Source organism: Dipteris shenzhenensis, chromosome 6, assembly GCF_047967505.1.
Source record: "Dipteris shenzhenensis isolate YYH24624 ecotype China chromosome 6, Dip_SZ_1.0, whole genome shotgun sequence".
NCBI lineage: Eukaryota > Viridiplantae > Streptophyta > Polypodiopsida > Gleicheniales > Dipteridaceae > Dipteris > Dipteris shenzhenensis.
In genome coordinates, this window is record NC_141601.1 from 7,065,024 (window position 1) to 7,137,112 (window position 72,089).

The 72,089-nt window shown below is 40.2% G+C and overlaps 1 protein-coding gene across 1 annotated transcript; it reads left to right on the top strand.

Moving 5' to 3' along the window:
* Window positions 1-10,294: 10,294 nt before the first annotated feature.
* Window positions 10,295-28,167, top strand: LOC147900709 (uncharacterized). The gene is made up of 4 exons (XM_087375373.1): window positions 10,295-13,682; window positions 24,077-25,825; window positions 25,966-26,221; window positions 26,641-28,167. Exons 1-4 carry the CDS (start codon window positions 10,662-10,664, stop codon window positions 27,405-27,407), a joined length of 5,793 nt encoding a protein of 1,930 aa, XP_087231499.1. The 5' UTR covers window positions 10,295-10,661; the 3' UTR covers window positions 27,408-28,167.
* Window positions 28,168-72,089: the final 43,922 nt, after the last annotated feature.

The window sequence follows — 72,089 nt, forward strand, 5'->3', positions numbered from 1 at the left end:
CAAGGTCATGATCTTCAATACATCCCAATCATCCATGCACAAAGAGGACTTCACTTTTGATGGGTTACAAGTGGAGGTTCTTGCATCGTACACATACTTGGGGGTTCTTTTTTTTTCCCAAACTTCACGATGCGGCTAGACTATAGGCTCGACTGAGCAGGGGATATGCCACACTTGCTAGACTTGAGTGGTAGTGCTTTTACTCTCACTTCTAGGATCCCCAAACCAAGACTCTTCTCTTTAACTCATTTGTCTTCCCAATGGGTATGTATGGCAGTCCTTTTTGGGGTCCAAACCTACTATCAAAGATAGAATAGGCTAGAGTTGAGGGGCTTCATGTTCTCATGCTTTCATGGATGATCTGGAGTAAGCCTTTCATCCTACATCAGGTAGACCTAGGTGAGTTTGGAGCATCCCCACTCTAGCTTGATGTTGCATTCTAGGCTGTCACATATCTCTATTTCATCAAGGGATATGACTCTTGCACATACATGCAAGTGGTTTGAGAGCCTGAGGCTCAACATAGATGGATTATCCCCCTTTCAGTACAGCACTGAGGCCCCCTCCATCCTACTCACATATCACAAGGTGAACCAGGTCATCCAAGAGGCTCTCTCACAATACACACATTCAGGACTAGTTGGCACACCACAAGCTCCTATGAAGCTCAATTTGTACAAAGACCATTGCTTGTGGATTTCACTAAAGGGCTCTGATCCAATTGATACACCTCCCCCACTCCTTGAGGATATCCATTGGGCAATTCTACATCTCATTGCACTGACTTTACTTTGAGAGTGGACCGAGGTAGAGGGTAAACGCAAAGAGGTTTGCATTTGTACCCTATGTGATCATCAAGAGATCAAGTTAGAGGAGAACTTTGCTTTCAGATACCCTTGGTACTATCAAATTAGAGGTCACTATCATTGTCTTTTCAGATCCAAAGAGGTTTGCATTTGTACCCTATGTGATCATCAAGAGATCAAGTCAGAGGAGAACTTTGCTTTCAGATACCCTTAGTACTATCAAATTAGAGGTCACTATCATTGTCCTATGAAGCTTAATTTGTACAAAGACCATTGCTTGTGGATTTCACTAAAGGGCTTTGATCCACTAGGATACACATTGATACACCTCCCCCACTCCTTGATGATATCCATTGGGCAGTTCTGCATCTCATTGCACTGACTTTACTTTGAGAGTGGACCGGGGCAGAGGGTAAACCCAAAGACGTTTGCATTTGTACCCTATGTGCATCAAGAGATCAAGTCAGAGGAGAACTTTGCAACTTTGCTTTTAGATACCCTTGGTACTATCAAATTAGAGGTCACTATCATTGTCTCTTCAAATCCAAACACCTGTCTTTCCCAAATCAATGATACTTTGTGATTTACACAAGAAGCATTTGCTTAGGACACATACGCAAGATCAATATGTATAGTAGACTTCACTCAGAGCATGATCACCAAGTTGTTCTAGCTAGACATCACTGACCAATAGGGCTTAAGGAGAGGACAAATTAGAGGACTAGAGCAAGAGACACGTCTGGCTTGCCAGTAGGTCAAGGCATATGTTAGACTAGGAGATCTTCCCTCCATGCTTAAGAGAATGGTAACAGGAGTGACGGTCACACTAGTTCATCATAGAGCCATAGCTAGGAGATCACAATAGACCACGCTATTAACAGGAAAGTTTGTACAAGTCGGTGAATCCCTGTTTATAAAGCAAACCAACAATGGACCATTTTGTAGTAATGACTTTGTGGACACTATATAGAAGTTGAGCTTGGATAAGTCCTAGTAAGCATCATTTTTGTTGAAGAGGGGAGTCTGCCTACCTGCCACCATCCAACAAAAAAACATGGTAAGAACCTACTTAAATTTGATTGGGAAGATAGGTGTCATAAACACCCCTCCCTTGTTATCGGGATCACAATAAAAAAGTAGCTTAAACATAGACTTAAATAGCTTGCAGTGGTGTTGAATGTGTAAAAGGTGGGTTTATAACTAGTGGAGTGAGTTAGTCAACTAAGATGAATATGCTAGGGTAAATTAACTTGAGGAAAAAATAGAGGCGAAGGGGAAATGTATTAAAAAATAGATCAAAGTATTGAGAGCTTGGAACGTGGGAAAAATTACTTGTGGGACATTTTAAGGGAATTTTAAAAGGGAAGATACAGGGGGAAATAAAAAAGAGGGTTTAGTAGGGGTAATTAAATAAGTAGATAAGGGGGAGGTCAAGGGAGAAAGATAGATTAGGAACATAGATAAAGAGTTGGTTTAAAGCCTAAAGAAGTAGTGGGGGTTAAGGGAGATAGATAGATTAAGAACATAAAGAAATAGATAGATAAGCTAGGATTATAGAGAAAATGGAGGGGGAAATTGAAGAAAAATAAGGGTAAGGAGGGATTGAAAATAAAGCAAAAACCCATGCTAAAAATATCTAGAAATAAAGGGGGAAATTGAAGAAAATTTAAGGGGGAGGGGGGGAAAGAGAAACTGAGTAGGAATAGTGTGCAAGTTTAATAAAATATTAAGGTTTTTAAAGCTAAAATAAAAGTGCAAAAGAAATAAAGAATCAACAAAAAGGGAAAAAATAAAAGGAAAATTTTAAGGAAAGGAGGGGAATAGAAGATATATAGAGAAGGGGGAGAGGGTAAATATAGAAGATATATAGAGAGGGGGGGGTAAAAATATATATAGAAGATATATAGGGAAGGGGGAGATATATATAGACGATATATAAAGAAGGGGGAGGTAAATATATAGAAGATATATAGAGAAGGGGGAGGTGAATATATATAGAGAGAGAGGGGGGGGGGAGGAGGGGGAGGGGGGGGAGGTTTAATAAAAATAGAAGTTTTTAAATAAGTTAACCTCCAGTGAGTACATTGCGTGAAAAAACATGATGGGCACAGTTTGAGAGCAGGCACGAGTCTCGAGGCTAAGAATTCACAGGATGTGGAGTAGCTTGATGTGTTGGGCAGCGATGATACAGTGAAGTTGAAGCAAGACATGGCAGGTCACAGGACTTGAGCAGGAATAGGTCGTAGAGTAGTGGATGTGGGCAGCAAGGGCACCACTGCCAGTGCTTGAGTAGCAAGCACACTGTAGGAAGGGATGCGGATGGGTTGGGAGAGTTAATGAAAGCACAGAAGTATAGAGAAATGGAATAGGTATAGAGGCGATGAATTAATTGCCATACAAAAGGGGGTGGGGAGGGGTTGGTAAAGCTATGGAGGCATGAGAAGGGGGCCTATTTAAGCATTAACAGTCGGTTGGTAGTCAGGAGTTTGGGAGTCGATGAGAACGAGAGTTTTGTAACTAGGCAAAGTGGGTAGTTAGTGTAGTTAAGATGTAGTTCGGCGGGGGGAAGTTTTGGGAGTCTGGGGTAGTTTGGGAAGTTTGGTTAGTTTGTTATTGTAGTTAGGTAAGTAAGTAAAGGAAAACTAAGGAAAAAAGGAAAAAAGGGGGGTGGGGAGAAATTAGGGAGAGGTAGGAGTAGAGAGAAAAGATTAGAAAGCGAAAGGAGAGAGGGAAATTTTTGGGGAAATAGGGAAAAAGGGGGGTTAATATGATAAATTAGGGAAGAGAGAGAGTGAGAGGGAGGGGCAAAGGGGGGGGAAGAAATTAAAGAAATAGAGAATAAATTAAGTAAATACAGGAAAAGAAGGAAAAAGAAAAAATAAGAGAAATTAAGACAAAATAAATGAGAAAAATCAGAACAAAATAGGGGAAACTTAGAAACTAGGAGAAATTCTAAGAGGAAATTTTAAGAATTTAGGAGAGAATTAAAGAGGAAACTAGAAACTCAGAACAAAATAGAGAATAAGAGGAAAATTTAAGAAGAAACTAAGAAATAATTAGGGAAAGGAGGAAATAATTAGGAAATTTGAGAAATTAGGAAAATAAAGAAAACTAGAAAGAAAAGGGTGGGAGAGGAAATTAGGCAAAATATATATTAAAAATTTAGGAAAAAGTTGAGGAAAATTAGAAGAAAGTAGGAACAAATAAGGAGAAAATTGAGCAAAAAATAGGAAAAAATTGGGGGAAATTAGGAGAAATTAGGAGGGAAAAAATAAGGGAATTTAGGGGGAGGGAAGATGGTTTAAACGGGTTTTTGAGGGATTATAAAGGAGGAGATAAATAATTAGTATGGTCAAAAGGAAAAAGGGATAGTAACTCTGTGTGTGTGTGTGTGTTGTGATGAGCATGTATCAAGGATTTGCTCTCTCTATGCTCTTTTGACAAGGTTCTAGAGATGAATCCTCAACATTTTCAAATAGTGCTTTGTACTTCCCTTTCTTTCCTTCATGCTCAATATAAGGCTTATTGAGCGGACATCTATTATTGAGAGATATATTTGTCACACAAGCGGAGCTATGTCCATGTTCACACATGCCTCTATTATTCTATGATATCTTGTTCCGTGGACCACTCCTTAGGCTCATCCATAATCAAGGTTAACACCTTGTCTGCTCCAAATGCTTATGGCTTTGTGGCAATAAAGCAATATTGGTCCTCATGCTTTGACTGTGTTGTAATCGCATGGTTACTATGTGAAATCAAAATGTTCATAATGGATTATGATATGCCTATATGTCATGTAGACATAGATGATGCACGCATTATAGTTGCTCACTATTATTCAAGAGAGCTTGACATTTGAATATATCTACAATTTTGACTATACTTCAGCAACACGGGCACACGAGGTTGCAATGTGTCAAATGCAATAAATGTGTTTGCATCGTAGAGTTTAGGTCTCTATGTGAAATTTGTTAGGGTCACCTCCCCAATTTTGAGCCCCCATAAGAGGAGGCAATAGAGAAGGATGATATACACCATAGGCTTGGATAGAAAGGGTACGATTAGGGCTACCATGTGAGCAATAGAGTGGCTATCCTGTGGGTAGCAAACATATCTTCGTGTATAAAATATGAAAGGTACATATTCCACATAAGCAAGAATGAAGGCCAAAACAAGATGCTCAGTGCTACAACAAATACTAGCAATATGATAGTAATGTTGGTCTTCCCGAAGCCTCCAAAGATGCAAAATATTTATTACAAAGATTCAAACATGATTGCTATGAAGACGGACTATGCGGGTACTACTAGAGGTCCTAGATTAAGGGACGAATGGTGGGATATTGTCTGGACAGAGAAGGCCACATTGGCATCTTTCATTTTATGGGCCCATAAGGACTACATGCTGACAATACTACGGACTTCTAGTCGATAGTCTAGAGATAGGGAAAACATGTATATTCACAAACATGTATGTTATGCATGCATATATGTATGTGTGTACATGTGCATGTGTGCATGCGCTGGGAGCTGCACTAACTCCAGCATGGACCTTCATGCACAACTCCTACCTTCCTTGTTCCTTGTCAAAGATGAACCCACAAGCTAATTCTACACTCTTCTCTTCTGCCTGAGAGCGATCTAGATGCTATCAAGCCACTAGGAGAAGCAGATTTTGGTTTTTTTCCTCTGAGCAAGAGCTATTTTGTTTACAGGCTGGTTATTCCTCTCTAGAGAGGGGTCTCTTGTACTTATGGAACTTATGTGTACAAAGCTTATGATCATAATATAATCAAACTTTTTTTTTTGCCCAAATTTGTTTTTGGAGCTTTCCTTGGAAGAGAATAAGATTGTATTAATCAATGAACAACTCACTATGAGGTAAAAGCACCGTTGATGAAATACAGAGACTGTATTAACACCATTGATGGAATACAAGACTATTCGTCCTCGTCTTATAAAGGAAGGAATATTGTACCTACCATACCCAAAAGGCAAGGTACCAACCGTGAGGTAAGCTAACCCTACATAACGAATCCGAGGTATAGAACCATGGTGTAGAAAGAACTAGAGAAATTATTGAAAGTGAGTCTCATCAGTGCCAACAAGAATAATACATTCAAGGTATGTGTGGATTCCACCATAATTAAAGATCAATCTAACAATATTAGAAAGGGTAGCTTTTCATTTCGTGGGGGTTAATCCTCTTCTCTCTCCCATCCTTTCACTAATCTTCTCATTTTCTCCCACTCTTTACCATTCACAACACAACTTTAAAAATTAAGATGTGTATGACAAACATGTCTGCTCTATGTGAAACTTTGCATGGTCTACAACCATACAAATTCTTTGGCCTTGCGCTTCTCGTAACATCTAGAAGTTTAAAGAATGAAGAGAAAATAATAGTTTATGGTGAAAAGTTTAGAGAAGTAATGTCTAAAAGTTAAGAAATTATTCCATAGCTAGTGTTCCATAATCGAATTAGATCTAAGGTAGAAAGTATATTACAATTTTATGTATTTTCTTTTGAATTTTAAAGAAAAAGCTAGGAAAATAAAAAGCCTTTGCATAGTTGTGAGGATCAAGTGCGTATGATCTTGCAACATTTTGAGAGTATGGAGTTTGGTTGAAAACTACTCGTTGCACCTTTCACACTTGAAGCACATGGCTGAGATCTTGCTTGTTCAAGGGATGGCCAATGAGATAAAGTCCACCGCCACTGGGAAGCAAATTATGAGCTTCTCTACTTGCAAATCAAAAGCTAATCCATGGGACTATATAGTAACTCGTGCAAACAAAAAACAAGGTATTACTTGTACAACTCCACATAAATGCACGGTTTCATTGTTGGATTGAACTTACTAACATTCTAGCATAAAGATCATGCCTTAAATCCAAGAATGAGCTTGGCACTTGAGCGTCTTGGCATCTTTTGTCTTTCGCAGACTTGGCATCTTCTTCTATCAAGGCATGCATTGCAAAAGAGTGGGAGTGAATCACTTTAAATACTTTCTTTATAGTCTCTTGGCGAGGCATGCATTACACAACAGTAGGACCAAATTGATTGAAATCCAAGGTCACTTGCATTATGATTTGCCTTCTCTATGATGCTCCCCAAGAAGGCAAACTAGCACTTGACAATTGCATTCCTTTTCAAACTAAAACGTTTGCTTCCTATGCAACCCAATGCCCCTTGCTTCTCTTTTATATATTATATGTGTGTATTAGCTTCTTAGCTTGAATATTACTAATGCTTTTGGTCTTGACTTGCACTCTTTTGCAATAGACCTTCTCTTCCACATTTGCATCAGATCACCTTTGACTTTTACTGTTTGTCCTTATTATTGATTTGATTTACTTTGATGAATTGATTTTCTCTTTGTTGATGACCATAACCTTGAAACTAAACTCATGATTTTGTGAAGTATGAAATGGTTTACTGACATTCTCTAACCTCATCCTTTTGTCAAGCTTAAGGTAAATATTTCCATCATGTTCATTTCTCTTTGCTTCTTTTTTAACCAAAGTTGATACGAAGGCATTTGATGTATTTGAATTTTCTTTGTGCGGCTCATACAATGATGTCCTCCACAAAATTTTTGACATTTAAGGCAGAATCAATGTTATATAGATGGGTTATAAACTAGGTTGCATATGTACAGTTGAAGGTAGTTGTGATATTGGCATTGAAACTTATGAATGGATGGACCTATATGAGTTTTGAAGGGATGTTGTTTACACAAGTAAGACCTTGAGGACATTCATTGTGCATGACTACTCATTTCCATTTTACTACAATAACAAAAAATACAAGAATTCTCAAGGATTCATGGCACAGATATTAAGGCTTCAAATGTGTTCATAATTGAACTAGGAAAGACCAAGCATTTATACAAGGAACTAGCATTGGGCCAAAGCAATGGAAGAAGAGCACCATGGAATCATGAAACCAAATTTGAATTTTGGTTGAAACATTGAAAGGTAAGAATATTGTTGGGTGTGCAAAATCAAAATCTCCTATTGATGGATTAATTGGAAGGCAAAGGCAAGGTTGATTGGAAGAGCTTATGCACAAAGTAATGGTATAGAATATAAAGCACATTTGCATTCAAATTGAGCTCAATAGGAGTTATTTTGTCATTTGCATCCCTACACATTCATCCAATGGATGTAAGGTCAACATCTAGAAGCTTGAGGTACAATTAATATGATAGGGAAAGTAAGACTTTATCTATTCTAGCTAAATTTAGCATGGGATTTTTTTAAATAGTGAAAGGATATGAATATGGAAGAAACAATTATAATAAAGCAAGCACTCAGGGCATGGTGCAACAAGATCAATCCTATTTCACATTGCAAAGCTTTATACCTAGTGAATGGGATCATAGTGCTTGTGGCAAAATTGATACATTGATGATCATCATGGTGTTGCAAGCAAAGCCTATACATTTGTCATGAAGATTCAAGGGATCGAACCATTCTTTTTGTGGGAAATTTTAGGCAAACAATGCCATCATTTGTGGCCATATTGCACACTTAATTATATTACTAGGGGATCTCTTCTCGAAATTTGTGGAGAGTATGTATGCTAAACAATGCCTCGTCATAAAGCTTTTGTATCCATTCCTTTAAGGACAGGCCTTCCTTAATTCTAAAACTTAATTTCAAAATTGTAAACTATACAATGATGCAAAATTTGGAAATTCACTACCCATAGTATACAAAGTAAGATTTGTGTGGTGAAACAACTCCATTATCAGCTCCTTACTATACAAAATTGGATGTTATTCTTCGTAAGAAAATTTTGTCAATGTCGTATATACAAATTTGGATGCTATTCTTTGTTGAAAATTGTGTTAATATCATAGAAACACTGCATGACACACACGAAAATCAAAGCACATCAAGTTGGTGTGGTGGCATGAGAAATTTGGGTATACAAGCATACACATGAGGTAGAAGAGTTGGTGAAAACATGCTCTATGCATGGTTCAATGTAATACACATCGATTTTGAATCTTTACTTCCTACGAGGAGTCACTCCCTTGAAATTGGGAAAAGTCCCCAAAACAATTTACTAGCTTGAAATCTTTTTGTCACCAACCATTCCAGCTTTTTAGGGGGCATTCTAACTTCTTGACGTTACCATGGTTTGAAACGTTCAAGGGCTTTTTTATATTGTAAATACAAGGACATGTCTATACTAAGGATGTGCATAGCGCAAAAGGCAAAACACACTTGAGGTTACTCCCATACTATGTTCTTACTTAACATTTTAGAATAAATATAGTTAAAATGATACCAGCAAGATAGATAAGGATTGTAGGCTAGTGAATGCACTTGATTTGAGATTCAGTCACTATAACCAAAAAGTCAAGGGCACAACTGATATAACAATACACATTTGAAATTGAACTTATCAATAAAGTAGCCATATAATGTACATGACATTTAATAACATGAGGTAATCGATCCTTGTGCACAAATCAACATAATATAAAATGGAAGGCTCCATGCGCTGAATAGTTTTATCCTTAAGAGTTCGAACCATGAATGAAAGGTAAAGAAAAGGAAATGTCATGGTATAAACCCAGTCTTGGAAGTTTGTTTTCAACTATACACATAGTAGTACGATCATACAACTTTTGTGTTTCTTTTGAATGAGATTGAATAAGGGTGGTTGGAAGCCTACGCCACTTTGGCAAACTTAAGAAACAAAATCTTACTCTTGTGTTTCTTTTGAATGAGATTGAATAAGGGTGGTTGGAAGCCTAAGCCACTTTGGCAAACTTAAGCATAAAAAATTAGAGTAAGAAACAAAATCTTGCAATGAGACACGAAAAAGATGTATAGTTACCCTTATAGAATAGCTAATTATACCCATACGTTTAGATACCCTTAACAACTATAAGGTAATTACATTTTTGAATTCTTTTGATTGGGGACCTATTTTAGCTATAAGGTAATTAAATATGTTAAGGTAAATTTTTGCATGGAATAAGGCTATTAAAGACATCTCCCATTCGCCTCCGTGGCTCCCTCCCCCACCCCTCTCTCTCTCTCTCTCTCTCTCTCTCTCTCTCTTTTGTGATACAAACCTATACAAAACCATATAGTTATAACAGTTAATCCGGGGCCTCTACATTGACAATGCTTGGAGTGTGTCTCTTGTGGACATGTGAAAAGAGGTTACAATAGACATGCTAAGAGGGTCAAGCCAAAGTGGTCCTTGAAGGCCCTCTTTTTTTTTTGGGGGGGGGGGGGGGGGGGGATTAGGGCTAAGGGTTAAGGAAGGGTTAAGGGAGGGAGGAAGGCCGAGTGTAAAGGGAGCAAAAAAGCAGTACAAAAAAGGGGGGAGTGTCCTAGATCGGGGGACAAGAGGGGATAGGGAAGATCGGACGGCGGAGGTGAGGCGGCGGGCAACCCCCTTTCTTTTCTAGCCAACAAAACCCCTCTCTCTCTTTCTCTCTCTCTTTGGGGCGCCCATTTTCTCTCTCTTCCGGAAACAGCAGTTTCAGGCTTTCCCTTCGTCTCTCCCGCCCTTCTTTCTCTCAAGATTGACGACGCTGCCCCGCAAATCTGCGTCTCGCCTCCCTCGATTGAGCTTCCCGTTCTCCTGATCTCTGATTTGAGCTCCTTCTCCCCCCATCTCGTGCTTCCTTCCCCCTTCTCTAGCTTAAGAAATCCCGCACCATCTCCTCCAAAGAAATCCTCCCAGCTTATCCCCGACGAATCTCCCCTTCTTCCCCCCCAAAAAGCTTGCATGCCTGCCGACATGCCCCCCCGACTCCCCCCCCAGCTCCCCGCCCCCCTCTGCCGCCCCCCTGCCTGAACCTTGGGCTTGCTTCGATGCATGCTCGGTCGGTGCATCACTGCCGCTTCCTTTAAGGATGGACTTGCTATTGAAATCCTCCATGCAATATTGGTCTTGGGCTTTGGGCTTTGCTCCGTGGACCACTTACCTTCCCTTCGGCCTTGCCAGCGCGCGGGGTATCTCTTCGGGACAACGATGGAAGGGGGCGCTGCATCGCATCTCTTGACTCCGATGTCAAGATCGCCGCCTGTTTCTCAACACCAAGGTTTACAAGACAACTCAAACGCGGGGCAACAGAATTCGGAAATAGCTCCGTCTCCAAATTTAAACTTGAATAATACCCCGCCTGTCGGCGCTGCGACCAGTAAAGAGGGCGATCTGGTGAAGAAGAAGGCCCGAAAGAGAAAACATAGTTCCAGCCGAAACCGGTTAAGAGTTTCAAAGAGGAGAAGACTGGGGACTAACAGCTCCAAGTCAAGGAAGAAAGAAGGGGCTTTGCCCGATTCCAGTAAACCTCCCGGTTTTAGCCTCGCCGAGGCACCAGAGAAATCACAGGTTTCCTTAGACAGGCAGGAGTCAGCTGCAAATGTCAATCTTGAAGTCCATCTCGAAGGCCTAGCTCAGAAAGAGCAAGATTTTATCTGGGGGTCACGCCGGAAAGACATTTACAAGAAGTCTAGCACTGTCGTTTCGGATGGGGAGATTGGAAATACTTCAGAAGTAGACGCTAGAATCGCCGGAGATGACAAAGGAGGCCATCCAAACAATGCCCAGGTAGGGGCAGGTGGTCCTTCCAAGGTTTTGCAAGATGAGCCGTCTCAAAGAGAGCAATTGGCTAGTGATAAGCAAGATGATTCCGACAAGAGGGTCTTGCGACCAAGACGACCTTCGCAAAGGATCAGACCAGGACTGGAAGCGGTCAAACTTTGTGAAGCCGATTTTACACGTATACTTGGAAGGAAAATCAAGGTGTATTGGCCCCTTGATAAGAAGTGGTATTCTGGAGTTGTCAGGGATTATGACGACGTTAGTAAGCGGCACCAAGTCATATACAAGGATTCTGATGAGGAGTGGTTGGTACTCCAGGACGAGACGTTCATACTTCAGGTATTTCCTGGGGAAACGTTCGGGGAATTGGGTTCAACCAGAAGCACTCCTCCTTTGGCACAAGAAACTTCTTTGCAACCTCATCGGCAGGTTGTTCCCTCACAATCTGCTGAGACTTCTCGTCAGTGTAATGCTGTGGAGGACGAGGACGGCAATGCAATAGGGGACGATGTGTTGCTGTCGGCGTTAGTTCCTAAGCACCGTTTCAAAGGAGGAGTCTTTTCAAAAGGATTAGCAAATGGGTCAGGTAAGTCGATCGTCTCACCCCAAAGATCTGATGTTCCTGCAATTTCAAAGGAATCCGCTTCTCCAGCCTGTCGTGGTGTTAAGGATGATAAGCACACACTGGAGGCCTTGGCAACTGGAACAAAGAGGGGGGGCATCAATGGCTTGCAGGAGGGGCGAGAGGGAGGTGTCATGTCTACTGAAGAACTTGCAGATAGACCGTCTACTGAGACAAATATTCCCAGCAGGGCAGTTGGTGTGGAAAGTATGTCGGGGGTAGGAGCCACTGGCAATCCAGCATGTGTGTATGTAAGGAGGCACAGTAATAGATCGAAGGTAAGAGGCTCGCTTGCGGAGATAGCTGGGGTTGCCAAAGCAGCAGAACAGAAGGCTATTTCAAGGCGTTCTGAGGGTGGTGGCCGTGGCACAGTTGCCAGGTGTGATAAAGTCGTTAGTTCAGGTGGTCGACGGAAGCGGCCCAGAAAGGCAAGCAGGCGGCAAGCATTGGATTCTGACTTGATTGCACAGGAAGGGCAGGCAGCCCAGCAAGAATTACAGGGTACTAGAGCCAGTGGGAATGTGTGCGCTTTAGGTGCTACTGTCAAAGCAAGGGGACAAAACCAGGATGGACAAACCCAGCCTGATGTTCGTTCTTATTCTGGGCATGTCAAGCCCTCCAGCTCATCGGGTGGGCACTCTCACCAGGCTTCCATCCCCAAGGGGTCTGCCTTATTGAATGGGAAGATTAATCTTGGTCACTCAAATAGAAAAGTGTCCTCTGATTTGAGGGTTCTTGGAACTCGAGTTTATCCACCATCGAATAGCACCAGTGCAACATCTATCGCATTAACCACAGCAGAAGCAAATGAATTCAATCGTCAGAGCAGGTTGGAAGTGTGTCAGCCACGTCTTGGGATTTCTATTTTAAAATCGAAATTGGACCATTTTCGAGAGAATCCCTGGGCAGCTTTCCACTCCACCATTCACCTATTGCATCCGGATGTCATCGTTCTCGATTTGTTCACCTGGCAGCTTTTCAACATCTTGAAAAGAGTAGGTCTTTTTGAAGGTGATGATTTTGAAGGAAGGTTTAATACGAATGGTTCATTTCACGACATTGCTAGTGTTGTTAGGCTGACTTTGATAATCATAAAGACACTGCCTATGACTGAATGGATTCATCAACGAGGGCATCGGCATTGGCAAGCTAGTATTTTACACGATCTTTGGAATGTTCTCTCTGGGCGTTGGCGGTGGCTTGCAGAGCTGCCCGGTATTCTGTCATCCAAAGCTGAAGCTCTCCTTTTACAGCATCTCCAACAGTTCATCTCCGATGGCAGTAGTGTCAGCCAAATGACGTTCAGGCAGATGCTGAACATACTCGTCTGTTACTTCATCAAACCTTATGTCATTGCCACTGTTTGTGAAAGAGGTGCCTTGCTTACTGTTGTTATTCAGCGTTTCTTCTTGCCAGAGTGGAGCAGGAATTCTATGCAAGGGAGTATCCGATGTGTAAGGCAGTCAGTGAGGTCTGTCAGATTGAGGTGTGGTGCAGGTGCAGACTCGGATTTTTCATCTTATCTTGCTCTGTTCCCGGTGTCAAGAGATTGGCGCACCAAAAATGGAATTTTTCAAAAGCAGATGAGAAAGTGGATAGCCAGGACAGCAGGTATTGGTTACGCGGAGCAGTCTGCGCCAGTGCCTTCAGTCAAACTTTTCAGTCACCTGGTAAGACAGATTTTCACCTACTTTAATTTGTGAAGTATCGTTGTAGAAAACATTTTGTTGCTGTTGCCTTTCTGTCTTCTTAACGTGCCTTGAGGTATCTTTCTTTAGTAAATGTAGGGTTTTAGGCTTCTTAGTTGAGATGAAGATTCATATGATTCCATTCGTTTGATGACTGATGCTGTGTAAATTACATCCATCTCATTATTGTGCCTATAGAATAAAGGGCTCTTGGGTTGTATTTTGTTCATACACTCAAGAGCATTGGAGCCTAAGCTCCATTCATTCCCTGACCCACCTTTGACCCACCCTCCTCTCGGTCTACCCAGAGTGCCTGTACATCTTGCGAGTGGTTAGTCTGTGGCTTGAGCAGTTTGAGATACTTAACGTCTATTTCTAAAGCTTGGTACAGGTTACCAGACTTAAAGACCAGCTACAACTGTGTAAAGGATAGGCAATTGCATGGCCTGTGGTGCAGCGAGAAGCCGTTGGATGGTCTTGGGACAGCATATTGAGAATGGTTAAATAGGCTGTGCTGTTATCCTTGCTCTGCACAGTGTGCTGTTGTGTTGAACTTTGTAAACAGCTTTTGTTTGCTTCAAGGAGCAGCACTGTACATGCAGGCCATCCAATTCAATCGGGATTGATGGTTGGTCTTTTATGGAGCTTAGTCTCCCCTTTTCAAAATGGGGATGGCAAAAAACTTATTCTTACCATTGAAAAGTCTTCGGAATTCCTAGAAATGGAAGGTCTGATATCAGATTGGAAGGTGATGATGTTGGAAAATGTTATTTAAAGCTATACCGATTGTGATCCCCTCTCTTCAAAAAATAAAGCTTCTGCAAGTAGTATCTTATCGGGTCAAATTTATTGTAGTTTTGCTTGCTTGTAAAATTTGCTATTCCCTTCGAGAGAGAGAGACTTTTGTGTGATACCTTATTGTAATAGCACTAGGAAGTAAAGAACTTGTCTATTTTATTTTCTTTGTAGATTTTTGATCTTTAGATCTACTCGCTTTGGAAGTTTCATAGATGTCTGAAAATTGCCATGAGAGAGTTCAGAAAAAAAGTATGCACCCATTTTGTGTCCAGCTTATGGTTACATTGTGCCACGATTCGTAAGTTGAAAAGTCAGCTGAAGAGCAAATTGGTGTCCTTTGGACCCAAGGTCAATGTGGTAAAAAAAGAAAGGGCTTTACATTTTGGATAGCTAGCTAGTGTTACAGAAGAACAGCTCATGAGATAGTTTTGGCTAAATGTAACCATAGTACATCCTTGAATAACACTGAACATTCAGTGGTATCTTCTTAGACATCACCGTTTTCTCAACTGTTGAACGTGAATCTTTGGAATTTTAAAGATTGGACACTATTTCAATCCTTTATGCTTAGTGGATCAAGTGATTTTTTTTTTCTTTTTTTGGGAGCAGAAATATATTGTGATATGATTATATGATAGATTCAATTCTATCCATCATTTTTATTAAAGATAAAAATGTCTTGGTGAGGGAATACGACTTGAAATATCACGAAGAGTTTGTATTCCATATGTTTTAGTATGTGTTTTTTTCCGATTCAAGCATCATACATAGCTTGCCCCTGATTATTGAACTCAACTTGTGACTAGAATAAAAGCTGCCCACATCACCTTTGAATATTATGAACATCTCTCTCTCTCTCTCTCTCTCACACACACACACACACACACACATTTTTTTTTTTTTGGGTGAAACCAGTGACTAAAAAATTAACATAAAGTCAATGTACATAACATTAGACTCCAAAAGAGAGCCTAATGGAAGCACTCAAAAAGAGTGAGAAAACACTTCAAGGCTAGTAGCATCCAAATCCCTCACAGCATAACTATCATATAAAGATTGCTTGAGGGACATTCTGAAGAAAGCATATGCCTGAGGGAACTGTTGTCCCATCCTAAAATGCCATCTCTGTGTCCAAATAGTCCATAGTACTCAAAAACGAGCCCAGTGAAAGAAAAGGAGGAATGGAGACATCTGACATGAGAAGCATCCAAACATCCAGAAGAGTTTCCCGAATCTAATAGAGGGAAACCGAAGCCACAGCAAATGAGAAACATGAGTGATCGATATCCGAGAGTGCGGGCAAGACCATAACAAATGGGGAACTGTCTCACGATGATGAGAGCAACGGGGGCAGGAAGAGGAAGCAATACGACGTGCTTCCAATTTCACCCCAATGGAAAAAGCTTCCACTATACATCTCCAAAAGAAAAGCCTCTGTTTCAATGGCAATTTAGCTTTCCAAATTTTCTTGAGTTTTGATTGCCACCAAGATAAAGGCCGAAGATCTGCAAGTAACTTCCAGAGCCAAACACACTCCACTGTAGCTGTAAAAGCTGCTCTCTACTCAGTCTCACAGCTAGAAGTTGCAACTGTAGTCTGCTTCTTGCTGAACCAATAAATGCATGAAGTACCAAGCATGAAACAATTGCCACTATGCGACACGCGGGTGTCTGAATAGCCAGCCCAATCACTATCAGTGAATCCATGCATAGAAGTGAAGAACCAGTGCCCAAATGCTGAGTGCCTTTGAGACACGCTTCACGGCCTGCCAATGGTGTGTAGAGGGGCTGTGCATATATCTGCTCAGCTCAACTGTGAGACATCATATTGAAGATCAGGTCTCGTATGGCATAAGTAAATCAAACCAACTGCATGCTGCTAGAGGGTGACATCACAAGCACCGCTGCCATCCTTAGAAGAGAAGTGAAACGAGGCTCTAATGGTGTGGATACTGGCTTGCAATCCTCAAAATGTTGCACAACAAGTTCGTACAGCCTCCGAAAGGCATTAATTGCAACGCACTTTCATCCGTACAGCACTTACAATGTCAGCAGTGCATGAAATGCAGTCGCAGCTGGTCTGGCCATATGGATCCACACGTGTGAGGCGGTTGCAAAATCTGTCCGGCTGGCACAAACCTCGAGGCGAGGTGCACAGCATTAAATGCATGTGCAGCAGGTCCGTACAGTAGGAAATTGGCCGCATAACAATCCGCACAATTCCATACAAGTATTAAATGTTGCACAACAGGTTCGTACAGCCTCAGAAAGGCATTAATTGCAATATACTTTCATCTGTACAGCATGTACAGTGTCAGCAGTGCATTAAATGCAGATGCAGCTGGTCTGGTCATATGGATCCACATGTGTGAGGCAGTTGCAGCAAAAAATGCAGGAAAATGCCTCGAATTCTGCACCACTTCATGGTCTTCTGCAAAAAAGACTCCGAAATGCTGATTTCCCGTGCTAAAAAGGGGGTTTTCGGGATGGAAATGCTTGAGGAGGCCACAGGTGCTCACAGGTGTGCAGAAAACCAGCAAAGCAGCTGAAAAGAGAGGTCCAGGGGCTGCCAAACAGCTTGAACAAGTTGGAATGAATCCCCGACCTGCTCTGATACCACTGTAGGCTATGGCAAGCAATGGAAGCTCAAAATGAAGGAGAGAAGACAAAAAACGAGATGCTGTGATGAATTGCTGCAAAAACTGAGTGGAGGCTCAGGAGAGAGCCAACATATCAAAACCCTAGGGCCAAGTGTCCTAACTGGACGAAGTGTCCTAATTGGACTAAGTGGTACATATACTAATTGTATCAACTGACCTAACTAACTGTAACTAGGCCTACAAGGCACATGGTATGAATTACTTTGTGGCTTGCCAAGTCGTGTTGTATCACTCCCTCCATTACTTAATATCAGTTATTGTACAGCGTGAGGAGACTTGTTGAATTAATGGATAGTTTGGGGACTAACTGTGGTTCTAAACATAAGTGCAACTTCTAGTGAAACATTGTTTGTGTATAGAGTGAGGGCCATAATCTCTATATGGCTCTAGCGTAATTTTGCTTCTTACTGGCATTCTGGTAGCCCAACCTTTTGCAGGGCTTCTCTTCTTATTTCCATCTTGTGCTTCTTTTTAGTCTAGTTTGATTGTAGTTTTGCTTGCAATCTTTTCTAAGATATGCATTTCTTTGGGGCTGCTCATTGTGCTATCTCTAGATGCACCCCTTGCCTTGGGATAAGCGAATGCACAATTGTAATGCCCTTACATGAGGGGTAAAGCTAGTTTGTTCATGATGGGCTGTTTGGAGGTCCCCATGGGGCCACTTGTAGGAGACCTTGGAGCCGAACGTCCCAAAAGTAGCCAAAAGAAGTTCATTAATGTGCCGTAAGGGCACCCTACAAGGTTGCCTTTATGAGGACATGTAGAGATATGTACTGTTTGCTAGGGTCCGCTTATAGGGGACTCCAATGCCAGATGGATAGGCAAAGATATTTGATTTTCAAGAGCGATGATCATACTTCCATCAACACAGGGGGAGTTGTTGCAGATTAGAGGATCACAAACTAGGTTTGTAGTTACATAGAGGGTATTTGACGTGCAATGGGTTGCAAAGGTGGCTAGGATCAAAGAGATATACACGTTGTAGTGGACCATGTCTTGGGATCCTTGGCCTTTACCTCATAGATCTTTAACCTAACTCATTGCCTCACGCCAGGTGTAGACATTCGCATCTATCTTTGACTTGACACTGTCCCAACCTATCTAGGACCACGTCATCTATGTACTACGTGAACATCTTTGATCACTCACTAGACCACATATATGATAGCTATCTCGCCACTCTGTTGGGGCACATAGATGAGCAACCAAACGTGGACGTTGAAGCCACACCATTCCTTGTCTTACACAATTAAAAAAAGCAAGAATTGCGAGAAGGGTCTATATTGGTATGATGATGAGTACAAAGTGCTTAGGCAATGTTGGCACTCCCACATCTAAAAGAGGCGATCAGGAAGTTACAGAATGGCAAAGAAGAGGTACTTAAGTAGTCTCCTAACCCTCAAGTGGGAATACTTGTTCCAATCCTAGCCAAATTGTTTAGCAAAGCCTTTTGTAGTGGCTTTCCAACGTCCTGGACCACAAACACCATCATATCCATTCACAAGGCCAGGGATCCCACGGATGGAAGTAACTGAAAGACTATTGGGGTTGACATGTGCTAAGCTTTATGGGTTGGCTCTTGAGATATACATTAGTGAGCATGGAAATGGGTTACCCTTTGCCAAAGCTCACACAACCATTGAAAATCATTGGGCAAGCACAAAAAAGGTGGTGGCGGGAGTAGGAGGAGGGTCTTCTACAAGTGGTTGAAAATATGTCCAAGCCAAGCAATAAGAATGTAGTTGTGAGCATTGGCGTTGGGAGCTTGAAAGAGTGAGATTATGTGCTCTCGGGGTTGCTCAAACATATGTGCCTCCTTCAATGGGAACACCTATACTGGCCTAACGGTAACGGTCTTCATGAGATCTTTATGTAAGATTCAAGCGTGGATCAATTGGAGCTGTAGTCTTCTTCTAGAGTCCTTGATGTGCTCCAAGGGTCTTAGCTGAAACCACGTGATTTGAATGTAGCGGTCATCTCAAAGGTGTCACCCACGGATCAAGGGGTTTGCGTTCTTGAGCATGTCATGGGCTTCAGGGGTAGTGTCCTCTAATATCTTATTAGCTAGAGAGCATCAAAGAGGAACACCTTCTTCTCTTGTTAACTTGATGGACATCATCACAAGAGCTCTTCTTGGACAGCCATTTGTTGGGATTTTTGAGAGCAAATCATATTGGGAAGATATTTGAAACATACAGAGCTAAGATTGTGAGAGGTCCCACTACGTGATTGCTTGTGAATGTGATATCTTCGTAGCTAGAGAGCATCAAAGAGGAATACCTTCTTCTCTTATTAGCTTTGATGGACACCCTGAGAAGAGCTCTTCTTGGGACAGCCATATTTTGGGATTTTGAGAGCAAATCCTCTTTGGAAAGGGATTGAAGGGCTAAATCAGTGATATCAAAGGGTGTTATGGTTAGTACTTCGAGAACTTTGAAACATACACACTTATGATCGTAAGAGGTCCCCACTATTGATCTTGAGCAAAAATCTATTTGAGAAGCTAGTCAGGATTAATAGTTGGTGGTGTTTGAAAAGTACAAGGAGTATCTATCGCAGTCCATCCAATGGTCTTGACCACAGGGCAGCCGAAGGAGTGACCAAATCAGCCATGGTTAGATCCAAGCAGCAACAAAGCTTTGCAATCGGTAAAGCTATCATTACGAGAGTATCAAGCATTTATCTATGGGAATTAGCTAGCGATTGCAAGAGATTGGAGACTCTCTCGCAAGTGACTAGGATAATGATGCTAGAGGCCTAGGCAAAGAAGGTGAAGTAGAAGTATTTGAGGGATTATATATACTTGAGCACAAGTACATTCGTGTTCTCCTTGCAAGGGAACATTGCTAGTAAGCTAGGTGAGGGGGGAATTATGGATGCTGCATTGTTGTTGGGAGAGTCAATAATCTTGCATGTGTGTATCAAGGATCCCATGTGTCACGAGTCTTGATGCACGTGCCTCAGAATTTAAAGTGATCCAAAGAGAGGGTCTTTAACATTTGAGAAGGTTTGGGGTGGGTGGTTAGACTTAATGTGCTAAAGCCGAAAAGGTGTGTCTTAGAGTGCATTTGAAACTAGGAGTGATATTTCGAAGGTGTATCGTTGAGGCTTTTAAAAAAGGTGTATCTTAGAGTGCATTTGAGACTAGGAGTGAGTTTTGGAAGAACTGCATTGTTAAAAAGCCATAGAATATATACATTCTATGCCTTGTATCTTAAGACCGGTATCTATTGATTTAAAACATCGTTATTGGAGAATGTCAAATCAAGCAGTCTACTTTTTAGGTAAGGATAAGAATGTGGAACAAAAAATATTTTAAAATAAAAGTACATTGGAAACTAGGATTGGCTTTTTAAAGAAACGCATACATCGTAAGGCACAGAAGCAAAGAACTTTAACTACTCATACTGTGTATTTGCATTTAATTCAAGAACATTCTGTAGTTATTCCGTGCAAGTGTATTTTAAAACCGCACCATTTTTTGTCCTTGAAATTTCACCAAATTCTCAGTAGACAGAGTGGTGCTCTGGAACACTCCTTTCAGATCTATTTCGTTAACCTAGTGGGGTGAAATACAAATCACAATGTAGACAAATAGAATAGAACATATGCCTGCAAGGTTCTCACCGTGCCAAACATGCTTACTCAACCAGATCCTCCATGAAGTAATCTAACTCAAAATTGACATCTCATAGGAGTGTATGATTTAGAATCACTGTTGGTGTTAAGCATAGGGGGCCCAAGACAACATGTATCTCATTCGATAGCGCAAGTCTTCTCTTTTTCTTGTGATCTAAAACATCTATCTTGATGCACAGGATTTGTCTCTGCATGTTTGTCTTCGAGAAAGTATCTGCGAGCCTCAGTTGTCAAGGAAAGAATCGCTCTGAGTCATCGTGCTCGTGTGGATCTTCTTGACTCTGAAGGGGATTCTAAACTTTGTATCATCGCTTGCATGTTCAAGCATTCCTAGCTTTAGCAAGCATAACTTAAATAATTATTAAAGTTTCAAGGCAGAAAAGCATCTGCAGGCTGCATCTTTCAGTGTGAAATATGTGAAATCATAAAGTAAGATTTTGTGTGCCTTTTACCATCATCAATATCTCAAAAACTTTCCTGCTCATGAACTTTGAAATTTTTTGTAAACCAAAACCTTTCAGTGAGGGTTAAATTTGGCAGTATGCAGTGGTGAAATTTTTTGTAGCTGAAATATGAAGAAGAGTGCACAGCTTGTCAAAGATGCTATATAGAAAAGCTTATTTGACAGGCTCATTAATTGAAGCTGATGACGTCTGGAATTTTTTTTTTTTTGGTTTTGGGGGGGGGGGGGGGGCTATAGAACAAGATGCAATGCAAGTGTAGATGGAAGAGGAAAGTGGAACAAATCTTAGGGTCTCAAGGTAGCGTAGATGAATCGTTGTATGGTTTGTAACCAAACAGGAATACCCACCCCTAATCGTCATGATCATTAAATATGCAGATCATCATATAACCCCTTCTCCCCCTTTTCTCCATGACCCCTCCCCCCTAATATTAAACGAATTGTTTCCTTTTCCCTGCCTCTTGACCTCCCAAACTAACTAATGGGAATTTTGCATTTCCCCATGACATAGGGGACATAATGGCATAAACTAATCTTAATGTAGCTTTCTGCAGAGTTGATTTCAATATGAAGTCTGAGTTACAGTGGTTTGAAGAACCTTGGCTTGAAGGTTTTATTTTTTATCTAGGATTTCTCCTAGAATATGTCAGGCTGTGATTGGCCCGTAGCCTCCCACGAGGGCTCCTTATTAGTAGGCTTGTGAGCTAGTGTCTACTGGCTTATAAGGGAAAGACATGTTTTTGGCAAATACTCTTCAAATAGAAGCAGCATCGAATTTCTATAGGCCATCTGGCGCAGATTCTTGCTATTCCGAGTTGTGTTGTATCATGATCATCCTGTGTTTTGTCGGCACATACACGTCAGCTTTTGCAGCTCGTCAGCAATTATCATGGTCTTCTCCCACTTAAGCAAACTAGTCGTTATTTTAAAACATTGTAGATATAATGGACATTGAGACAAGAGCTGTCTTCTTGTATACTCTGCTGTATAATGGACTTCCAGTACATCAGGACAAGAACTCTATTCTTCTATACTTTGCTACATGAATCGTCCTGTTCAAATCCCATAGCATGCTGCGTGAAATCGTCATCATAGAGATCTTGAATATCAAGGAAGGAAATAAAATCGTGAATCTTTCTGCTGTGTGTGCGGTATTTGAAAAGGCATCCTTCCTTGGACTTCTGGAAGTCTTATCCTCTGGGATCATATCATGTCTTATCATATTTCTCATGGAAAGCTAAATGTTCTTTCACTTCATAAACATCATATGTTAGTCAATCTTTAGATATTTTCAGGATTCTTTCATACCCCTATTACAGTCGGGTTGATTTTAAGGACATTTAACCTTGGATCCCTACTTCACAGGCTCAATAGTATTCTTTCAAAGGCCGGCCAAAGTGCCTAGACTCTAGAGTCAATCCTGATGCATGCTCTTTGTACTTCACCTTTTGAAACGTGCAAGAAAGGTTCTATGCTTACCAGATCGTCCAGTCTCAAACACAAATAATAGCGAAAAGCTTATTATTCTTGAGGAAGGCTCATATCAAATCGTCCATTACAAGACTTTGTAACAGGAACAACACCAGGTGGAGTATTCCTGGAGTCCATATTTTAAACTCTTCAAACTGCCGATATACTGAAGGTGCTGTTTTGTATAAGAAGAGAGTATAATGTGCCATTTCTAAATAAATACATATGTTTTTGATAACTCATCTAGCCTAAGGGATCGACATCATAATTAGATATTTTAATCAAATAGTTTTTCTCTCTCTCTTTTAATTTCGCGCTCCAAAATTCATCTATCCATGTGCACATCTTAATATCCTCCTTTAGTGCTAGCCTTCGTCATGGCTGAGTTTGCCCTTCACCTCTGGAGTGCCGACGGAAACTTAGTACGAAGACTTTGTATAAATGGATGCTCAAGTATGTGTGGGTGTGTGGATTTGTATGTGTGAGAGCATATTTTTATACTATGGTCTACACCCACTGTTGGGCACTGATGACGTCAGTGGGGATGTCATAGTAGCTAGTCCCTGCTATGCGTGATGGAGTTTATGGTTTTCAATCTTATGAGTGACTATCGTAACTGCACTATGTTGTGTTTTTAGAGGATGAGTTTGGGAACGATCCTGGATTCATCTAGGTATATAATATCGTCGCACAATCAATGTGCCCATATGGCCTTAAATGAACACACACACTATACTTCTTATAGTTCACTCAAATTGAATCAGCATCCGAGTCTCGTGAGGCATGCTGATACGTGGAGGGTGATCCGGTAAATGATATCAAGTCTTGTAGATGTGGTTAACGCTCAGGTTGTGTAGTTACTCCATATATCCATATAGATTGGAGTCCAACCCTTGCACTATTTCACAACATCCCGTCACTTGTATAGAACTGCTACACACTATAAAAGCGTGAGCTGTTACTTTCCTTGTGAAAGGTGGCACCACTATCATAGAATGGTATATAAGCGCATGGTGTATAAACCATCAAAAGTGATCAGTGAAACTTCAAGTAACCAATGCATTGGATTTGATGTATATGTCTGTCTAGATGAGTAAAGCTTTTTAATAGGGAAACTCTCACAAAATACTCACACGTGTGATCAATAATATGTAGAGAAGAATAAAACATGCACAAGAAATAAAACACGATCGGCTGGTATTTTCAATGTTGGGATACAGGCTTTTGATTTTTATAATGATGAAAAGCTCGATAGGAATACTACTAGTCTTATGAAAGTATAATACTTTGTCCATTTTGCCCTTTTAATCCAGTCATCATTAACGTTGTTCTTTTTTTTCTAAGCAGGGCTTGCAAGTCACGACTGCTCATGTTTTTGCCAAAGAATGTGCGACTGGAAATGCTAGCAAGGTCTTTTATTTGAAGCAAATTGGAGGCAGTACCAATGGAATGCTGAGAGAGACTCTTTTAGACAATTTGAAGCTTATAGGAGAGGTGAGGGACGGGGTTTCAGATGGGAGATTTGGTTTTCACATAGATTTTTGCAAGTCTCCTGACCTCTTTTCAGGTCTCTTTTTGACCTCAATGCTTCAGAAAAGTCTTCATCTAGCAGGTGGTGAAAGCTTGTTTCGTGCTGAAGTTTCCTCTGAGAAAGGGACTGAGTTGATCCATACAAAAAATTGTTTATCATCTGGAGAGGTCAAATCAAGGTTGCTTAAACTTGGCAAGAAGGTTCATCCTCAGAATCACAGGAGAATTGCCAAGCGTCATAAACACATTTCAGCTCAGGGGGAATATGTAGGTGGAAGAAAAGCTAAGCCATGTCAAGGGTTCATAGGCAATCCAGAAACTGATAAAGTGGAGGGAGGCCAATCTACCAGCCAGAAGGCAGAATTGGAGGCTGGGGCGAGCATTGCTGTGAGACCTTTGTCTTTCATTGCAGACCATAGTGCTGCCAATGCTTCAAAAAATGAGGGCATCAATGGATTACGATTAAGGGATGGCATGACAGTGCAGAAGACTGACAGAGAGGCTTCTCAATTTCGATTTGCTAACGAGGTGGTTTACTACGCCTCCGAATCACCAAGTAATTCTAGCTTTGATTCCACCATCAGGCCGGCAAGCACAGAAGGGAGTGGACTCGAAGTCAGAACGCAGATCAATGGGGATCAGTTCTTGGGGCAAAAGGTCAACGGATCCTGGATAGATCCCTACTATAGTTATGTAGTGGATGGAAGGAAGCGTAAACGGAAAGTACTTAAGTCAGCTCCCTCTGTCCAGAGTGACGTGTCTCACTTGCAGGCTCGGCGGCATGGAAAGAGGGGCCGACCTCGTCAAAACCGTCAAGATGGGGAGATGGATCAAATAGCTTCATATTGCAGTGCCAATCTTCTCATCACCAAAGGTGATAGAGGCTGGAGAGAGTCTGATGTCAGGGTTGAGTTGCAGTCCAATGGCCGTGAAAGCTTGATTTCTGTTCAGGATGCGAGTGGCAAGATCTACACACACAAAGTACAACAGAGTACACTCAGTGGGAAAGTCAATCGTAACACGCATGCTATGATGTGGAAAGGTGGGAATGGGTGGATTTTAGAATTCTGTGATCGTAAACAATGGAATCTTTTCAAGGGCATGTATGATGAGTGTGGTCACAGGAATGCACGAGCAGCATCTGTCAAGCAGATTCCTATACCTGGTGTCAGACAACTTGAAGACATTGATATTGTGGATGTATGGCATCCTCCATTTGGGTACATTTGTCAAACAGACAGTGAAGTTGAAGCTGCTTTTAATAATCATCGCATTGTCTATGATCTAGACAGTGAGGATGACACTTGGCTGAGGGGAGTCAATGGAATAAGTGATGATGTTGAAGAGAGCAGCAGCTTAAATGCATGCATCACAGAGGACAGTCTTGAAATAATCATGGACAAGCTTGAAAAGGTAACGTACATGAGAGAAGGGGAAATGGTCATTCCTGATGAGGCTATCGAATTATGTCAGGATCTGGGATCTGCAGATGTGGTGAGGGCTGTACACTCCCATTGGTCCAAGAAGAGGCTAACGAGAGGAACAGCCCTTGTTCGACAATTCCAGGTATGGTATTTTCTATTTTGGTGCTACTTTTTGTAGCTGCTTTAGGTTAAAATAACCACTGAGTTTCAAGTTCAGGTTAAAATAACCACTTAGTTTGTCCAGTTATAAATTGTTGCCTGATTTTATCAATATTAATGCAGCCACCTCTGTGGGTTCAATATCAAAAGCAAGTTGAGAAGTGGCAAACTAGTTTCAATGAGCTTCAGCAGCACCTCCCAAGTGCAAGCAAGGAGCAGTTGCTTGGACAATGCCCCCGGCCTTTAATGTTTGCATTTTGTTTGCCACCCCGAGGGATGGATTCAAATAACATTAGTAAGAAGCAACAAAAACAAAGATCGCAGAAGAAGATGAGTTCAGTTTTCAAGTTTACACGTTCCGCCTCATTGGAAACTCAGGGTATGAGATTTCAGCATTTGGCAATGTTTTTGATGAGGAAACTGTGTTTGGGGATCTTGGAGCTGGGTTTTTCTAGATTGCTCTAATTTCCATTTTATGTGACATGGTCATGGGGTGGGACTGTATGTTTGTGTGCTGGTGGGCATTTCTGTGGACAATGGGTGTGATGTGTGCAAGTGTGTGGCTCTTTTGTGTGTACTGGTACGTTGAAGTGTGGGGATGTGCGGGGGGAGGGTTGGGTGTGGGGGTTGGCATTGGCATAGGGATGGGCTAAATGGGTCTTGGGATTGTGGGTGAGGGCATGTATTTAGGGGATCTGACTTGTGTAGGGTTTGTTTACAGAGCTTTAGTTGTGAGTGAAACCTTTTTTTTGGTTCTAGTGTACATATAAAATCTTCAGTACTTGTGAACTTTTGCAGAAGAATCACAGAGATCGCTAGTATTACGACCGCAGAGGGTGCATGCCCATCAGCAATTGCTCACTTCATCAAGAGATCCAGATTGGCATCCATCTTCTCGACCAAGACAGTCCATGTCCTCAGGATACAAGACTTTTGGATGGCAAAGGAATACGTTGCAGGATAGTTCCCATGACCGGGTAGTTTCAGGTTTAGACCATCAAAGTGCGGTGTTGGATCCTTACACCAAGGCAGAAGAAGCACAAGCAAAAGCAGCTGCGGCAAGACATGTAGCAGGAATCAAAGCTACAAAATCACAGATGCAGTTCCTCAAGTTTGATGCTGCATTGCAGAGAGCTGTAGCTGCACTGATTGAGTTTGAAGCTATCCAATTTGCAGAGCTGGCTGTGGTTGATCCAGACACTGAGGCATGTTCTCCATCAATACCGAATGATCAGCTGCCCATTTTGAAGGAGAAGGTAGGGCTTTTATCGAGCCAGTTTTCAAACCTATTAGAGAAAGGGAGCGATTCAATACATTCAAGCAGAGACGGAAGTTTCGGCTCATATTTAGGTTCTGGGCCAGCTCGCTGTGATGATGGGAATAATGTATGCAAACTTGATCTGCAAACAGAGGAGCTTGAAGAGGCAGATTCAAAACAGGGTTTGATTGGAGACACAGATGCTCTTCTGCCAATGCCTAGGAGGGACCATTTGGATGCATGGATGGGAACCACCCTCATACAGAGGACTGACCGAGAGGGTGAGAGGGCCCAACATGTTTCGTAATTGGCACGGTTATTATGGGCTCAAGCTGAGTTTCTGCCTTGCCATTTGTAAGGTGGTGCATTTTGAATAGCACTTCCTGAGGTGGTAAACCTGCCATTTTTGATCCTCTCCAGTGCTTCAAACTTGGAAATTTGTAACATGAGCAAATTACTGCTTTCTTCTTCTTTGCAGCAAAGCTTTGTAGCATTAATCCAATTTGTTGGTCATGTACAGTTTGGCACATGACTTTCTTCAAGTCTTTCCTTCAACACAGAGATTAAGGCTCCCATGCGCAGGGGCTCGTCTATTCTTTGAAGCTTATGTCACTTATGTAGGCTGCTCTACTGGTGTGACCCTCTGGAGATTGATCTTTCTAAAAGTGATTGTGCTGATACAAGGAATCTCAGCCGAAGGTTTAAAGCAAAGCAAGTATAAAGTGCTGTTACCTCAGCTTTATTGTTAGTGGTCCTGTAAGACTTTGTAACATATGTTGTGTGAAATCAGCCCTGTGGAGTAGTTTCTGACTCCAAATTGCCATCCATGATGACAACACTTAGCCATCTTGGGGCTTCTTTAGTCTATTGTGTACCCTCATCGGGAATTTTTGTCTGTGCAAAGTTCCTTCAGTGGGTTTTGTGAAACTCTCTAGCCACTGAATGACCCACTCTCTTTGAAGCGTGGTCATATGATATCAGATAGTGAATGAGCCCTTGCTCTCCATTAAAGAGCTAATCAAGTTACATTTGAAAGTGGGGGGATAGTCACCTTCTCTCATAGCTCATTCCTGTGCCTTTTCTTTCAAGTTTATGAATTCTAAGTGACCAATTGCCTTTGGTTTTAATTTTTCATACCCATGGGCTATCAAAGTGATGCATGGTGGCTTCCTGGTGTCATGTATTAAATAAAGAGGCATCAGGAATCAGTTGGAGTTTCCTTGACAAACAAAATGTGTTTATTGCGAAAGTGGTATTCAAAAGCAAATATTCACAGCTTTGGGACATGCTGCTTATTCGGTGTGAAAAAATAATGAGATTTCTAATTTCTCAAAATAGGAAGGTGACAGTACTTGACTTAATTGGGGGAGTTATTGTATCGTGTTACTGACATGGGGTTAAACTGAGAAAAAATAAAAAAGCAACATTGAGTGCAAAAGAAAAAATTGAGCGGGCCAAAGTGCAGGAAGCTAAGACATTTCAACACTAGGTCTTTTTGCGGAGGAAAGGGAAAGGGGAGATTTTGAGGCCCTATTATGCTTGGAGCTCAATTTGTGGCGTCATGTTTGAAATGGGAGTGGTTATGTAGTAGGATGTGAAATCTGGATATATGGGCTTCTTTGCATCACGACCCAGCGTTCAATTCTTGAAGTCAAAGCATGGTAAGGACGGCAAAGTAGATATTATGTTCATGCGATATATCATATTTATCGGGTGTTAGCACTTCTACTCATCTTACGTACGTAAGTAATAATTATGAGATCTTGAACAAACTTCATGGATTGTTAGCCAATCAACCTTCCTTTGCAATCATTTTTGTTGTAGCACTAGTCGATTGGGCACCCATCTCTTCAGCTCATTGGTTGAAGGGCATCAAAGAGGTTACGACTCCCATCACATATTGGATTCCAAATGTAGAGGGTGACATGCATCTCCTGTTAGAAAATCACTAGGCGGCATTAAATATTATTATGGGGGGAGCTTTTGATAACATTAGGGTGTTGTTTGAAAAGTGGGATCTTACTATAGTTAAAGGGACTATCATTACCAATTTGTGGGATGGCCAAAAAATGGTGCCATGCATAGTTGACTCTTACAATGGCTTAGTTCGAAGAGTAATAGCTACATTTGTTGATAGGGTAAATGCACTTGGAAATATTGGCACTCGTGTGGTTGGTGCCATAGTGAATATAGGTCTTGTGAAATGAATCCACTTCCATGAGCCGTTCTCCTATTGAAAGCTTTTAAGTATAGTTGGTTGGGATGTGTTGGAAGATTGTCAACTTGGCCTTCACAAAGACAAAGTTGACCTTTAGATCTTTGGATGAGAGGAAGACCGTACCATTGTGCCCGACCCCCTGTGTCGCCCCTGGCGTCACTCCTTGCTCGGCCTTGACCTCTGTTATTGTGCCTAGCCACCCAATCACCTGCCTTGCCCTTAGCCCTTGGACCTCCCTTCCCTCGACCTCAACTTGAGGCGTAAGATTATGCAAAAGAGACGACTCCTACTTGTTAACCACAATGACGGTAGAGTAAAGGAGATTGTTTTCAAAGAAAGGGGCAAGCTTGCAATGCAAAAATATGAAGAGTAGTTTATTCAACTCCTCTAAAGCAATGACACTAAATAACTGGGGCTAGAATTCCTTGAAAGGAAACCCCTTCATACTATCCAGTATGTAGGACAATTTAGCAAGTCTTTCTTTGTAGGACAATCCCCTTCAAGCTATTCAGTGTAAAGTCTCTTACAAGCCTCTTCATACTATCTAGTATGTAGGACAATTGTAGCGGTGTTTCTTTATGGATTTGGCCTCCCTTGGGATATGTAGCTCGCAAATTATCTTGATCACACATGCTATGGCAATATACCAATTGCCTTACAAAGTCCCAAAATCAGCACTACCATTTGCGACCATGCTCTCCCCTTAGTAATCACTCAAATGTGTTAAGAGGCTTTAGTGTAGCCATTATTATGATAGAAGCATGCTCAAACTTGGCTTTCTACCTTGTCTTGCAGTTTGTCTCAATCATTGCTCCATGCCAACCATAATCAGGACTAATTGATTGGATCCATTTGGTCCTCTGCCTTTTGTATAGGTATAGTATTTTGCAAGTAGTTCAGAGTATCGGAAGATAGAACAAATAGCTTCATTGAAGGGTTGGGTTAGGATGGGAGTAAGGGGCTTTCATCTCTATCCTAGGTACCCTACAAATATGAATATCATCTCTTATCGTGCACATTGTTGAGAATGTTGTAAATTGCACCATTGAGATAGGGTTCATGGGACAAACATAATCCTAATTAGCCCTAAGGGGTGAACATGTATATTTTTCAATTTCTTTGGTATACAGATTGTATCGTTGTCTTGTGCACTCCTCTCTCTCTCCCTCTCCCTCTCCCTCTCCTCGGTGTCTCTCAACTCCCCCCCTAAATCCTCCAACGTGGTATTAGAGCCTATGGTGTCCTAGAGAGTGTGTGAAGCCCTTCCTCCTTTTGAGGCATATTCTTCGTATCGTATGTTCATTTTCTAAAGCTTGGTCTCCTCTCAATTTTGCTGCAAAGAGCTCCCCATTTGCCTTCTAGATCGTGCGATATCACATTTTGAGTATTCTCCTTGAGTATGTGAGTGTTTTAAGCTTGAGAGTTCTCTTGTGAGAGTTTCTGAAATTCTATGAGAGGATCGAAAGAAATACAATCCCAATAGTTCTCAATCCAAATAGTTCTGTGTGTGTTTTGTGAGTCTTCCAGAGGTCTCTTCTTCCTTTGAGATTCGAGAAAGAAGTTCGGAGTGGATTCGAAGGCTATGGGAGCTTGCACAACTTCGTAGTTCTCACGACCAAAACGCCGCTCAAGCGTTAGGTGATCCCACGTTCCAAAGCAGTTGTACGTATATACAATTGGATTTGTCAAATAAAAAGTGTGTGTGTGTGTCGCTCTCTCCCTCTGTGTGTGTGTGAGTGAGAGAGAGCGACAGAGAGAATAACAAGGCTGGAAAGGGAAGCTAGACTGCTCCATAGCAGTGAAACAGAAGGAAGACGTCTCTAAAGCATACCGCTGAAGCATCGTGCGAGTCAAGGCGTCCAATGCGACCTAAATTAGCAAGAGGACGACCAGCATAGACAACACAGACTCTCAGCTACGTAGAATGCCATCTACAACAGAGGAAGTGACAAACCAGACCAAACGCATGATGCTCAGCAAGCACGCTAGCCGGCTAGCGTGCGTCAATGACCACTACGCATCCGCAGCACCATCTATGTCTCCACAGCTTCTTCTTCCTATTCATCATCGTTATCAAGCTCTTCCTCCTCTTCTTCCTTCTCCATAGCCTCACATGTGGTAGTGCTGAGGTAGTAATTGATGACATGGCCTATTGACATGGCAATGATGACATTGTCATTAATGATGTGGCTTGATGACATGCACTATTAATGTTCGAGTTGCCAACTCATCCTCCATGTGACACACATAGATTGCTCGGCTGAGCACACTGTGCTACACAAACACACGTCAGCATACGTGCACGGTGTGCCACACACCTATGCATACACCGCTATCTTGAGTACCCTCTGGGAAAGAGTTTGGCAAAATCTTCACATCGCTGTAACTTTTGATCTATGAGGAAGTTTGAGGTTGTAAAACAAGTTGGGGGAAAACCACTGAGACCCTGCTTTAATGAAAGGAGGAAGAGTAGTTGAGAGAAAAGCAACCCTTAATGCCCATAAACAACTAACCCAAAATTAAACACTAATCTACTCTTTAAGACAGTCAGCTTGACTACAAACAAAAGATTCAGGACCATTGGCATTGTTTAGCAAAATGTCAGCCTACTTTCCATAGACCCTTGGGCCAAAAACAAAATTTATTAGCAACTCATGCTCTACACACCTATCATCTTAGATCTAATTTTAAGCATATACATAGTGCAGTATCATTCATCCTCATCATTAATAACGCTCCTGATTCAATGTAACGTTTCCAAACCAGTGCGTAAAAAGAACAAAGAAAAGAAATTCTTTTGCTGCATTTCTTAATTGACCTATAGTCTAGTCATGGATAAGCACACCTCTAGAGGAGATTGAAATCCACAAACACAATTAAGCCCTTGCCTAAACAACTCGATTAGGTCCTAATGGAGTTAGTCCACTAAGATCTATCTTCAAATTTTCACATTCACACATCTGATATACAATTTGAGTATCTTGGTAGAGGGCAATATCTTCGCAATATCATAGGTTTGTGACTCACTTGGTTTTTATCCTTAACTTTAAGATGGTTTCACTCATCTCTGCACTTACGTTGCCCTTGTAAAGTTAGTAATTGACTATTTTGGCATTGGTTCCTGCACATACACTAGCCATTGGTTATTTTTGACACATTGTTGCCAACATTTTATGACAAGTTTGATCTACTTCATCTAGTTGGTCCAACATGGCCGGATTACATGATCATATCATCTCTTTGGATCAAAACAAGGTGGATGATAGTGATTATTGTTATTTAAAATTCAAAATGGTAAACATCTAATTATTAAACAAGTGTTGGGATATTCTCAGCAGCAAAGAAAAGAAAGATGGGTCTCTACTCTACTTAACACCCAATCAACTTCAAGTGATTGAAAAGCAACAAATAGATTGGGATAAGAAAACACTATTACCATGGTCATTAACTTCAATACAAAATAGATTGGGGGAGAGAGAGAGAGAGAGAGAGAGAGAGAGAGAGAGAGATTATCATCTATGGAAGGTCAAAGAGGTCTATGAGACCAAGGTACACACCCCTAACGAGAAAAATATATTTTAGTTTTTTGTGAAAAGTAGTATTCAAAGAGTTTAAAGTGGGCCCTGCCTAAGGGTCCTAGTTCAAGAGTAAGATGACAAGTGACTCCTCTAAGAGCAAGATGGGAGGGAAAATCAGTCTTGCAATTAGCAAGACATAATTCAAAAGCCTAGCCTCCAGCAAAAAGTAAGCTCTTGAGGGAATCCCCTACTCATAGTGGAATTTAGAGAATGATCACTAGTAAAGGCTTGATCTGCATGAGTAGAAGCAGCCCTTTTTTAACGACTCTGCTCCTCTTGTAGAAGTAGGGAAACAAGCTGATCAAAAGAATAGTGGTTGGGATTACCCATGGCCACTAGTCCAAGTATTGTAGCAAATCACAAATATGAGTCAGGGAGTCCATCGAGTGTGGTGCACACAACCTGTGAGTTTGGTACAATCTTGTCAACATTGATGATCTGCTCTTTGAAGTCATTGACCTGTATGAAATAGGCATCCATGCTGCCCCTTCGTTTATCTTAACATTGTCAAGTTGCCTGCACACAAATAAGCAACTCTTTCCTCGTTGCATATCTAATATAGATTGGCCAAAGTGTCCCTAGCTGTTTTGCAAGACTGAATGTGAGGTATAACAACTCTCTTGCAATTCATGGCAATCACTGCTTGTGAATCTGCATCTCGCTAATCCCAACGGATCTCTTCTTGTGTTGGAGGGTCAACAACAGGCCCGGAGGGAATAGTGGTAGACTATTTAGAACTTGCACCGATTAGCACTGATCCCTATATTTCATTGCCATGCACTTGCACCAATCCAAGCATTCAGTGCATGGCACGATTGTTGTAGCGTACATGTCGGCGGATGTTCACGATTTATAAGATCGTCATGTACTATTCACTTGATAATGCAATTCAATACAGTTGCTATTGTGTGTGTTTGCTCAGTCTTGCTTCTCTCCAACATTGGTATTATAGCTATGTGGGTGATCAGGTATTCATTGTTTCCAGGAACATGTTGATGTTACATCGAGCTTCAACTATCGCTTGGTCCTCGTATTCAATGGCACTACGTTTGACGCATGCAAGTGGATGATGACACTATATTTCAATGGTCAAGGTTACTTTGGAAGTGTAAATCAATATACTATAGAAGGCTAAAAGGGATCATGAAAAAATAAAAGTAAAATTTTTTGATTATAAGACTATAGAGGGTGGGGTGTGTAAGAGATTAGTCTTATGTATTAGGGACATTGATTAGAAGGGTTTAGAGGGGTAAAAAGGAAAGGGCCAACTGAAGAATTAATTAGTGAAGATAATAGAGGTATTAGTAGAATAGAGGTAATAGGAAAAATAATTAACAATAGAGGTAATAGTATAAAAGAAGGGGAGGAAAGGAGACATAAATTAAAAAGGGGGGGTTAATTAAGGAGGAAAAAAGGTAACTTTACCTGAGAAGCCATGTGGGTTAATATGGTAGTGAAGGGAAGGAAAAACAAAGACAACGAAGGGAATGTAGAGGCCAGCAAAGAGAGAGGAGATAGTGGAGGTGGAGAACTATGTAGAGAGAGGGCCAGTGGTGCAAAGCATGCTACGGAGCTAGTTACGAAGAGCACACATCAGCCCGATAAATTTGGAGCAATAGAGGGGGGTCGCGGACAACGCTTAGTTTGCATAGGAGGCAGGGAGCATTCAATTGGAGGTGTGAGAGGCGAGCTGAGAAGGGGAGCATAAATAGAGAGGGAGGCCAATCAGGAGGAACAATTAGGTGAAAGAGTGGTTAGTGGGCATGAAGACAAGGAGGAATGGCGGTGAAAAAGAAGCGGCATAGTTAGGGGGTAGTTAGGTTAGGGGGTGTAGTTAGGGGGTTTAGTTAGAAGTGTAGTAAGGGGAGCAGACTACTTAAAGAGAGGATTAGTTAGAGCGAGAGTATTTGGTTAGAGAGAGGGGGGAGGATTAGTTAGGGAGAGGTGTAGTTAGGGGTAGAGGATTAGATAGGGTGAGAGAGAATGTAAGGAGAGGAATAGTTAGAGAGAGAGGGGGTATAGAGGGGGAGACGATTAGCTAGAAAGAGAGGGGATGTAAAATAGAGGATTAGGTAGACAGAGAGGGGGTGGTAAGCAGTCAAAAGGGTAGCTTTTCATGCGAAAAAAGGTAAAAGGTTTAAAGGTATTTGTGTGAATGCAAAAGGGGGAAGAGGATATTTTGTATACATGCGAGCACGCGTGCGTGTGTGTGTGCATGTGCGTCTACTTGTGCAAAAGGCGCATGAATGCATACATTTTTATGCATCATTTTAATTGAGTTCTCATATAATGCCCCTCATTTAAAACCTTCCATCCCTCCACGTTTGCCTTACTTTAATTAATTAAATTTTTCTCCCCTTTCCCTCCATATTTACCTCAAGTCAGCAGTTCACTCCACCACTTTTACCACTTGGTATTTCACACACACACACACACACACACACACACACACACACACACACACACACACACATGTATACTCCTCCAACTATAAATTATTCTTTTATTTACCATCGTGAGTTCTTCCCTTTACACTCTCTTTTTAACCACCCCACACACCAAGCCCACTAATCGTCCCATACCTCCTCTAATCTCGTCTCAACCCATGCACTCATTTGCTCCTTCTCAACTTATGACTTAAACTTCACTTGTGGCTTAATTTCCTTTAAATTATCTAATCCATATGGTTGTTTATATTCCTAGGTAAGGTGATAACAAGCTAGGGAAAACAGGCATTACCTGTCTATTCAAATGTAACTTTGATGTTCTAACACCTAGTTTGTTTGGATGGTAGCAGGTAAGTGGACCCTGACCTTGGAACCTGGACTGCCTGAGGATTCGACATCTTTTTTCAACATTATGTTTATCAAACTCAATATTATAAAAAATTCTTAATTTTAATCAAAATATTTACAAACTTTAGTTGTTGCATTTTTCAACTTAGATGTCTCAAACTTTTTTTCTGTATATGTTTTTCTTTTTTACTTTTTATCCAATTGATGGAATTAATTGTATGGCTCAATTATTGATGGGACTTTTTAATCTAAACACACGCTTTGATTTCCCAACTAGCCTTTGGTCGGGCTAGTGCCATACAGTTAATTCACATCCATTGGATAATTCTTTAGCATGGATAATCCCTAGTCATTTTATGATCAGTCTTATTTTTTACTAACTTTTATATCTATTTTGCAGAAGTGGTTTACACATTTACTATTGGCATCATTTTTTCATTTTGACACTTATTAAGCAGATCCACTTTTATTCACTTATTGTCAGTAGTAGGTGGGGAGTAAGGTCCACTTGGTGGGCTTACTCCCCATCATGTGGTCTTACCCTTTAGGTTGGGGGTGGGACACACACACACACACACACACACACACATGTATACTTCTCCAACTATGAATTATTCTTTCATTTATCCCCATGAGTTCTTCCCTTTACACTCTCTTTTTAACCACCTCACACACCAAGCCCACAAATCGTCCCATATCTCCTCTAATCCTGTCTTAACCCATGCACTCATTCACTCCTTCTCAACTTATGACTAAAACTTCACTTGTGGCTTAAATTTTTTTAAATTATCTAAGAATCCATATGGTTGTTTATATTTCTAGGAAAAGCGATAACAACCCGAGGAAATCAAGCATTACCTGTCTACCAAAACGTAACTATGATGTTCTAACACCTCGTTTGTTTGGACGGTGGCAGATAAGGGGACCCCGACCTTGGAACCTGGACTGCCTGAGGATTCGACATCTTTTTTCAACATTATGTTTATCAAATTCATTATTATAAAAAAATCTTAATTTTGATCGAAATATTTACAAACTCTAGTTGTTACATTTTTCAACTTAGATGTCTCAAAATTTTTTTCCGTATATGTTTTCTTTTTTTACTTTTTATCCAATTGGTGGAATTACTTGTATGGCTCAATTATTGATGGGACTTCTTAATCTAAACACACACACACACACACACACACACACACACACACACACACACTCTCTCTCTCTCTCTCTCTCTCACATGCATATGCATATGCGTGTACACATTCTTGCATGCATGCACAAACACACACACACACACACACACACACACACACTCTCTCTCTCTCTCTCTCTCTCTCTCTCTCTCTCTTTCTTTCCAGTTACTCTCCTTCAGAATTAACTGTATTTACTATGTGCATTTAAAATAATTACTTGGAGCAAATTCATTTGCAAAAAACATGACACATGGGTGCCAGTTAGATATATAATTATGAGTAATGATTCTTATAATATTTCATTTTCAAATTCATTGTGTAGAATAGACAATTGTATATTGAGGCTGTTGATGTGGTTGATGAATGATAAATCCCACTGAAACCACATTAAAAACTACAAAATATCCTACCTCTAGTAGTAGACTAATGGATGAAACTTGAAACAACCTATGAATTTTATGAGAAAAAACTTCAAAATGAATGAGAAGGAAACATATTGATGCTTTTGCAATCCTTTAAGTGAATGGGTAAAAAAAATATTTTAAAAAATGAGATAGGTTTTAAATGCATGAAAGTGGAGTGCATGATCAATAAAGAAATTCAAAATGAATAAGGGGGAACCTTACATGTTGTTGATGCTTTTCATGAGCATTGCACTGGACCACCCCATTGCAAATATGCCTAGAAAAACACATGGAGCAACAAAGAGTGGATGTTTAAATAGTGAGAAAAGTTGAGTGCATGATTAGCATGAAAGTGGACAGCTTGGAAATCAAACATAGATATATCAGTTAAATTACTATGCATAAAAACTCATCCATAACCACAAGGGAGACTTGGCACACTTCCTCTTTTCAATTAACACAATGCTAAAATATGCCTTTCCATTAACATATAGGTTGCAAGATTTTATACATAAATTTCAGCGATATTGGTTTGCGCAATCTTGAAACTTCTTAGCCACATATGGTAATATGCATCTCCAATATTGCAAAACCAATTTACAACATATTAATTTACATAAGCATGGAAATATATTTGTAATGAATTGTACATGGTATCTGAAGTCAAAACCTGTAGGTGACATAGTGAGGTTATGTGAAATATTATTGTAGGATCAATAGCAGGAAAGTGAAAAAATTTAAAGAAGGGAATTATAAGGAGAATTCAAGACCAATAAATTTTGAATGAAAACAAGAAAGAAAATTCAAGCCCCCAGACACGTGTGCCCATGTGGGCATGCACGTGCACACTTTTTTTGGGGTGAAATCATGTATACGTGTGTACATGTGCACACACATAATGTGTGTGTGTGTGTGTGTGTGTATGCACTCACACATGCACGCACATGCTCCTAGGCATGTATGGACACACACACGCGCACACACACAGACACAAACAAACAATAATCCTTGACTATTTTGGTCAATAATTGAGTGGCAATATAGTTAGGGCCAATTTTTCTTTTTTTGGCTTAGTCATACGTAAGTCACCTAGAGATATTTTACATCCAAGCATGAGGGGAATAATCCGAATGAAAAGTTATATCTTCTTAATGCCCCCTTAATGCTTGGTTGAAGGGTCACCTCAACTACGTGAATTTGGTCCAATTAAGCTAATAGAGGCTCTAACAATGGTATATTAATGGGTTGATCAAATTGTAAGGAGGTATGGGAACCTAAGGTAGTTATTCCAAATATAGCTTTGATGGAGCATTTGAAGGGTGATGATTAATATACCCTCCATAGCAATGAATTGCCAGGCAATGAAAGCATTACAACATGTATATATATAGCATGGCTATAGGGTATGTGTATATTGCATAGTGCCTTTTCTCCATCTAAGAAACCTTATGAGATGAGTACAAAAGACATAGCAACGTAGGACTTGCCTTTCACTTGTTGCTACGATTAGACTCTTGATATGCTCATTTTAGTCAGCATATGGCTAGGTGGGCTCTTCGAAACCGATCAATCTTTGTGTACTTCTGATGCACGCTGCAGATGATCAGACTCGAGATCCATTAAGGGTATGTGTTGCTTTTGTTGTCTTTAGTGTAACCCCACAAAAGTTTAGAACTATTGAATGATCTCCAACAAATGGTGTAGCATTGCCATAGCCCTGGTATCCAACTGTGACATGAAGGCACTATCCGTGGTCTCATACTAAGCATTTGGTCATAGTGTGAGCATATGAATAGTGAAAGGCTCCTAGGGTGTCTCATCTATATACTCATAAAACGTGGCATACATTAACCACAAACCACAAGATCCTTAAGCCTATTACTTCTTATGCATATGTTGCCAACTAGACAAATCCAACTGCCTATGGCTAGGGAGGCATACGATGCCACATACATGGCTACTTGGTCGTACATGCATTAGGATTTTTCCATAGCTTAAGTTTAATTAATTAAGGCTTACGTAATCTAGCTAATGGATTTAAGCCCTAGGGATTGAACCATAGTTTGAAAGAACTATGAGTACATAAGTAGTGAGAAAGGCCATTCTTATTTACATAGCTGTTCTTATTTATACAACCATGCTTATGATCTCTTATGCTCACCTTTGTGATCGAAATCCTCAATAATTAGCATTTACTTGGCATTCTACTCTTCTATTTATTTGCATAATAGGTGTGTGTAGGGAATAAGAGATTAGACAAGAACCCCTAAACATGGTCCAAAAATATGTGCACTCATATTTTGTTATGTTAAAATTATTCTTGGATTTTTAAGTACCTAGTGAGGTAAGATATTGCTAATCCATGTGTACTTTACAACGAGTCACAATTTTTAATAGGTACGCAATATTTTGTGGAGGATACGTAAAGTTTAAGGGATGGTCTTAAGAGTTTGGCTTTTAAAGGAAAAACTAATCTTGCTTTTTTTGTCAAACAAGGCACACTCTATAATAAAATTCGATAAAAGTTTCTTAAGTTATGATTTCATTACACTAGCTTAAAGACTAAGGTAATACATGGACTACTTAAATTAAGCAAATTTTATTTTATTCCTCTGGCACTCAATCATTCCCTTACAAATGGTTGCACTCACATGGCTTAGAGCTAATAGTTCTTTAACAACACCACACCCACTCTCCCCATGTCCCGCTCCCCCCCGCCCGCCCCCCTCTCTCTCTCTCTCACACACACACACACACACACACACACACACACATGTGCACTGATTATGCACAAGCCATGCCAAATCCAATGACAACCTTTGTCACATGCAATATTTCTTTGAATTTTTAAAGCATATTAAGGCTGATTGTACCTAGTTTTAGCATTGAGTTCATTTTCTCCTTATTTGTGTGGATTTCTTACGACATCTAATAGAGGATAAGAAATATTGGGTTTATGTAAGGGGTGTGGATTTCCAATTTTATAAAGGGGATATTCTTTGACATGGTATTTTCCTAGTGTAAGGCTAGTGGGGAAATAAGTTAATGATGAAATAACCCATGTGATCCTCCAGAGGGTTAATGTCTCCATTCCAAGAGAATTATAACTTATGGTGAGGACACCGTTAGTCACCTAGGTAACCCAAAGGGGATAGATGTGGATAAGAATAAAAATGTGGGCATCAATAGATTAACTAGTTCAAAAAGAGGATTCCTCCCTAAACATTAGATTTCTTAGTTAAGAAAAGCTAGCAAATCAATTCTATGTTCAAGCCCATTCTTGGCTACTTTGTTGCCTGCTAGATGCTTAAAAAGTTCATATAGAAACTATAAAGGTATATCTTCTCCTTTCTTTGGCCCAAAAAGGATATTGGTTGAGGTGGAAGGGGTCATGTACCCTACTCTAAAGAAGAGGTGGTATTAACAGAACTTGGGGGAGGGCTTATGAGATTCGAGGGAGGGCACAGGGGACCTAGGGGGAGGGATCACACTCTTGGAAGTTGGGGGAGGGATCACGAGAGTTGGGAGAGGGATCATGAGAGTTGGGAGAGGGCTCACAAGAGTTTGGGGAGGACTCATGAGAGTTGGGAGAGGGCTCACGAGAGTTAGGGGAGGTGCCACCAGACTTAGAGAGGTTCATGTGTGCAAATACCATGGAGATAGTAGAGGAAGGGTGGAGGCGGTGTCCTTTGGGTCTAGAAGTGTTCTTGATTCGTGCCATCGAATAATGATAGTTAGGGTTTTTAAAAATGTTTTATATAGTCCCATAAGCTTTTAGATCCCTTTTAATTACATTTATGGTTTCACCCTGCCCCCCCGTGCCCCCCCTTGCCCTAACCTTTCCACTCCCCTCCCTCCCTCCCTGTCCCTCTCTCCACCCTTGCCACCGCCCCACCCCTCCCTTCTCTTCTCCCTCCCTCACCTTGCCCCCACCTTCCCCAAACTCCTTACCTCACATAGACCTTGGACTCTAAGAGAGTATAAAAATTATGGTCAAAATAAGCAAGATATTCATTTCATAATTGTATACAATTACACCATAGCTTTTGTTTCTGGTTGGACCTATCTTCTCCCTTCTCTCACTCTAGCTTGCAATCAAAGTGTGACTCCTTGACTCCATATGAATGCTTTCCAACAAGCACTATGCCTTCTATTCTTTGATATAATTTGAATTGCTTTTGCAAGTTTTGATGCCTTTGCCTTTTCAAACTTCAAAGTCCTACCTAGCAAACAGCTAAAAAACCAGTCGAACATCTCACACAATGCATTGCTATGAGTGACACCACAACCGTGCATTGAGTTATTGAAGTAGGCTGCCTTGGCTGTATAGCATGCAACTTCTCCATGCCTTGTGTATTCCAAATGGACAAAGGCACCCAATTCTGTACAAACCATGGTCTGTGTGCATAGAGAATATGTTACAAGCATGATGATTATCATTTCAGCAACAAACAAACTTAATAAAGCAAGTGCTAAATATTATGATGGTGATAAGATTACCATCATGTAATGCGTAATGTGCGACTACCCCCATGCTTTCACCATTAATTGCATAAACTCTTTCAAAGGCATCTTGAATCTCTCATAATACATCTCATCGATTTGAACCTGGTAAGCAATTTTATCAATGCATCCACCTTTGTCCATACTTTAGCTCTCAAAGTTGTCACTTGAGGATGAGAAGCCTTATTGGTCATGCATTCACACAATGCTTTCTAGTATTCCCAACCCAAGCTGCTTTGAGACAGTATATGTTTGTCTTTGTTGAGATTGTGGTTAGATAGGAATCTCCTTGCCTTTGCTCCACCCATGGACACACACACACACATACACACACACTCTCTCTCTCTCTCTTCCCCCCCTCTCTCTCTCTCTCTCTCCCTCTCTCTCTCTACCCCTCTCTCTCTTCTCTCTCTCTCTCTCTCTCTCTCTCTACCCCTCCTTGCCGATCGCTCCTCCCCTAAACTATCTAATTTAATATAATATCAAGGGCCTAAGCCCTTGTTGTAGTTGCTACGGGCAGCGACGCTTACAATAGCAACGCCCGTCGACAGGCGGTGCTCACGCACAACGCTCGCCCAGGTTTGGCATGGAGATTCTGTGTTGCCCAAGACATTTTCTTATCCTCCTTAAGTTTGACATGTCCTCCATGGAATTCCATCTCTGAGAGCAACTTCTCACCTTTTTCAATGCACCGTGTGGATACTTCTTGCGGAATTAAATTCCAAGCATAAACAAGATGCAAATACAATAACTTATCATAACAATGACCCAGATGTATCTTCATTTAATAAAATGCAATCAAAGATAATACAAAGGAGGAAGAAGTGATTGGTTAAAGATGAAAATAAGAGAAACCACTCATAAGCTAATGTATAAAAATTATGCTACTGGTGGAATTGCCCAAAGTGATTGTGGTGTCATAAATCCAATCTTGTCACATTGGTAGAAAGAAGAAAGTCTTAAATATCACAATGGTACTATAAAGGAAACCTCATTACACATTTTCCTTCAATACTACTGTGCAACAATTGAAGAAAAAAAATACATCAAACAATAGACATACAAAAATAAGCTCTTGCTACAAGTCGATTGTTTATTTATTAAAATTGGATTGTAAATCTCTACCCATAGAATTGTGTTTGTATGCAAAAAGATTTAGGCTTCTTTTGAGGGAGTTCACACAGGTGTTGTTGCAAAAACGTCCCCATATGTCTATTAACGCATTTGTTGCTATCTAGATGGACATATAGATATTCCAATACAATGTTGTTTACACCAAAGCACTCATTTATTGATAAAATTTTCCACCTTATCTTCAATAGCAATGGTAGCAGTGCCTCAGCTTGATCGATAAATATGTAGTAGTAGGGACTGACTAAGGATGTAGCAACTAGAATGGAGGTAGTTCTTCACTTGCTACAAGTTGACCTAATGAAGATGACAAGCCATAGTAATGGGTAGGAGAATGGAGGAAAGAAAATCTTAACGACAACACATTTATCCTAAAGAAGGGCTGCCAATAGTCAAGAAACAGGGCTTTCTTGGTGAAAACATTTAGGTAGATCTCCAAAGGATGTTAATGACCATTCAAAATGAAAATGCCACCAAAATATAGAGGCAACATTGCTACATAAAGCGGCGACAGTGTGCAGAATTGGAAGAGGGTAGCACAACTGCATATATTCTCCAAGTTAAAGAGGTAGGAACTCACCATATCTTGAATGATTCACAAGATCTAGGCATTGGTAGGAGAGGATTAGCAACAACCAAGGCTCTGGTATCATCTTGGGAATGGTGAAGAAGATCACATGATGCAAGATGGAGATAGGTATGAGGCAAACTATAGATTTGATTCATGCTAAAGCAAAGTACAAATGCCTATTTTATAGGCAAGGAGAGACTGATATTCCACATAATATCAAATCTAATCTTCACCCCATCTAGAGGCCAAGGGACACTTGACCTTTCACACTCACACAAGTCCCAAACCAAAAAGCACATTCACATTGACTTTTAAGGACACACAGAAGGTTAGACACTTTGGCATTGAAAAACCCAAGAGCCCATTCCTCTCTTAGGAACACTAGCTAGAAGAAAGATCAGATATTGGATTTTCTTTTCTTCAACCAAAAGACCAAAGCTACTCCAGTTTGCTGGAGATTAACTATCTGCTAGCCTATAGCTTGCATTATAATTCCAAAACTACCTAGAATATGAAAGACATATAAATTTAGAGGATTAACTACTACCAATGCAAAGAGGCTCCTTTGGTCCTTAAGAATCTCCTTAGTATATATGGTCTGGCTAAGCATGAACACATGGGAGAAGGTCATAACATTGAGAGGATAGTCATGGCATGGGAAAATGCTAGAGAAGTTTTGAATCGATCATTATGACAAGCACAATCCAATCCTCTTCTAAAACACTATGAAGGTTTGCTAGATCAAGGGAGCATGACATTATACATGGAGAACCACTAGTGAACTTGAAAGGGATGGGGTTATAGAAGGAGGAATTTCAATTAAGGATCCCTGTAACTGGCTTCTAAACAAAAAGTATTCCAAATTGGATGCTAGAGATACCCTTGGTTATAAAGGAAGCGACTTACTACTTCCTATATTAGCCATAGGCTTATTAATATTTATACATAGATGATTTATATTATATAACACTGGGGATTGCCTCCTTTTCATCCTTAGTTTTGTGGGGGTTGATGGCCCTAGTTATTTGGAAAGCTAGGTGCTCATGGATCATTGATATAATTTAATAAACAACCCCCACCATAACAACTCCTCGTGCCCCCCCTCACCCCCCCAATGAAGTGTAATAAGTGGCATGGACTAACTTGATTATTGGCCTACTGGCTATATTGATGCTTTTAAACTATAGTTGAAGCTCAAGACTCCCATAAAGTCAATCAAAGAGAAAGGTCGAAAGAGTGGCTAACTCAATAGAGAAAGTGGTTTAAAGATGCATTGAGGCGATGCACCCTAGAGCCTCCTTTGGCCTAAATTGAGCAAAGGAATTTGTGTGATAATGTTTAGGAATGGCCAACAAGATATGGAGGAAGACTCAAGATACAATAGGTAAAATACATCGACTTTACAAAGTCATTCACGAGCTTACAAATTTGGTAGTTTACAATAGGAAAAATACATCGCTTATTACAAAGTCATTTAGGAGCTTAAGAATTCAGTAACTTAGAAGCCTTCATGGCTTATTCATGATGATCGTAATATTATGTTGCACTGGACTGATCTCCCGTGGCGGTTGGATGCTCAGGTGCACAATGGGGGTGTTGGATGCTACTTTGAGAATCCCTCCCTGATCATGAGAGGAATACTTTGACACTATGATGCTCTATTTGCAACTAGGTTGAGTGATTGACCATCTTTTTCTCTTTTTAAGCCTAAAAAATTCTTAGAAAGACATACTCAAGAAGCTTGAGCTATTAGTCAAACAAAGCAGTACCATGAGGGAGCTACCTATCAATTGGTGACATTCTATTCCACGAAGGTGTTTGCAACTTCACCCCCTACATAGCATACAACTTTTTAAAATGTATTGTGTTCTCCAAGGAGCAACATTCTCGTATCAAAAGGTGTAATTTTTTAATAAAATAAGATAAATCTTAATAAAGTAGCCTCTTTTGAAATCGTTTCATTTTATTTTCTATTCCTCGATTTCGCCACATTTTTCACTTTCCTCTTCCATTCTCTCCTCTCTCCAACAGGTTGGAATGACATAAAAATGATGGGGATTATTTATCCCTCTCTTGTTTCCTCATAACTAACTATAGAATTTGTTTTGGGGAGAAGCTTGGGACCTTACCTTTTGTAATAGGACTTTTAAAAATCCTAAAACAATAACAAAATTTTCCTTGAAATAGTACTTTATTAAGAAAAAAGTAAATGGTTAAATAATAGTTGAACTAGTTTTAAGTGATATGCAAAGACACACTTAAAGAGTATGTGCTAACAATTGATATCATTGGGTAGGGAAAACATCAAAAATTTCACCCTTGCATATATTTAAGTGAGGGTAAGCATCATTTTGGCCATCATGCTATTTAGATTGTGAGTTATATCAAAGAACCCATTGAAGACTACCTCTAGTTCCAAGGTTTATAAATGAAGATGAATGTGGGACCCCAAATGAATCTATAGTAAAATAACATGATAGATCGATAAGGAGCCTTTAGTCTACTCCCTCCGAGAGTCCTAGCTATGTGCTATGTAAATAAAGGTCACTCTTCTTTTTGTACTTCCAAGGAGAAATCCTTGCGAAGCATGGTTTTTTGTCATTCATAGTTATGTACTTCGAAGTACAAATCCTTTCGCAAGCCATCTAACATAGATGCCAGGGTCCATTGTATTCAAACTTTCTTTGGATTCTTTAAGATATGGGGAGCGACATCACTCTTGGAGAACATTTCCAATGGCCTTTTGGAATGACTCGTAGTTTGCATTTTGTTGAGTTCAAAATCTTTCAATTTTTATGAACAACGTCACTTGAACATGCCTTTTGACCGTTCCTTAGTTTGCATTTCGCGGAGTTCAAAATCTTTCATTTTCATAGTGCACACGACGTTCTCTCTCTCTCTCTCTACCTGGGCACATGATATACTTTCAACGTCAATCTAGTAGCTTCAAGCTGACGTGGCTACAAAAAGCCTATCGAAAAGCTACCGGAAGGTGTATTGCTGCTTGCACAAGAAGGCAACCTCATGCAAGCAACGAATAGCGAATGAAAAGCTGCCACATGGGATTTTGAGGAACTTGCATCTCTATCTCATCATGTGCCCGTAATTCAATTTCAGATCACCCACCATGTGCCCCTAATTTCAATAGCTTCCAACAGGCAGCATTCTTGCCGGATCTCCAATCTCTCTCTCTCCCGCGTCCTTTCTACAACCATTCAAAAACATGCAAGACAAGCACTGCACACCGAATCGATGACATGTTGCAGTCACTGCAGAGGAGAGAGAGAGGGAGGAAGAGGCCGGGCATTTACGACAGATTTAGAATTTGCCGACTTACGTAGTCACCCAGATGCGCACATTGACTGTCGAACGAGCACGCTCTCTTCTTCAGATTCGTTGGAGAGAGACGCTTTGCGGTTGCAGCTTGCGTTGGCCTGCTCCCTTTACCGTCCTTGGCTCCGTCTCCATCACCGTAGCCCTCGCGCATCTCCTCTTCAACCTTCGCTGCCCGTTCCGATTGACAAGCTCAAAGAGCAACCAAAACGTTGTAATGACAAAGCCGATCGATGGCGTCTAGAATTCAAAGCTCATCGATGGCGTCTAATGCTATTGTGCGAAGAAACATTGTCGGTCGTCGGCCATAGATTGCATGTGGTAATAACTACCTCTTTTTCCAAGACCTTAGTTTAGAGACTGCGTAAGTTAACCCCGCAATGTACTTCACTTAATCAACAGGCTAGTTTTGAAAGTGTGTAGTCGGAGTTGGTCCTCTCTCTCGAGGAAATAGTAAGGTTTAGAGGCTAATGAGTGATACATACCTACCACGTGTTAACTAATGGTTAAGTATAAATTTTCTCTCTTGTACTCTCATTCATTACCAAGGTTAAGACAAGGCCAAGTAATTACCTTGATTGGATGGGTAGCATCACCTATATAATGTGCTCTGTAGCACGATAATGCAAACATGATTTATCCCATTCACTGCACAATGGCCCTCATGAGGCTTCTAGCATTATGGCACTATAGGTCAACATCGAACTAGCAATCATATACATAAGCTATGGTTTAAGGCTTAATTATGCAGTTGAATCATAGTAATTGATGTTATATCCGACTTGGAATTATTAGTTATAGAATGTTATATACATATTTCTTCATGTTCTTAGCTACACAATGGGAACTTTATCATTACATTCACCTTTTTGATTTTAAAAAAAATGCATCTACCCACTCATCCATTCGTTTTGGCCTTATCGAGGGGCACCCGCCCTCTTGGCCTATATATTACGCATAGCAGGGCTTGAATGCAAGCCATCACCCTCGTAGGTAGGCGCCCTACTATGGGGCTATGGTGGCTTCTGTGATCACCTTTACTTTTACTTAGGCATCATACTTGCAATATACAAGAGAGTTTGAGCATCTTGTGCTCTTTGTATGCTACCTACTAGTAGTGCAGATATAACGATCTTCATTATATCCTTTTGGGAAAAATAATGTGGGCAATCCTCAATATCTGTTGCATCTATCTAACTTATTTACATATCTTTGGATAATGCCATTACAATGATGATATTGATTTCTATCTATTTAATATACTAATCATTGCATTTCATCTATAGCACAAGGGATGGGAATATAATAATAAGATAGGCTTTCAAATTGAACAAATAGAGATGAAAATACTACATGCAACCTAGAAAAGGGAATCGTTATGAATATTGGGGAGATGTTCGTTTGATGAATGATGCTATAAAAGCTTTTCAGGCATCCTCCAAAATATCAAGACATGAACTTTTAGCACATTCCATGAGTTGTGGTGGGTCAATGCACAATCAAGTGAAGCCAATCGTGAAACTATTTTGGGAGTAATTTTGGGATTGCGACACGGTGCTCTGGTGGATGAGATTTTGAATTTGGGATAGACTCCTGCTCGGTTTGCGATCAGTGTAGCTAATGTAAAATTATTTTAGGGGCAATTTGGGGCCACGATGTGACGCATTGGTGGGCGATATTTTGAATTTCAGATAGAACTCTTGTCGAAATTTTTTTTGGCATAATGATTGTCTTATTGGCATAACAATGAGAAGTAATCTATCAAAACTTGTTGTTCTAAACACCGTAAAGCTCGACACACATCACTACAAGTGCAGTTCTGCCTCCTTTGTGCAGTCTTTGTGCATCAAACTGTCCATAGTCTATCTCGTTATCTCCTTCCAGCTTGCCACCTATCATATATGCACATCTTTTTCAAGCTGATCTAGATTAGTGGTTAAAAATGAATCCTGAACGAAGGGAAATATATTTTCTTGTGCAAGCACCATGCTAGTTATAATTTAATGGGGGTTGCAGTTATTTCGAAATCAAGAAAATGTATTTCCTTACAAGCATCATGCTAGTTCTTGGAACTATTTTAATGCTACTTGCAATTAATCCTAAAACCAAGAAAAATGTATTTTCTTATGCAATCATCACGTTGGTTCTATTTTAGTGTGGGTTAAAGTTAATAATAAACAAAGAAAAATGTACTTTCTTACAACCAATATGCTGGTTCTTGGTAGTGCTGCTTGTAGTTAATCTTAAAACCAAGGAAAATGTATTTCCTTGTGCACCAATTGCTTGTGTAATGGCTGCAACCAATAATGAACACTACCAACAATGATTGCTACCAACAACAAAAACTGTGATCATAGTATTTTTTATATTAAAGTTTGAAAAGAGATCCCACTCGACGAGTATAACAACTCAGCCAATTGCTGAGAGCAAAAGTTGAACAAAGGATATAGCAACAATTGCATTTTTTGATACTTCATTAATTGTATTTTCTTGCAACCACAACGCTAGTTCTTGGAGCTATTTTAATTCCAAACCAAGGAAAATATAGTCCTATTTTAGATCTATTTTAGTCCTTGTGCATTGAATCCTAAACGAGAGAAAAAGTATGCCATTTGTGCTTCTTTAGAGCCATTTTCACTACCGAAGTAACAATAACAATAGTTTTATAATTGCTTGTGCAATGATCACTCTGGTTTAATTGTATTTTTCTAAATGTAGTTCCTTGTAACAACTATACTAGTTTTTTGAGCTATTTTGGTGCTACTTGCAAGTATTAATCCTAAACTAAGGAGAAGGTGTTTCCTTGTGCAACAAGTACTTGTGCAATGACCATACTAGTTGCAGTAATCCTAAATGAGGGAAAAAGTATCCCATTTGTGCTTCTTTAGAACTATTTTCATTATCAAAGTAGCAATAGTAACAATGGTTTGCGTAATAATTGCTTATGCAATGCCCATACTGGCTGCAATAAATGCTAAATGAGGGCAAAAGTATCCCATTCAGAGTGAGGATATTTTAGATTGAGTTAGATGGGGAGATGGAGATAACACTAAGAGTCTTTTGATCTTCTCCAACCATCACGGCATTGGTAATAGTAATTGGCAAGGGAAAATTCATTGATGAAGATGTTAATGGTTATAGGCACGCAAAAAGAGGGATAACTTTCTCTCATAAAAGAAGTATCACTTAGAAGTACATGGCAGTAAACTTGAGTGGAGGCATGGACCACTTACCAGCCTTGAGAGTAGGTATACACAACACCCAATGAGTGAAGATGCACTTTGATGAGAATATCTAGAAATTTGAGCTCTCGACTCTCACCATGCTGCCCAAACTCCCTGGCTCCCCCTTTCTTGGTTTCTTGGTTAGAGCTATTTGCAGATAATGTGTGCAAGCTTGGATCCATAGCTTTGGCAGAGCTTGTACTCGACGTGAGCCTCTCCTAGCAAGGAATTTTACCAAGGTCGGTCACTACAAGGTGAGTGGAACGAAAGCTTCGAGGATCTTACTGTTCTTCATGACTACTTCATGTTGTGTCCATGGTAGAAGCTCACGTTGCCTTACATCCTAGCCTTCCTTCCTCCTTGCTCTTGTATATGCACTATGTCGATGTAGCCACGCTCAGGGCCTGGTGAAGATTTTTGACTTGGTATAGACACTCGGTTGAGAACATGGGAAGCTTCCCAAGTTGATAGCAGCACCCTCTATTGAGAGTTGCTCTCTGCCTTTGCACCTCTATAGCTTGAGGGCCATGGCCGCCTGGACCATTCCATCAGCCTGGCTCTATGACCGCTCACACTATTGCAACTTATAATCACCATGTACAGACAACGGCTCATGCTCATAGTCATACTACTGAACCCTACACAAGCTACCATTCATGCTTGTAGCTTGAAGAAAAGCCCGTTTCATTGACACTGTGCACTCGGCATTTTTTGTCTTGACCTTGGAATGAAAAAAGGCCACACACTTTGAGAGATGCCAATCATCAGGCAAACAGGCAAACACTAGAACACTAGTTTTCGTGAGCACACAACAGTCAAGGCCACAATAAACCTCCAAGACACTGTGGCCTTCCCTTCGTTTGCAACTTCGATTCCAATACACTGAGCTTAACTTTGAGCGGGGTATCTCTATAGAAATGGGTGAGGATAGTGCTCCAGTTCTCTCTATGCCAACATTTCATATATGCTAACAATTTGAGCATGAGATTATGGAACTACATACCTCTGTAGAGAATCTCAGAAGCGTAGATTTTTCCTCATGTTTTTGAGTGGAGCACAACACTTTCTTGGGTGTAGCTATGGCCCACGAGCGAGCAAATTACTGTCATGCCTTTTAGAGCCACGAGTGCATGCAGAGCTTAGTCTGGCCATTGAATAGTCACTACAACTCTTCCTTGCTTTTTATAGTTCCTGATTGTTGGCTAGATTAGATCGATATGTCTTATACATAAGAATGTTTCAAAACTACTAGGTCTCATGCTGAGTGTGTGACCCGCTCCATGAATTTGATCATGGGATCTTCAGTAGAGTCAAAGCAAGCAATTTGATGCAGACCCTCAGTGTTTGGGATCCCAAGATGTTGTAAACTCTTGTGACTAGATTGTGTGATGCTATTAAACACCTTACTAGTCTGCATACTCGAGCTCAAAGAAACTATGATTTGCAAACCCTTCTAACTCCAATATTCATACCCCTTAGAGACAGCCGTGGCTTAGAACTTACAAGCCGGGTGTATTTGGTTTAATGTTTCCTTTTAGTTCTCAGTTTTGCATGGTTCTTAGTTGGAAGCTTTGTGTAATGAGAACTTGGTAGAATCATTGCATGCATTAGATTGTTAATAGCAGAGACTATGAGTCATGCAGTGTTGGCTGCAAGAGTCCATTCAGCCTGAGATAGCCTGAGATAGAAGGAGAAGATGCCCTTGGTCAAGAATTCAAGGGATGATCCTGGAGCAATACCCTAAGGACCTTGAAGCTTTGGGAATTTGACATTTATTTCTAGTACTTTCGTGCTTTTTTATAGACTAACTAAGATTCATTAGATTGTGAGAATAAGAGCCCACACAAAAAGGGCCTCTTGGATTAGTCCCTTAAGATTTTGATTAGCAAACCAGCAAATGGTGGGAAGGCTTGGGCATTAAAAGAATGGAGGATTCCATATTGGCCTCTCATTGGTGGAGAGTCCTCCTTGGTCCCCACTAGGCTTCCACTTGCCTCTCTCTTGCCCCCACCACCTCTTGAGGCATTTACTCCCCCCTTTCACTTTTGGATGGTCCCCATACCCTCCTAGGCTCTCTTGGTAGGCCCCCAAATCCGCGACTTTTTTCCCCTCCAAAAAGTCAAAATTTTCCAAAAGTGTCCCTAGCACCCCAAACTCCTCCCAGGAGTCTCCCCAAACTATCCCCATTGACTCCCCACCTTTCTTTGAGCCTCTTCCTCCTCTCTACCTCCTCTTAGGCTCCTCCCAACCTCTTCCTCCTCTCAACCTCCTCTCAGCCTCCTTCCAACCTCTTCCTCCTCTCAACCTCCTCTCAACCTCTTCTTCCTCCCAACCTCTTTATCTTTGCTTACTCCCATTCTTTCTACAATGTTGAAGCACTCCCCTTCCCCTAGGCCAAAGCTATCAATTCAATCTTGTGTGAGTTGCATTTTGAAGGACAACAATGATATTTGGATCCCTCAAGAGTTTAGGCTAATGTCATGGGTCACAATGCAACCATTTGCAATAGGTCCATTCAAGGTTTCTAGATAGGATAGAGCAAAGAAAGAGAAGCATTGGAAGGGTCGCATTGTTGGGTTTTGTAATACAAAAAAAGGACTTAAGGTGAAGGTTCAGCATGTGTACATGGCTCGAGACATGAATTTGGATCCTGCCAGTCAAACTTGCTTTCCTTCAAATTGTCTCTCTTTTTTACATTAAATTTCTTTCATTTTCAGTTCAATTGTGTATTCTAATGATTGTATGTGAGCATGTGTTTTGAGAGAGGGTGTCTTGTAGTGATAGTAGAGGGGGAAGGGGGGAGGGAGAGAGAAAGAGATGGAGGGGTGTTAGGGGGAGATAGTAGAGGGGAGAGATTTGTGGAGAGAGAGAGAGAGAGAGAGAGAGAGAGAGAGAGAGAGAGAGAGAGAGAGAGAGAGAGAGAGAGAGAGAGAGAGAGAGAGAGGTGAGAGAGAGAGATAGGTAGAGAGTGAGAGAGATAGATTGATTGGCCCATTAACATATTTCTTTGCTTTCTATGTAGATATCTTTCCCTCTACCAAAGTTGAAGCCTAGCCTCTGCATAGTCTCACGAGAATATGTCAAGCTTTCCATTTAAATGTTGGGGAATTAATGTTCTCAGGACAGAGTGCTGTCTCCTTGACAAAGTCTAGTATTTTTTTCTATAATTCATGTTACCAAGTTCCTCGAAGAGAAGGTGCATATGGAAGCCTACGTCCTATTCCTCTCCCTAACTTTGATAGTCCAGAATGGCCTCATCCTGATCCATTCTCTATAGATGCATTTAGAATGAAGATGAGATCAGATATTCAATCATCAATGAAGTCTACTTTCGGTTCAAAATCTATGGGTGTTAGTTGGTTCATGCCCTCCATTACATTTTATTTATTTCTTCAAATCAGTCTTCATTCACAAGACAAAGTCCATGTGGGTATGCAAAGGCCTAGAAAATGAATTTCTTGATAATCTTCTATACCCAATGTGGGATGTTAGGGAGGGTTTGCAGAAGGGAGACCATTTTCGATATATACTTACTAAAGAAAGTATAGTAATAAGATATCAAGTAGTGCGGAGTATTTGCTACATGAGATATGCTTACAGACATTGGAAAAATAATCATGGCACATGGATACCTATGGATTGTGATGTAGTGGACACCACAGAGGTAGAGGTACATATGCCTAATGGGGATATCTGATATCTTGAGGTCACAGGTAGTTGGAGCTTGAAGCACGTTCAAGATTACATCGCTGTCACCTTTGATGATAGTGATTTTTCTTTACACTAAATGGGAAGATAATAAGAAGGCGACTCAAAGGAACATCAATGCTTAAGAAATGCAAGCCTCCTTGTAACTTGTCCATTCATACTGGTATTGAATAAATGTAATAGTTTTTGAAGTGTGATGTCATTTGTACTGGCAATGAGTATACTTAATAAAATTAGTAGTTTTTTATGTGTGTTGTAGTAGTTTTGAAAATATGATATAGTTTTTAAAGTGTGTTGTAATAGCACTTGAATAAATATAAAAGTTTTAAAACTGTATTGTAATAGTTTTTGACCTAATGTAATAGTTTTTGTTAAGTGTGATGTCATTTGTACTAACATAGGGCCCCCTAAATTCCAAAATAAAATTCCATTATTTTGGGTGGTGGGGGAGGCGGGAGTGGAATATGATGGCAAATTATTTAGGCCAATATATTACATTGTCCAATATTTTATTACCTAAATTGTAGTCAGACTTTTAAGGTATTTAAAGAGACTAAAGTCAATTATATAAAGGGCCATTAGGTATGACATAGCCTTTATTGTCCTCACCTCCTAGACAGCCTGCTCTTGCCATCTTCCACAAACCTCCAATGGCCACACCCCATGAGGCATACCATGACTTCATCGCTTCTACTCATCATTCGAGTAGAGAGGCAGAGTTGTATGACATTTTTGATCATCAAATAGATGTCATCAGCACAGTTCACAAGCATCTAGATCTCTTTAGAGATGTGGTAGATAACGTGAGAGAGAAAATCAAGCCTCACCTGATCCGGCTAGACATAGATAGAGTATAGTGGGTTCCTGTGAATCTCTTCATTCACTGTCATCAGGCTGATAGCACTTTCAAGTTTAGGTTGCAAAGAATTTGCAAATCCCTTAGTCCAAAAAGTTTTAGAAGGATTTCCAAGGATGAAGAGTCGGATTGCAAGAGGGTCCTATAGGAACTCGTTTTGTATCCCTAAAAATAGCCTATTGTTTAATTCTTTTGGAAATGCAGGACACAGATGCACCTTCATTCATCAATGTAGAGCCAACTCTTCTTTTAGTAGTAGGGCAAGATGTGGACATTGAGGAGAATCCTGATGTGGTTGCGGAAGCCGCCGTTGCTCTAGATTGGTCTAGTGTAACTTTGGACAAGGGAAAGCACACAACAGAAATAGAGCAGATGACAGAGTTGGTTGTGGTTCCCGAAGCAGGTGGGACATCATCCCCCACAAGATAGCCAAAAGAGGAAGAGGAGAAAGGAGAGCAAAAAGAGGAGGAAGAAGGTATGACGAATGAGGTTTTGATGCAAACCCTTCCGTATATTTCGATTGAAAACAGATAATATTTATTATTGATTGACATTAAATATATTAAAAAATTGAGAGAAGATGTATTGGGGGCACTCTCCACTTGGGAGAGTAGTAGTAACTTAGGTTACCGAGAAGAGGGGTTGGATAGGTGCACAGATTTGGCACCTACAAACACTTTGGAGCATCTGATCTTAACCGTGTGGGAGGAAATGCATGACTCTACTAATGCAGCAATTATAGAGATGGAGTTCCGTGAGGTCCAAGAAAGATTGGAGGCAGAGAGGGCGTAGAAATGCCAGAGACTTGAGAATATTATAGAGGCCTCATCATCGGCACCACCTCTAGCAATTGATGAGAGCAAAATCTCCACCAATATAACTCGGCCGGGAATGGATGAACAAGATGCTACCCACATTGTAAGTTCATGATATTTTGTCAATATGAATGAATTTATATTCTTAGTTTGGCATTGAGAAGATTAGTGATGTTATCTTAATTTTTAGGACATCATTGAAGTTGATAAGTTTGTGACATGTAAAGGGGGTCAAGGTGACATCATCAATGTGAATTCAGCACTAAGACACTACATGGGGATGTTCAAGTGCCATAACCTAGTGTGCTTCCATACTTTGTTCTCCCCTTATGGGAAGGAAGAGATGATAAAGTGCAAGGCACTTTCAAAGCTAGTCTCCCTTGTGCCTTTACCCCCTTCTGTGCGCAAGTGTATTTTGGTGAGGCAGGACTTGGCACTATCTACTTTTGGAGAGAAACTAGCAGGAAGATTCATGGCGGTTGCTACTATGGGTGCTTGAGCAGGTGTTTATGAAGCTGGGCAGCTTGTAGAATCTTTCAGTGAACCCACTATTTTGTCAACTCAGAGGAGAGCATCAATAGTAGCTAAAGCTAAGCAAGCAAATATTTTGTAAGTGCATCTATTGGATGTAATATACAAGAAATATTGTATAGACATAAAAATTTAATATATATTTCTCTTGTTTTCTAGATGGGTGGTGTTTTGCATTATAATTGAGTTTCATTTCTTGGATTTTAGTGTATCCTTGGTTTAAATATATGGCTGATTTTGAAGAAAAGTGCATTCCTTTATCAAAGGTTTCAAGAATTCTTCAAGTTACTAGGTGCATGAAAACAAGATCAAGATTGCCGATGAACTCTAATTAAGATAACAACAAAAGGTTAAATTGGATGCACAATCTCAAACCCTTCCATATTTAGATTCATTTTGGGACCAAGAATGTTTTGCATCCTAAACCTACGAGGAAAATAGAACAATAATATGGTGGCTAATTTAGTTATGTGCGTGGTTGGTTGGAAGGACTAAGGGGTGCTACATACAATTGAAGATGTAGGGCCTTATGGTGTAAAATGTTGTAAAGTATGCTAGGAATGGCCAAAATCGCTTTAGAAGTGTGCCTCGATATTCTGAAGGCATTGGTGATGACTGCAATGAAGTTTGATACAAAATGGTAAGGTTGACAAATGCACTGATAGCTATGAGCAACAATGGATTAAAATAGTTGCAATGGACTAAAATGATGTGAATAACATGACATATGAAACCATTATTCAAAGTGGGTCCCAATTTTGAATGCTAATGATCACGATATGGGTTTATAAATTGGGACACATTTCAAGCATGAAGAAGAAAATTGATTTGGGAAAAAAATTTGCATCTTTGATCGGAAGGTGGCCATGACATAGGCACTCTTTTTTTTGTTTTTACATGTTAGGACCATTGATGGCACAAAGCGATGGAAGGATTTTGCAAGCCATAAGATTTAACCTGATGAGTCGCGTCACCCAATTGTTCGAGAAGGAAAAGGCTACTATATGAGCCGCGTGAAGCTAATGCAAGCTAGATTAGCGTCAGATGGAAGCATCATCACTGGTTGTGAGAAGAAAAGTGGCTGGTAGCATAGCCTTAGTTAAGGCATGAGACGAGAGGAACCCAAGAATGCTTGTAGGGTCAAGCTCAATAGTCGAGACTCAAGAGGAAAATGGGGAGAGGAAAGGAAAGAATACAGGATCTAGGTGGAGGAAAGTGGAAAAACATGGGGGAGGAGAAGATAGAGAGAAGCCCTACAGATCTAAGCTCACATGACAAGGAGGTATAGTAGGCATTGCATGCTTGTGAGAGATGTAAGGTGGCCGGTGTCCTTGCGCAATAAGTAATGGAATCCAGGCTTCGTTGTTACATCCGATTTCCTCATGAGTGCTACAACTAGGATATGTACTCTTAAGGGTATAATTAAGTGAGTGGTCCAAAAGAAATGTGAGGTCCTTTGTTCAACATAGGGTCCTTGTAAGCATGAAATGAATTAATTTCAAAGTAACAATTATCTTACCATAGTCCCTTTAGTGGACCTAGTGGTAAAATGACCCCAAGGATGAAAATGACGTCTTAAATACCATCTTAAAAAATAAGGTCAACACCTAGGGGAGGGTGTTAACATCCGTTATTAGATGTAGCTAATGGTGGATTGAGAATTCCCCCTACTGTAAGGGAAATATAGCATAAGGACATATGGTAAATTGGTGCCAAAGGACAAGGCTTGCCAAATGATAACCAAAAATCCAAGGTTAGGAGATATCCAATCTTAAGGGCATTTTATGCCCTTATCTAGCTAGATCACATTAGTCGTGAGGTGCCAAAGGGGATGGGGGAAACAAAAATATAACCAACCTTTAGAGTCAACCTTATGGAGAGGCATGTTATTGTACTTAAGAAGACAAAGCCAAGGTTAATGATGACGGAGTAAGAGAAAGAGGTATCTTAGAGGATCATTTATATAGCAACATCGTGAGAGAATCTGACAAGGGAATAGGGGTGTGTGTGTGTACCCGTCCTAACTCGGGTCCGCACACCTGAAAAAGTAAGGGAGTGGGCCCCTACCTTTCCAAGTGTGGGGCCCACTTCTCAAGATTGAATAATAAAATGTAGTAGTAGTGGCAATCCAAACAAGTTCATCACCAAATGGAGGTAATCTTATACCATTTCCCATTTAGGAGAGCCTTGGTATAGGCCCTTTTTTCTTTGTTTTTTAAAATGTATTTCTTGTGTGTGTGATGGATGTGTGTGTAAGTGATGGGGGATGCATCCCCAAAAAAAAAAAAAAAAAAAGCCCCTGAGAGGCCCAGGTGCATGTAGGTGCACTCTGGGCCAGTCGGGGACCCCATCTAGCCCAGAGTCATGCCTGCGCACACCTGGGCCTCTCAGGGGCTATTTTTTATTTTTTTAAAATTGGGGGATGCATCCCCCATCACTTACACACAAACCCATCACACACACAAGAAATACATAAAAAAAAAAAACAAAAAAACAAAAAATAGCCCTTGAGAGGCCCAGGTGCATGCAGGTGCCCAAACAGGGTCCTCGTCTTGCCCAAAATCATGCTTGCGTGTACCTGGGCCTCTCAGGGGCTATTTTTTGTTTTTTTTTAAAATTGGGGGATGCATCCCCCATCACTTACACACACACACCCACCCATCACACACACAAGAAATACATTAAAAGAACAAAAAGAAAGTGCCTATACCAAGAAATACACAAAAAAACTTAATGGTTATATTATTACACAAAGCTTCATCTCCCATGAGAAAATTTCAAAAACACTAAGGACTATGTTGCTCTAAGCAATAACATCCACTAATTACTTTCACTATAGCCTTAGCAAGTAGCTATGCTACTCCTAGTGACATTATTTGTAGTAGCACTGGCATCACTTTGGTAATAGTTGAGAGTCTTTTATAGGGACAATCTCCCTTCATCACCGTCATCCTACAAATGGCACTCATTTTAGTCCATGAATGATGCCTCAAATCTCCAACAAAATTCACAAAGAGATTCCTCATGATTTCTAGCCATTGGAATCAATATTTTCCATCCATTTTATCAACAAGGCTACCTATGCTTTGGGTGCCCACTTTGGAATTTTGCTTTCTAGAACCTAGTTTAGGATATCTAGAGGTTTACATGTCATTTGAATCCAATCCATGACTCTTGCCTTTTGGAAATTAGACCTTCACACTTTAGCTTTGCTGTAGATATTGAATGCAAATCATCACGTTCCTCTTCACATTCCTAATTTGGGGGCTAAAATGTGAGGTAGTGATCTCAAACACCACCTCTCAATGATTCAATGTCAACCTACACCCACATCATCACATGAGGTGCTCCATGGTATTCTCTAAGTAGGCATATCTCTATTCTTTAAGCAAAGCCTCGATGAAGATGTCACTGGCATGTAAAATAGTAGGCTCATATATGGAAGATGAATTTTTGACAATAGATTTATGAATAGGAAGGGGTTAAAAGAAATACTTATATATAAAAATTATGGTATGTACATGTATAGAGAAACTTTTAAATTCAAAACTACAACATGTGTACATTCTAAAGAGGTAAGAATTAAAATGCATGGGTATTTTTAATTAGCTTGACTACACATCTTACATGTTTTTCCTAGAATTACTATCCTTGGTCCTTGATGATGTGGTCCTCCTATTGTAGAAATGAATGTTGACTTGACACCCTAGAATGAAGCAAAATGGGAACTCTTTCACTTTGTGGGTAATTCCAGTGATAAAGCATTACACACGAAGATACTAATATAGAAATCATTAACCAAGTCACACCACTTCATTCCTTAATTACACAAAACTATTACAAGAAGCATTTTAATGGAACTATGGATGCATTGATGAATGTATAGCATAGATCGTTTGAGTCTCCTTAGAAGGATATAGTGGGATCTTGTGTGCTTAGCTCAAATTTACAACTCCTATAGTTACACTTGTTTGCTATGCATACACTAAACATGGCTTACACCTTTGGATGTGGACCATTTCTTGTGGTTATGTTATTCCATGAAGCTTTGGATTGGTTTTAGATCTTAGGTTGCAACTACGTTACATTGTGAAGCTTTGTTCTTTACTCAACAGTGAGCTTGTGGCTACATTATAACAAGAAGCTTCATCTCTTGTTAGTAGTACCTAGCAATACCAAGTGGCAAGGATTATGATGCTCCAAGAAACAAGGTCCACCAATGGCTTTAATAACAATCACAACCACCAGCTATATTGTTTCCAGAAATATTGGCCACAATAGCAACAACACCAATTATATGCCAATGAATGGTCTTTTATAGAGTTATCGCTATCTTGAAAATGGTAGTCATGTTAGCCTATGACTAACGTCTCAAATCTAAAATGGAAATCATGGAGAGAATCCTTTAGATTTCTAGAAGTTTTTGTCAACCCTTAAATCAATGCAATGATTCATAATCTAGGTTGTCAACAAGGTTAGTTTTCTTCTAGGTCCCCACCTAGGACTCTTGCCTCCTAGAACTCAGTTCAAGACATCTATAGGTTTACCTACCATCCAAATTTTGGATCCTAATGTAGGCTTTGTAATTCATCTTTTCTCTATAGACCAAATAACCCCTTCGTACTTTGGCTTTGTTTAGGAGACTAGATATGAATCATCACTTGCCTCTTCATCCTCCTCATTTGGAGGTTCACATGTGTGTAGTGATCTCCAATAGAGAGGAGGTGTGAGTAAAGAAAAGCTAATTAAAAAGGGTTAGAGATAACCAATTCACAAGGTTTATGGATAAAAGTTGGCTCTAGGGTTCACAAATAGGAAAAGGATTTCGGAAAGGAATTTAGAGATTTACTAGATAAAAGGTATAGGGTGCAAGGAAATAGGGCTTAAGTAGGATCATAAATGAGAGGATCTAGGGGTGAAAAAGGGTTACAGTTAGGGAAATTGTGAGATAGAGAATGAGAAGTAAGATACTTGGGATACTATAAAAATATATACTATGATCCATTTAATAGAATGAACCTGAATTGGGTATATATATATGTGAGTGGATCATGAAGTTGAATCCTAGACCACATCAAGATATGTAGTGCACATAGTGTGATTTACAACCTCAACACTCCTTGTTTAATTGCAATTACAGAAGAGGGTGAGAATGAGCTAAAACTAAGTTGATATTGAAATAGATGGAAGCAGTGTATCACTTGTTGCTCCCCCTCTTAAATTGGAAGAGTTTTGGTAGATGTTTTTAGAAGTAAGAAATTGTTTCAAATCTCAAGGGCTTCATGAAGATATCTACCACCTGCTCAGCTAACTCAAATAGACTTGTTTCAAAACTATTTTTTCTCTAAGGAAGTCGGGATACATTTCAATGTGCTTGATATGGGTATGAAACATAGGGATTTTTGCCAAAAGTAGGCTCCTCATGTGATTAGACTATATAGGAGTGGGAATATCATGAACAAATCGAGCTTTGATAGTAGTCTCTAAAACCATATAACCTCACAATTATATTTATGATGCCCTAGTACTTAGCCTCTATAGAAGATAAAAACTTTGTGGGTTGCTTCTTGCTTTTCCAAGATGTAATTACAAAACCAAGGAAAAACATGAAGCCACTAGAAGACCATCTATCATCAATATAGCCATCCCAATCCAAATTTATAGAGGTTGACAGCTAAATCTTTAAAGCACTATCATATTTGAGAATACTTTGAGCTACGTTGCTTTTTATATAAACTAGTTGAGAACACATACTATATAATTGTTAGGTAGTTGAGGCTATGAATAAATATCTATACTATTGATGATTTGTATCTAGAGAGCATTAGCATGTTATGATGACTTCGGATTGCTTTCCATGGGAGTGTCACATGGCTTGGCATCCATCATCTAAAATTGTTGTATATTTCCTTGGCATACTTGGATTCAGCCAACATGATTTGGGAATTTTCATTCCAAATTTCTACGCCAAGAAAGTAATGCACCCATATCCTTCATGGAAAATCCTAATGTTAGCTTTCTTTGACATCAATAAGTTGATATCCAAATGAACGTATGACGGTAAACCATCCACATATATGATTATGACTATAGTATTCCTTTTCATGTAAAGGATGTAGAGGGATGGATTTACATGGTGTGCAAAAGCCAATTTGCTATAAAAAGCATAAATCTCATCATTCTATTGCCTATGAGCCTACTTTAGGCAATAGAGGGATTTCAATAATCTGCATTTCAAAACACTGTTTTCTTAAAACTAGATATTCCTGAGGCTGTTCCATATAAATTACCTCATCTAGGTACCCATTAAGAAAGAAGGCATTCTTCATATCCCTTTAACTAATGGGCAACTTAAGGTGGGTTATTATGGTAATAACAATCCTCATAACTGTCTTGGAACTCGAGTAAATATCTCCTCATAATCTATCTCATGCTCTTGGAAGTATCCCAATGCATACTCTTGGCAGGATCCTTAGCAAGTATCTCATCATATTCTATACCATATACCCCAAAGTATCCCTTTGCAACAAGTTTAGCCTTGCATTGTGTACCCAATCATCTAAAGAAGGCTTGACTTTGTAGGCTCATTTATAGCCAAAGATATGTGTATCTTACGGCAACTCTTCAAGTGTCCATCTATGATTATCCATGATTGCATTCATCAATGGTATCTTGCCATTTAGAATGTTTAACAAACTCCTAAAAGATGTGGGCTCATGACATTTTCCATATGTGTGTAATTTTAAGTCCATGTGTTAGGTGCTTTCTTAGCATGGATTGATCTTCTAAGGTATGAAAAAGAGCTCTTCAAAAAATTTGTATCAAATAATTGGCATCTGTATGATAATGTTCCTTGTTTTAGGGGATGATGCAATAACTAGATCTGTGTGAATAGTCTATTAAATAACTATGGACTATGCTCTAGTTTTTGTGTCATAATTCACATTTCTAAAAGACTCCATGGACATTGTAGGCATCGCTACAACAGTAGGATGATCATATAAGTACTATTTTCATTCACAATAACATCTCTAGAAAAAGAAAACTAACTTGTAGAATCGGGTCCCATAATCTATAGCTTTTGTTCTCACCTCTATAGCCTATAAGGGCACACTTTTGGGACTTGCATCTAGCTTCTTCTCAAATAGATTTGGAATATGAGCTTAATCTAGTGTACCAAAATTTAGAAGTGGAAATCTTGGGTGTTTAGCTTGGAAAATAGCTTCTTAGATGTAACGTTCCACAAATTTATTGGACATGAGTAGAAGTTGGTGAACCAAAATTCAAAGATGAGGAACCCTAGACTTTTTGCGGGTAAACACTTCTCAAGGGCAACATTCCTCCAACAAGTAGTTGGAGACTTCTTCATGAATACACTATCATAGTACATGCTTTATTTCAGCTGGTGAACCAAAATTCAAAGATGAGGAACACTAGAATTTTGCTTGTAAATGAGAGATTTCAACAACGGAAGCGGAATGGAAGAAGGTGAGAGAGAGAGGGAGAGCCAGAAGAGAGAGTCACACAAGTTTTGGTGGGTGTAGAACACCCTAATCTTCTATGTCATCCATATATATATGTGTTTGAGTATCGGCTTGGTGGTTGTAACCAACCTAATGGTTGGAATAAAGACAAGCTTGTTGATCCAAAGAGATCTTAGCTTACTATTTCTACCTCCAAGCTTGTCACTTGTAGTCTTTAAATTCTAATCTTTTGGGATGTAGAGTGTAATGGAACAACACTGAATGTGAACTCTCCTTGTTTAGTGTCTATTTTCTCACATGTACCCCATCGATATGCTTTCCTTCATGGTGCACTCATAAAATATACTACATCCTTTCACAATCCAAGATTTCAGTGAAAAGTTACAGCTCTTGCAACAAAAAGTGATGAAATTCAATTTCCTGTGCGGATTTCATGTGTTGGATCTCCATATCCAAGCCACCATTTGTAGTTCAGACACTCCCAATGGATTCAGAGCAGTCCAAAACTTCTACCTATGAAGCTACTTCCGATTCTGTGAAGTTTTGAAGCTGTACTGAAGCTCTGTCTACTCCAACATCTTCATTCCATCATTTCCTATGTGAGTGGAAACTCAACATCCGGGCCTGCTGTCTATCTTGTTGGATCCAGGACTGCTGCCTGAAACATATGTCTTCAAAGTTGCTTGCCATCCCATGAAGAATCAAGGGAGTTGTGATTCTCTGTGTTTTTCCATCATCTCTTTGAAGGAAATTTGTCAAAGTTTCCAAGACCTTCTCATTGATTGCCATGTGGCACTTTGGCTAAGGTTAAGCTTCCTAAGGTTCATTTTTGCAAGTAAATGCAAAGGTTGACTGGCTCTTACTCCATCCTTGGATGAGATTTTAGAGTTGTGGCAGAAGAGAGATGTTTGCAGATTGTCTTGCTGAGTTTGATTATGCAGTGATGCCCATGTTTTGAGACATCTCGGGTTCTATTTTCATTAGTGGTCATTGTCGTAGGGCTGTGAATTCTTGGATATACCTTATGCAGATCACTCTGGTTAGAGTTTAAGGCCTCTGCGCTCATTTGTGGTTTGCATTGGGTTGTACTGGATGCTTTACAGGCCACTTAGATGCATTGCAATCCTTGTTGGATGCGCTGATAGGCCCAGATTGCCTTGTGGGATGCTTTATTGATGGGACAGCTTTGACATATTGCAGTGGATGCACAGGTTGTGCTATGATCTCTTGGATGAGACATTATTAATGCATGCCTATTGACAATATTTATGCTTGAGGCATTTGGCTCTTATTGGCATTATAATTGCCATTATTTTGTCATTGTGAGTTGACATTTTCTTTTGAGCCAGATTTTCTCATATGGATGCATAGTATATGCACATGAGTCAGATGCACTTTTGATGCTTTGAGCCTTGAGTTTTGGTGACACTATCCTTCATTAAGGCAGACATATTGGGTGCATCTAGTATTTGGTGTGATTTCTCTCTTGTAGGTACTAGCATTTGGGATTTTGTTTCATTTGCATCATGGCATCCTCTTCCATGTCTGAAAATGAGTTTTTCAGCATTAAAGAGTTTGATGGGACAAACTTTTCTTTGTGGAAAGAACAAATAAGGGATGTGCTTATTCAAAAGAAGTAGATCAAACCCTTGGCAGGGATTGAAGCTAAGCCTGTAGATATGTCTGAGGATGATTGGAATGAGTTGGATGCATTACCAAAGTCTACTGTAAGACTTCATCTTGCAGATTCAGTTTATTTCACAGTAGTAAATGAGCAGACTATGAAAGATTTGTGGAAGAAATTATGTACGACTTATGAGAAAGAAACTGCCTCTAATAAAGTTTATCTCATGAAGAGGATATTTGAGTTGTAGATGAAGGAAGGGGTCTCCATTGCTTCTCACTTGAATGAATTCAATATTATTTTCAACCAGCTTCAGGCTCAGAACATGAATTTTGATGTGGAGACTAAGGCAATATTTCTCTTATGTTCATTGCCATCCTCATGGGATACCTTTCGTACAGCTGTCAGTAACTCTGCACCTGGTGGAGTACTGAAGTTTGATGATGTTGTGGGTAGCTTGTTGGCCGAGGAGATTAGAAGGAAGTCTATGGATGGCAACAAGCAGGATGCAGCCTTAAATGTGCAAAGGGGATCAATAGATCACCTAGCAAGAATTTGGATGGTGGCCTTCCTGAAGAGGCATGGAGTGGCAAGAGCCCTCTTACTCTCATTTGCATATATATTGGGTGTGAGGCATATGCACATGTGCCAAAAGAGCTTTGGAAGAAGCTAGATCCTAAGTCTAGGAAATGCATCTTTCTGGGTTATGGTGAGCGTGGAGAGATGGGCTATCTTCTCTAGGATCCAAAAGCAAAGAAAATCATATGAAGTTATGATGTGGTCTTCAATGAGAAGAAGATGCATAAGACACCCATGACAGATGTGGAAATGGGGAGAATCACTTTCTAGGATGTGAATCCACCCACATATGTTGATAGATAGAAAGTTGTCCATGCACCGAATGTGTAGGAAATGGTGCCAGCAGGTACTCCCACATGTACACAATCAAGGGCAGATGATGGATCATCTATTGGTGGCAATGATGAGCCAAATGTGGCTGATATGCAAGTGGGACAGCAAGCTGAAATGCCCTTGAGAAGAACATCTAGAGTGTCTAGACTGCCTGAGAGATTTGTTCTAGGGGTAGACCATGTGATTATTACGGGGAGCCTTCTTGCTATACAGAGAGGCTATGATGCACGAGGATCAGTGCAAGTGGGAGTATGCTATGCAATTAGAGATGAGTTCACTCATAAAGAATAAGACTTGGGACTTGGTTTCTTTGCCACATGGAAAGAATGGATTGCCATGTAAATGGCTGTACAAGATGAAGGTCACAGGTGATGATGTGCCTAAGTACAAGGCCCATTTGGTTGCTAAAGGTTCAAGCAAGAGAAGGGTGTGGACTTTGATGAGATATTCTCTCCAGTTGTGAAGATGACCACACTTAGATGTGTACTTGGACTTGTGGCAACAGAGGATATGGAGCTTATGCAGATGGATGTCAAGACAACTTTCTTGCATGGGGATTTGCATGAGTAAATTTACATGGTACAGTCGGAAAGGGAAAAGAGCTTTTGGTTTGCAAGCTGAAAAAGAGTTTCTATGGCCTTAAGCACGTGCCTAGAGAATGGTATCACAAGTTTGATGCTTTCATTCGGTCCCAGGGTTTCATAAGAAGTGAGATTGATCATTGCCTCTACACTAAAAGGGCTAAGGATAATAGCCTGATACTACTAGCACTTTATGTGGATGATATGCTATTGGCCAGCAAGAACACTTATAAGCTTGATGCATTGAAGGCCAAGTTGTATGAGGCCTTTGACTTAAAGGATTTGGGACCTGTAGGTCATATTCTTGGTATGTGCATCACGCGTGACCACAGTAGGAAACTCCTTTGGCTTTCACAGAAGGAGTATGTTACAAAAGTGTTGCAGCGTTATAATATGGAGGGGGGAAAGGTAGTAAGTACTCCATTGCCTCCATATGTGAAATTGAGTCAGGCAGATAGTCCCAAATCAGATGAGGAGAGGGCCATGATGGCCAAGGTTCCTTATGCATCAGCAGTTGGGAGTCTTATGTATGCTATGATAGCTACTAGATTGGACATTACATTTGAAGTGGGAGTTGTTAGCCGGTATATGGCTAATCCAAGAAAGAGGCATTGGGAGGTAGTTAAGTGTATCATGAGGTACATGAAGGGTACCAAGGATGTGTGTATTTGCTTTGGGAGAGGAGAGATGCATGTATTTGGGTACACAGATTTAGACTATGCAGGGCATGTGGATAGTAGGAGATCCACTTCTAGTTATGTGTTCATGTTTATAGGTGGTGCAGTGTCATGGATGTCTCGCGCATAGAAGTGCATTGCTTTGTCTACCACAAAGGCTGAGTATGTTGTAGCCACAGAGGGTTGCAAGGAGGCATATCTAGTATATTTTATGAGTGTACCATGAAGGAAAGCATATCTATGGGGTAAATGTGAGAAAATAGACACTAAACAAGGAGAGTTCACATTCAGTGTTGTTCCATTACAGTCTAGTCCCAAAAGAGTAGAATTTAAAGACTATAAGTGACAAGCTTGGTGGTAGAAATAGTAAACTAAGATCTTTTTGGATCAACAAGCTTATCTTTATTCCAACCATTAGGTTGGTTACAACCACCAAGCCAACAAGGCTAGTGCTTGTAACTAGCCTAGTGGCTAGAATAGTAAGCTACTTGGCTAATCAGCCCAATGGTTGATTGGACAAGTAGCTTGATCAAGATACATAGTGCAATGATACCTACATTATGTTGATAATGAGGACTCTCAAAATACATATTCTTTGATAGAATTATGGTATTACAGAGTATAAGCTATCAAATAAGATAATAAAGATTCATCAAGCATATATTTTACTCAAGGAAGGAGGTACAAGGAGCTCATAGCAGAAGCATACCATGGAGAATTATGATGGTAATACTAAGTAATTGTCTCATTTATAAGACGTACTAATAATAGATGGATAGAGATGGAAAGTAGTATAGGCATTGTAGGGATACTGAAGAGGCAAAATAAAGAGAGAAGGCACAATAGATTAGGTAGAAAGAGTAGGTGTAACACAACCTTCTTGTAGAACATGAGCCATTGTAGAGCAAGGGTCTTATAGAAGATTAGTGGGTGTAGAATAGTACGTGTAGTGGAGCAAGGACCTTCAGGTAGTTTAGTGGAGCATGGATCTTGCAATAAATATTTTGCAGTAGAGTGGCTACAATAGAGCAAGAGCTTGTAAAAGAGTAGCAAGTGCAATGGAGCAGAGAAGGGATCTTGAAAAATAGTCCCAAGTACAATAGAGTAGACGTAGCAGGTTGTAGTAGAGCAAGTATAGTAGAGTAGATGCAACAACTTGTAGATAACTTATAATAGAGAAGATGCATAAATAAAAAAGCACATACGAGAGGTGTTGTAGGCTGCTATAAGTTCAACTACAAAAACTAGATGGAGGAGATGCTTGACCACAGCAAAGGAGGAGTGGGGAGAAGTGCAGTAGGCTAGAGCAAGAGCATCCCAAAGAGGATCTCGTCCAAGGAGGGCAGGAGAGATTGGGCTAATATAGGGTAGGTGCAAGTGGAAGGGCACTTGGAGAGGGTCAAGCATGGGGTAAAAGGGGGAGGGGTGATGGGTTAGGTGGCCCCTTGTGGAAAAGGAGCACCCAATGGGTTCTCCTCTGATGAATTCCTATGTGCCGCCTCAAGATGGCATTGGCCCATAAAAAAGAGCACTCCCATTGGTCCACCTCAATCTTCCCCAATTTGTAAAGATTAGGAAACAATAATTTAGGGCCCTTTGGAGACTGCAAATTGACCCTAATGATTAATTAATGATAGGTCATCAAATAGACCTTGAGGTAAGTAAGCTGCTAACAAATTTTTGGTAGTGCTCAATCAAAATTTTGGTAGCGCTTAATCAAATAGTCATTGAATGGAGCTAAATGGACCGATGAGGCTTGGGTATTAGGACAACAAGCTTGACTCCCTTACTATTACTTGCTTGAGCAACCATGTTGGATGTTGATCAAATCTTATTGGATTTGGATCAATTTGGTATTGAATGAAATGAATTAAGTTGTGGTGACATGAAATGATCGCGTGTTCTTGATGATAAATCATACTCATACACATAGAGACATCATAGAACACATGGACACATATAAGTGTGTGTGTGTATTTCCTTCATCTTAGTGAGGAATAGTCTCTCTTACATTACCTTTGTTGCCAAATCTATGTGGAAGTGATTTGTGAGTCATGCATGTCAAACAAAAAAGATGGATGATGTGTCCAATGGAGGAACATGCAATTGAATTGCACCATGTCACTATGAGCGAAAATTTCCTTTTACATGGCAAGCAACAGATTTATGAGTTGCCTTTCTCATTTTCACTTTTGCCTATATTTTTTGACCAAAGTTTTTCTTTTACATGGATAACAACATAATTTATGACTAGCCTTGGTCATTTTTCACTTGGTGCAATCATTAGTGTGGTAGACTTTTAGATAGTTTTCATTCTTTGTGTTTTGTCGATTCGTTTCTCTTTCCCATCCACACTGGTGGACTTGCTTCATCTTCATACTCGGATGTCACTCAGATTCGTCCTCTTGGTCATTGTCACTCTTTGAGTAGGCCGACGTGCTTCATCTCTAGATCTGGACATGGCTGAGGTGGTTTGTTGGGGTGTTTTGCTTTGGGTTCAGGGGCAGCAGATCCCTCTACTTTGTGTGTTGTCCCTTGTTTCCCCCCTTCTTCCCTTCCTGTCAACACCCTTTAGGAAGGCCGATATGCATCTTCTCCCTCTTTTTTCAATCAACCCTAGCTATGACATGGGAGGGCTTCTGCCACTCCCATCAACACATTGGAAAGGGATAGGTAGGTTCTTTATTTGCAAGTGTTCAAAACATTCTCCAACTTCTTCTGATAGGCTGTAGGGTTTTGTTGAGCTTGATAGGAAGGGGATTGATTGTTTCTCTCTACCTATACCTGTTTATTGGTTTCTTTGCGTAGTTGATGGGTGGACATTACTCTCCCACCTCTACTGTAATAGGCTTTTGGCTGGTTTAACTAGAATATATTATTGTTTTATGGTTTAAACTTCACATAGCATATAGCTTTTCCCACTATGATGAGACAAAATCATATCATATTATTAGATGGCATTATTAATTCAGAGTATAACTATTGAATGCATGAGGCCACATCATTGCACCAAATTCTTGGGGATTATTTGAAGCGACATCCTTCTTAGCTAATCCATTATATGATTAATATCTTTGGATATTGCTTGGAAAGGGAAGGGACATACGGGGGAAACTAAAAATGTGTAACCCTAAATGTGTATTCCAATAACAAGGCTTTCCAAAACAACCCTTATATGGAATTATTCATTTAGAGTATAACTATTGAATGCATCATGCAACATCATTGCACTAAATTCTTTCAGGATTATTTGAAGTGACATCCTTGCTAGCTAATCCATGGTATGACTAATATCTTTGGATATTGCTTGGAAAGGGAAGGGGGCATATGGGGAAAACTAGAAAATGTGTAACCCTAAATGTGCATTCAACAAGAAGGTTTTTCAAAACATCCCTTTTCATAAAAAATCTAAATACATAAGGGTCTAATCAAGCAATTGAAAAATGTATATATGTGTGTGTGTGTATGCATGCATGCATGCATGTACATACATACATATGTATATATATAGATATATGTACATGCACACACACACGCACACATCCATACATATAGGTTGCACTGACAAAGATCGTGGTGGTGAGCATTTAATTGAAAGAAAAAAGCATAAGCATTTTAGCCAAGTTATCAGTTGGGAAATCTGCTTTATCTCTCCTAGGGAGGAGAATTGTTATATGGCCAAGACAACCTAAGCTTTTTTAATAAATAAATTCAAAATCTCCGAAGGGCTCAAGATGGGATTTCCCCGAAATGGTAGTTTATTAAAATCCTTGGATCCAACCCACGAAAGTGTGCCTCCCTTGCTAGCAGAACAATTGGAACTTGCCAATTGGTGCATGTTTTACAGTTGGAACTTGCCAATTGCACGTTTTAAAGATTGGGACACTTAATATATCCAAGATTTAGTTTTATTGTTTTTCGAGGTTCCTAGGACTATATATAACATTAAGTCGAGGGATTGGGAGAATCCCTTGTCTTTAATAAGTCTTAGGGTTGGCCCCCCTCCTTGGAGCAAAATGAACGAGCAAGTTTGGGAGGCATAATGAGGGGGGACTTTCCCCACATGTCTTATGATTTTAGTACACGAGCTTCTTTCTTTTTCTTCTTGGGTAAGGGAAATTTTTTCGTGGAAATGGTAAAGCTCATGGCATGGTCGGTGGTTCAGCTTGATATTTTAGGGGTAGGTGTGGAAATCAACAAATTACACATAGCAAGGATGGGGAAAGGAGGATAACTCATTCTTTTTTGTGTGAGAATGACCTTGCAAGTGGGTTAGAAAATGGAGTCGAGATTCTCTCACCAAAATTATATACACTCGAGTGAACGTTTTTTACGAAGCAGTGTTAGAAAAGTCAAGGTAGAGCGGTGTGATTCCCTTGATTAGATTGTGCTATAGATTATATTTTAAGAGTGAGCTTTATTATAGGCAAGACTATATTTGAGGCATTGTCTCACTAGCCCCCCTTGAAGCAAAATGAGACACAAGTGAGGGGGGTGCTTTTGGGACATGTTTTGTGATTGTAGTACCACGTTTTCGTGGAATGATGACTGAAAATGGGAGGGATAATGGGGGGAAGGACGGAGCTTGAAAAACTTATTGTGCCTCAAGAAATCAAAATAAGGATGACTGGAAATGGGAGGCATAATGGGGGGAAGGACGGAGCTTGAAAAACTTATTGTGCATAGTAAAGTGTAAGTGAAAAACTTTATCCTCAAGAAATCAAAATAAGGAAGTGTCCATGTGAGTTGGTTTCTTCATCTCAAGATTGCGGGTTTTTACACGATAAATTATTCAAAAAGCTGAGCCAACGACACGTGAAATCTTAGCCGATTTTTCTCGGTGAAAGATACACA

Bases quoted from the DNA above. Each gene is read 5' to 3' on its own strand.
- LOC147900709 (XM_087375373.1), top strand. From the start codon at position 10,662: ATGCTCGGTCGGTGCATCACTGCCGCTTCCTTTAAGGATGGACTTGCT. The intron at 25,826-25,965 runs GTATGGTATTTT...ATATTAATGCAG, and splicing joins CCCTTGTTCGACAATTCCAG to CCACCTCTGTGGGTTCAATA. The intron at 26,222-26,640 runs GTATGAGATTTC...GAACTTTTGCAG, and splicing joins CGCCTCATTGGAAACTCAGG to AAGAATCACAGAGATCGCTA.